Below are 60,948 nucleotides of genomic sequence, written 5' to 3' on the forward strand. Positions count from 1 at the left end.
GTATCTCCACTCAGGAATCTGAAATGCAAGTCTAGGCTGGGCATGGTGGTTGCAACCCTATAATCTCAGTGCAGTGGAGAATAAGGCATGGTAGTTTAAGGACCACCTGAACCATATAGAAAAATCCTAGTTCAAAATCAATAAAGGAATGAATAATAAATTAATTGAGAGTCAAATACAGTTCTGATTATTTTATAGATTAAAATATGTCAGTATCTTTAGAATAAAATTCACTTTCTCTAGCAAAGCATTGAAGGTGGGTCCTAGCAGGTTGCTCTCCAGCTTCTTGACAGCCACTCCCATTGTTTCTCACCAAAGATTCTGGCCATTTGCTGGCTCATTGTAACCACTACTCAGTTTCCTGGAATCCCACACTTTTTTCTGTCTGGTGTTTACTTCTATCATTCTTTCTTAGAGGAGAATGCCTCTCTTTCCCACCTTCGTGTATCTTCTCATGATATGTTCAGTCCCACTCTGCCATGATCCATATTTCAGGGCACTCTGATAGCAGTTGGATTGTGTGAGCCCTCAGAGAATACCCTTGTCTTCATTTACTTTATAACTGCTACTTGGCAGATAATGAATGTTTAGTTAACACATAATAAATTAATACATATGTATAAAGAATATTTGAGACAGAAACTCTCTCAGTCTGAAGATCCAGGGACAGTCTTGTTGGACATACTTGCTGCCCTAGTCTGATTATTAACAGTTCCTGCCTTTATTTTCTGAAGTTTCAAGGTACAGTCAGTACTTTTTAAGTCATTGTCTATAAGGTAATGCTTTCATAGGTTGGTTGGCAATATAGTACTTAAAAGCTGCAGCTATATGTTCACACAGAGACTTGGGAATGGGGATTCAACTACTAAAGTCTCCAGTGATGTCCGCTTCTATCTGTACTTTAAATTAACTGACTTTATTCTTTTCGTTGAACATACGGCACTTGTACAGAGTGAAGCTGGGTTTGAAAAAGTCACAGTATAATTCATTTCATGTGAACTTTCTAGAATATTCAGTTTTATCTTTAGAGTTACAGCACATGCCAACATTCTCCACATTGAAAGTCAGCTAAGTAAATGGCAAGATGATTCCATGGCAGAGATAAAAGACATCTGAAATCTGTGGTTATCTTCACAGATGTGTCACCCAAACCCTCATTCCATGAGAAATGAAACCAAACTCATCTAAAATAAACAGCTCTAGTGGACAGGATATCAGACTAGGCAGACATTTGTTTGGAAAGGTCTAGACTTCCACAGCTGCTGAGGAGAATGAACATGCAGCCCATGCTTTCGCACAGCAACAGCATATGGAAAATGTTAGCTGAACATAAACACCGCTAATCAGAATCCAGCAGAGGGAATCCGAAAAATGTCCTCATGTGTGAATGCTCTTCCTCTCCCAGCTCTTCCTTGCAAGCTAATGCCTTTCATGAGTTCCAATGGCTAAAGCGTAATGGAATGTTGGTGTTGGAGAAAAGCAATCAAGTTTCCTATCAAGTGTTTGTAGTGATTAAATGTGTGAGGCATCCTTGGCCAGTCACTTTTAACTCGTACTTAAATATAGAAGTTATAAGTACATTTGTGATTGAGTCAGTTTCAAATAAAGTTCCGGACCAATTACTTTTACTTACTTTCTCTGTTTTTCTTGCTGACTTGCAGATCCATCCAAAAGAGAACAAACACATCTGTTCTGCCTGAATGGGGATTTTTAAAATAAATCCTCTCCGTGTTGGAGGATTCAGATTGGAGGCTGCAGCTCACATATCTTCCAAAGTTTTCTATTTCTGACATAGGATGAGTTTTAAAGTCTTGAACATCAGCTTAATGGAAGAGATAGTGAGTTGTACTGAAACCATCAGAGGCTCTGACTCCCTCCCCTTACTGAGCCAGATGCATGGGTACACTCTACAAACAACAGCTGGCTTGAGAGAAAAGGACCAGGTTAGCTAGTGAACTGAGGGGTGAAATCATGGCCTAGAGATTTAGGTTGAAATGCTGACCTATGACTTTGGTTGATTTTCTTAAGCTCTTGATGCAATTCCAATGGAAGGTTGGATTTTGGTCACCATTTATCACCTACAGCATAAAGAATCACAACGTACTGAGATAAGTTCACCGACAAAGCCATTTTCAGGAGAATTGAAGCTTATAAAGAGATAAATGAATGTTTCTCAAATCCTCAACAAATTCCTTCTTGGGAAAAGTATTCATGACATCAATAGTGGGCACATATGCCCTATCCAAACTGACATTCTTTGAGGACATGGAGATGCCCTTGTGAAGATTGTCATTAGCAACTCATCATACTGAAAGTGACTTTCTTGTAAGAGAGTGCACTACATACACCACATGGGAATTCATCCTCTTTTAGACAACCCATCCTTACAATCCCTCTGTCCAGTCTAGGTCATTCCAGAACCCCTCAGGCATCTCTACAGATATCTAAGCTTTTCTCCTCAAATGTCATCTCAAACTCAGACTTGACACACACATCGAATCCTTATCTCTTTATCCATCACCTGTGTCAATATATTAGTCCTTGGGAATGGTTTTACCATCTTTACTAGTAAATTAAAGCCAAAAATTTTAATCTCATCTTGGTTGAATATGTTCCTTAAATACACAACATAAAATTTTCACTTAAAAATTACCACATCAATCATAAACAAAAATAAAAGAGAAACAAATCAACTACAAAAAAAACCCCCCAAACCACCACCACCATCACCACCACCACCACCAAACCAAAAAACTAACCCTCCCAGGAAGTATGTTTCCATAAGGACTGTGGAATCTTCAAAAAATATAAAAGCAAGTATCCAGTTTCTTCTAGAAAGTTTTTTTTCTTTTGGGGGGGGTGAGACAGGGTTTCTCTGTGTAGCCCTAGCTGTCCTGGAACTCACTTTGTAGACCAGGCTGGTCTCAAACTCAGAAATCTGCCTGCCTCTGCCCCAGAGTGCTGTGATTAAAGGCATGCGCCACCACACCAGGCTTCTAGAAAGTTCTTAATCTGTAGTATTTTGTTCTTTTTTTCTTTGTAACACTATATCCTAAATATCTGTTATTCTTGATATACGGCTTCTTAATTCTCTTTACATCTAGAAGGTGTCCTGTTTGCATCTACCACAATTTATTTAAGCAGGTCTCTATGGATGGATATTTGTGTCCCATAGGGCGTGACAAATAACTGTGGACAGAAGTCTGCACATGTACAAAACAAAATATCTAAAAACACATTCCTGGAAGTGACATTGCTAGGTTCAAGGTAAGTACATTGTGTGTTGCCAAGTTTCTCTCCAATGGACTCTAGATTTCTCTTAAATTCCTACCCCAGAATTTCTGGGGACTTGCTTCTTCAGAGAATTTCAAGGAAGCTGTCAAACTTCTGGAGGCTTTGGCCAGCGGGAGAACACATGATTCTAGGGTACTCTTAATTTTCATCATCTCACTTAGGAGTCAAGTTGGATGTAAGTCATTTGTTTAATTCTGAAATTTTTCTTTACAGCTCCTCATCTTCTCCCTCCTCATCCTCTGCATTAGCCATTACCTTTGGTCTGTTTTCATGTGACTGTCCCTTGTATCATTGACCGTCAATGTCACTATCTTACTTCAGCTCCTATGTCTCTAGCAGAATGCTCCAGTTTGCTTCCTAATGAGCACCCTATCTGCATGATCACTACCATGATTGACTTCTCCAATTAGGGGAAAAGAAAATGGCCAGAGTAATTATGCTAAAACTCAAAGCAGGGAGTCATTCCCTAGTAATAAGCTCTTAGGGAGCCCCTGCCTTATCCTCCCTTTTTTGAATCTCTGATTTCTAACATTCATGCCTAGAAGACCAAATCTCCCAGCACTGCCATGTACAGTTGGTCAATCCATGACCTCCCTTAAATTCCAGATCAAAACTTCACGTAAGAAGTTCGCTTCTATCCTGTCCTTCCAGAGAATCTCATTCTTGTATTTAGCTACTGTATTTAGCTACTCCTGTTGTATTTACATCTGCTGTATTCAGCTACTCTGACCACTGACTTTATGGATTTCTCTGGTTCTTCATTCCAGCTCAAGCCTTACAGATTGCTGATAATTAAAAAGGCAACGTTGGTATTACAATCTCTCTCCTACAAGCAACTACTAATTCATGCATGAGCTATCCAACTGCTCTGGACAATAACATTGGTTCACAAAGCCATGACAAATATAAAGGAGCACAGACAGACAAAATCCTTTACTGTGAACTATCACCCGAGGCCCAATTCTGGCCTGCACGCATGTTTTATCTGGCTCAAGGTTATATTTAAGATGGAGAAGTTTTGCCTACATACCTAGAGTTTAATTTATTATGAAAACAAGTCTTAAAAATCTAATAACACTGGGCCTGTATTCCTCACACAATCAGTAACTCAAGCTAAGAAGTACTTACCTCCCTTGGGTGCAACAACAAGCCCAGCCTGTCATTACACCAGCATCCCTCATGTTCTCAGCCCTGACCTGCCTCAAGTTCCTTCCAGGCTGTCATCCACTCTTTGTCCCAGACAAAATTATGGAAATACCCTCCTCTCTGTCTGACTGCCTGTCTGTCTGTCTCTCTATCTCTCTCTCCCCCCTCCCGTCTCTGTGTGTGTGTGTGAACATGTGAACACAGGCATGAACATGCACGTGAAGGCTCAAGTTTAAACTCAGGCATCTTATTGTGCTATCCATCTTTGGTTTTGTTGTTGTTGTTTGTTTGTTTGATTAATTTCAATACAGAGTTGTCCATTTGTCTGGGGCTGGCTGACCAGTGAGCCCCAGGATGCCATCTGGCCCTTCCTCTTCAGTACTTATTGGCAAGCAAACCTGACTTTTTCACATGAGTTCTGTGAGTTGAACCTGGGCTTTTTACTGGCTGAGCTATCACTCTAGCTCCAAAGTAAAGAAACGCCTTTGAGGCACACATGTGCAAGATCATATGCAAAACATTCAAAATCAGTTTGATTTTCTTTCTGATGTCCCCTATGTCAAATGTGCATTACATTACTGTAAATCCTTACCTATAGAAAAAATGCTCATTTTAACATGGATGTCAGAACCATAATCTGAAACAGAGGATCACCCACTCTTCTTTTTCATTCTCTCTTTCTTCCAGAAATAGAACATGAGTTGGAGAATTGAATATTTACCTCACATAGCCAGGGAAGCTGGCCTGTGCTCTGTTTCTTAAAGAAAGATGGTAGGATAAGGGACCCCCAACTGGGGATTACTGTCCCTCCTTCCACATACCATCAGCTGCTGGTGACATTTCTTCAAATCAGTGAGGTGTCCTGTTGTGTGAGGAGCCCCAGTCTTCAGGCCCCATGGGGCCTCTAATCATGGCAATCTTTGTTAAAATCTCTGCAGGCCAATACCCCATCCTCAGAAGAGGACTTCCCACAGGGCCTCTGATGTTCTGTTCTGCAGCATCTTTTTACAGACTACAAAATCCCAACTCTAAGCATTCTGACCTCCAGTTCCATGCAGATCAAACCACAACCAGCATGTTTCAACAACAGCTTGGAATTCAGCACTGCTGCTGAGCTCCAATTCTGAACTGGATCCTAACTCATTGTGTTTCTCTGGGCTAGTCAGAGCTTTCATGAATCCCAATCTTCCTGTGGCGATGTAGAGAATTATTGAATTGAAATATATATTACACTTGACATACATGCGCACACACAAAATGATTTGTAAATATATACCCTATAAATGCTTTAGATATCACCCAATTGAATGAAAGGTTTACAAAACAAAGTAGCCATAGAAAAATCAGTATTTTCAATTAATAGAAGTATTTGGTAATTCTCTATGATTGTGTATGTATATATATATATATATATATATATATATATATATATATATGCATAAATTCTCTATGATTGTGTATGTATATATATGCATACATACATAATCATAGAGAATGTATACATATATATAATTATGTAAGGTTGAAAAACACTCAAAGACTTAACATACATAGGTTTGGTATCCACATACTATATCCAGGAAGAAATATTATTTATGAATTCATGGAAGATAAAACATTTCACCATGGATAAACCTTCATCAGTAAGGAATCAACACCCAGTCACCTCTGTTCCATTTACTTGCAAATAATGTGCCAGTTTTTCTACAAGCCATTATATATGACATTTAAACCTAGTTACTTTGGACCATAGGTAAGCTCAGGCAAGTTAGGGATCCCAAACAAAAGCCTGTTAATATATCAGTACTAGAGAGTTTATTTTGATTTTTGCTTCTTCCTTCCCTCCCTCCTCTTTCTTCTTTCCCTTCTTTTCTCCTTCCTTTCCTGCTTGCTCTCCCTGCCCTTCCTCTTAAATAATCTTTTCCATGAACAATGCCATAGTTTGTATAGTGAAATGCTTCAGGTCACACACTTCAGTGGAGTAGGAAACCACAGCTTAATGTGACTTGGAACACTGGTAAATAACTGTCAAATCTCCTGAAGCCAGAATGAGTTTTCACCCCCATTGTGGACTGTGTGTTTTTTCTCTGCAAATATTATTGTCCTGCAAAAGCAATCCAACTCAAGTGAGACCAGTGTTCTATGTACACCAGAGACAAAAATTGAAAGAATAAATAGAATTGCTACAGAGTTGAATAAAATATCCTTTACTGTGTGCAATAGTCAAGCTTGTCTGAGACTCCAGAGGAAGATACTGATATAACAACAAAAGAATCTGCTCCTGTGATTAAAAGGACTACAGAAGATATGTCTATAAAATACTCACCTACATGAGAACCATTAATAAATAGAAAGAAAACATCTTTACAAGTTGCCAATCATTTCATATGCCCTTCAAGATGAGATTTTTCACCATCAAGTAGAGTATGCTAGTGGTCTTCATGAAAGAGTTGTGCCTCAACTAAGTCTTCTTTAGCAGGGTCAATAATGAATACGAGTGTTTTATTATAGCATGATCAGTTTGACAAATTTTTGCATCTGGGGAAGGAGCAATTACTGTCACAGAATCCAGCAAGCCTAAATGTCATTTGCTTTCTTCTGCAGTGATTTTATTCTGGAATGATAATAATACAGACAGAGGCTAACTAAACCATTCACATTAACACTAAAGCCCTGCAGCTCATACTACCAAGAAAAATAAGTTCCCAATTAGCTTTAAAATGTTTACAGAGGGGCTGGACAGATGACGCAGCACTTAGGAGCACTGGTTGTGTTTGTAGGGGATGTGGGTTCAATCTCTAGCACTCACATGCCATCTCACAAATGTCTGTAACTCTAGCCCCAGGGAATCCAACAACTTCTGGCATTTGAACACACCCAACACACATGTGAAACACACACATATGTGCAGACAAAACATTTATACACAAAATAAAAATAAACGTCTTTAAAAAAAACAACAAAAAAAGCAAATGTCAATAGAATTAGCTTTATGGTTGCAGCTTTAGTTGGAGACTATTTAATGCTTGGGCTGCACAGCTATTGGAAAGAGAACAAAAGGTTCCTTCCTTTGTACTTATCATTGATGTTTCAATGTTTCAAAATGCTGTCTTATTTTTCTTATCCATAAAATGAAAGGGTTGGGCCAGACATTCACTGCTACTAAATGACTGGAAGAAAGGATGTCACTGTGGGGAGCGTGCAGAGGCAGATTCTGTAGTGTGAATGGAAAGGTCACATTATGAGTCTGTGATACATAAGCTTGGGAATCCAGGGACTGTTGCAACTTAGCCTTGATTGCTACCATGCTCCAAGAGACTTCTGCTATCAATTAATATAAATCGTTATACCAAAAAGGAAACTGAGGTATGATACGGTGTCATTTTTGTTGATAGGGACATTACCAAAGCTACGTTTAGAATCCTTACTGTATGGAATTAAATGCATAAAGATCATTGTGTACCATGAAGAGAGATGAAACTTTAGAAAAAAGAAAAAAAAACTTTTGTATATTACAAAGGAAGTCAATATTTTTAAACGATGAAAAAATACGAGTGTTGTAGATTGTTGCAGTCTGTAATCTAGCTCATTATTCTTTCTACAAAGGAAAAGAAAGATTTTATAGTATCTATATAATAATCCCATTGTTCACTCTTGCATTGAACAAAAGGGGACGTGTTTTAACACAGGCAAGATGCATTATTTCTGACTTGGTAAGAATTAAAACAGAAACAGTTACACTGGAAAACAAGCTAAGCATCTTTTATTTCAGAGAATCAGTGCTATAAGACAGTAACGATCAAGCATTCTAAGGGTAAGAGTGTCTACTATTTATTTTATAATGAATATAATTTTAGATAAAGACATCATGCATTCAGACTACAGTGAACAACATAAGAAGCTCACTTAAAAACTTTAAAAGTTAGGTTAGTTCAAGTTTGTAGGTAAAATTAATAGATTCTTCATTCCTTACCTCCCACCAAACACTAAAAATGTAATTGCAGCAATCTCACAGCAGTGGGTAGGGCAGAATACCAAAGGAAAGCTTGGAGCAGGGTTTCCAGACAGCTGGGAGTGAATCAAGTACAAACTCCCCAGAAGTTAGCATCTGAATCATCACTTAAACAGAAAATCTTTGTAGACGGTTTATGATGAGAGTCTAGTCATCCAACTGCTAAAGCTTTGAGAAAAAAAAATGTTTTTAAAAGAGGGGGGAAAAAAAGGAACCCAGACAAAGGCCAAGTAGGAAAAGGTCTGTAGAAATCCTGAACTGTGTTCCAGCTTCCTCTGTGCCTCTTTGAACATGATCGCTGTTACCACACATAAAAGGGTGACTTGCTCTTTAGCACACATGGTGATGAGGAACATTTGACAGCCTTACAGCCAGTGCTTGTTAGCCTATAGACAACCAAAGCCTCCCTATATGCGCCTGAAACTCATACATGGGTGGAAGAAATGAGCAAGGCAAAGCTCAAGGCAGCTTCTGCCATGTTGGAGACTGTCATGGTCAGAACAGGTAGGGATCAGGTTAAGGAGCCCTGGCTTCTCAGATCCTGAATCCTACCTCACCCAACAATGTAATCACCATCCATCACTGTCTAGCCCTTATTAACGCTTGCTGACGTTAAAGCAAATTTACAGAGGATTAAGGAGCCCAAACATACTATTATGCAGCTTTCAAGTTTCCACCAGAGTCCCGGCATCTTCAAAGGGAGTTCTGAGAAGGGTAGGGCACAGAACAAGGGAAGCAAACATTGAATTAAAAAATACTTAACTGCTAAGCAACAAGATAAGCATCTGAATGCTCATAAACACAAAGTCCCTGGGTCTGACTCTGAGGGTCATAACCCTAATGTGCCATCTAGTAAAGCCTGTGGCCTTTGGGGTGAGCAATATTTCAAGGCATTTTAAAAAATTGTTTTGGGGATGTAGTATCATAAAATCTTACTTCTTTTAATGAGGATACTTCCCAGTGAGAATTTTTTAAATGAGATTGGACAAAATACCATTGACTTTATTAGGTAAGTGTATACGTTAATATTATACCCTTCTTTTTTTGTTTTTTGTTTGTTTGTTTGTTTTTGAGACAGGGTTTCTCTGTGTAGCTCTGGCTGTCCTGGAACTCACTCTGTAGAACAGGCTGGCCTCGAACTCAGAAATCAACCTGCCTCCCAAGTGCTGGGATTAAAGGTGTGTGCCACCACCACCTGGCTTATACCCTTCTTAAATATGTGGTAAAATTCACAGAATTTAACCATCTTTTAGGGTTCCCTTTAAGAATGTGGCTACATTATCTAGAGTTCTTCTTCATTTTTTTGATGCCAACTTTGACCACTGACCCTTTAGCTCTAATGTGTGCAGTGTCAACTGAAGAATCCGAATGGTCAATTATTCTCCTGGCTCATCTCTATTCTTACAAAGAGGCTTACAGGGCTTTTGCCCTTTTTGCTCAACAGTAAGCATTTCTTTAAAAAAAAATCAATTAGAAGCTGTCACTGTTTCTCCATGGATATCAAAACTTACCTATGCCAGGTATACATACTGATGGTTACCTAAGCTCCCAGGTACTCTCCTGACAGAGGCAGGAGGATTGAAAGTTTGAGACCAGGTTGAACAACTTAGCAAGAACTTGTCTCAAAAGTAAAATAAGGGTGAGGGATATAGCTGAATGGGTGAGTTCTTGGCTAGAATTCAGAAGCCCTTAAATTTAATCTCCTGTAAGGCAAGAATAATTACTAACTAATTAATTAAATAATTTAAAAGACCGAGGGCATAGCTCATCAGCAGATGTTTAGTAGCGGGCAAAAGCCTGGGATTTAATCCTCAATACAAAAGTAAAAACTAAATTATCTATTTTGAATATAATTAGTTTTCAAATATAAATAAAGCTACTCAAAAAACTGACCTATGGTATACGCTGGAGTCTAGCTCAGCAGTAGAGCACTTGCCAAATACGTTCAAGGCCTTGGTTTTTAGGATCGGTGCTATAAAAGAACCTTTACTGAAGATATTTATATACAGGTTGCCAACCCAAATACAGCAGTCAAACTAACATAGTGAACAACTGATCTTATGACGTTCTCACACTTATGACGTTATACACGTTCTCACAACAAAAGATGCCAAGGAAGGATTTCGCAGCACCTCACACCTCTATTAAGTAAGGAGGTCAGGCTGAGAGAACAGAATAAGCAACCTCCTGCTCTTGTCTCCTCTCCAGAATCGGAGGTTATCAAAAGGGATGAACAATTGCCGGTATGGAGAAGAAAGTAGACATATCATCCATGAGCCTACTAAATTAGGTTGAGCCATGATACTTGGGAACCTTAAACAGGAACTTTATCCTTCTTGACCCCTCTGATGGTCTTTGAGCGATACATTGATGCTACTGGATAGAGCTGTTACAACTTTTTCTTGAAAATACAGATATTTTCAAAGACCAAATAGAACTAGCATTTTTTTTAAAAAAAAGAGCTACTTCATTAAATATGGCTTGTATTTATTTAATTTGTGCAGCAACAGCTTTAGTTTTAGACTAGAATCGTCACCACCACAAAACTAGATATTCTGGGTTCCTTGCATAATTTGTGAGATCAGAAAAAAGTTCAAAGAGACTTAGAATCAGAATAATTTCATTTGCCACGTTCTTTTTTTTTAATATTTTTTATTACGTATTTTCCTCAATTACATTTCCAATGCTATCCCAAAAGTCCCCCATACCCCCCCCCACTTCCCTACCCACCCATTCCCATTTTTTTGGCCCTGGCATTCCCCTGTACTGGGGCATATAAAGTTTGCAAGTCCAATGGGCCTCTCTTTCCAGTGATGGCCAACTAGGCCATCTTTCGATACATATGCAGCTAGAGACATGAGCTCTGGGGTACTGGTTAGTTCATAATGTTGTTCCAACTATAGGGTTGCAGATCCCTTTAGCTCCTTGGGTACTTTCTCTAGCTCCTCCATTGGGAGCCCTGTGATCCATCCACTAGCTGACTGTGAGCATCCACTCCTGTGCTTGCTACATTCGCCACGTTCTTACAGAATACAGGATAATACTTTGCCTTATGCCTTTAGAGCTAGAGCTCACCATGCACTATCTGTCCCAGACCTTGCCCAGATGAGTTGATACCTGTACACCTATCTTAGCTACTCTGTGTTATAAATAAGTAAGCCATGTGCGATCTCACACAAAAATTTGAAAGCCCCAGGCTACTAATCCACTACCTGCTACAGAAATGCATTAGCCCTGTTTTGCCAAAATGGATTTGAAGATTGTCTACAATAAATTTAGGGACAGCGTCCCTAAGTTCTAGAAAGCGATCATCTAAAACCAAAATTACCAAAATTGACAGATTTAGGAAGAAAAAATATACATCAAATTTATTCCATAATAGCCTATGAAAATATTTGGCCTGAGGAATTAAGGCCTTCCATGTTCGTTTGTAAGAAAATGACTTGGCTAGTCTGCCAACCACAGAGTCAGCGTGCACAGTTCCCCAGTCCATCTGCCTCAAAATGATACCGGTAAGTCCAGGACCAGCCCTGCTGGTACATCGAAGTCTCAAACCATGATCAAATACAAGGTACCAGCATCTTCTCTCCCTAATTATGGTTTTCAAAGGAATTCCCGAAGGGGCTGTGATTTACAGAATGGATGGAGACAATGTAATTATGCTACTTTAAAACAAAATCAAATTGCTAAAGTATGCATCTAGGGAGAAAAGTATCCTTACATAATTCCTTCAAAGCCTTTGGTGAGCAAGACGATTTTCAAGCGCATAGATAAATGGACTAATGTTCCTAGCTGACAAATACTAAGTGAGCTACGTGCACCTCCTCCATTTGGCTTCACGTTAAAAAAGTGATACATTTTCAGAAAGAGCCACTTCATAAGAGAGCACCCCAAATGGCTGTTCTTTTGCATTGTGATACTCTTCCTCCCAAATGTGTGCTAAGGGGAAAAGGATGGAGGGAGGTAGGGACACGTACAACAGAGCAGGCAAGTGTAAATGGAAGAGCTTCCCTCTGCAGCCTCCATTACTATTAAGGAGTGTAATTGAATGTATTAGCGGGTCTCTGTAGGAATGCAATACACTAACATACCCTAATTTTCATTACTTTCTCAAAACTGTCATGTGAGGAGTTTGAAATATGTGCGTAGAGAAATTAATAATGGCTGGTGCTGAACAAAAGTATTAAATTGGTTTAAAGTGGAAGAGAAAACGCAGAACTTGCTTATGAAAAGAAAGATGCTTAAATCACACCCAGGAAAGTGCCCGGCTGACAGACCAGCATTTATTACCCTCAAGTAGCTGCTGTGCAGGAGGGCAAGAGGGAACACGAGCCCTCTTATCTGACCAGGGCAAAAGCCATTCCATTGCACAATGGTGAGTTCATGGAAGCTAAAACTGAGTATGAGATGGGGGGTGAGTTTCTTTTTTATTTCTCAAAAAGGTAAGGTCTTTCCAGTGAGGCTTCATGTTTTGCTAAGAAGCGAGAAGACTACCCAGCAAATACCTACATGTGCTTGGAGGGTAACAAGATAATTACAGCTCTACAGCCTGCCATCCTGGATGTCAGATAAGCATAATAGGGTTAAAGTCACATTATTTCATTCATCTCGGAAACAACCCGAGGACAATGGCTTGTTACTGTTATTTCTGCTTTACACACCAGAAACCAGAGATTGACAGACACAGGAGTTACTCACAGGTTCTCTGAGGCACTGGAGCGGAGATGAGCCTGTTCCATTACATGCACAGTTTAAGGGGGCTCTTAAACTGTGTGCTGCTGAGCGGAAGAGGAGTAGGTACCCTTACCTACTAGCATTACCCACCATGCTTAGCTCACAGCACTCTAGAGCTTCTCTAGCTCACATCTCCAAACTCTTCCACATTCCTCACACAAACCAAAGCCCTAAGAACCATGCGCTCGGGCCCAGTGGAAATCATCAACCCCACTACTCTAGATCCATGTTCTTAATTAGTTGTCTTAGCACTCTGCCCAACTATCAGGGACAAATAACTTAAAGGAGAGATTATTCTGGCTCATGGTTTCATAAGTTTCCATCCATCCCCACAGGGTAGATACGGCTCACAATGTTAGTAATGTATAGCAGAGGGATTCTACAGCACAATATACCAAGAAACAGAGAGGTAGTAGAGCCTTGGTGCTCCAACTTTCAAAACCAATCTCCCTTCAACAGTGGCCTACTTCCCCCAGGTAGGGCTAATTTCTGAAGGCTTTAAGCTTCTGTTTGAAACCCAAGACTCTAAGGGAGATTTCAAATTCATATCATAGTTGGGAAGTAGCTTTCTAGAATCCTCTTTTCGTGCAGTTTCATCAACTCAAAAAAGGCAGGCCGACATGCCTAAGCACATTAAAATCTCTACCTGTCCCCACTACTCTGTTGGCTAAAGTCAGTCACAGAACATGCAACCACATTAACAAGAGTAGGAAGTACCCACAATGGTAAGAAGACCATGGATATTTTGTATGCAAACATTTGATAACAATTATGGAAATAATCATAACAGTAGAATCAACATGAAGTCAAAACAGACTGGAGCAGAACTAAGACTGAACATCTGAGACTTACAACTGACTTGAGAAGCGTCTTGTGGATGCCTCACGTTTCTCAAATCTGAGTCTGGGAAACGCTACCACCGTTAGATACAACACACCGCTTCTGTCATGTCCTGCTCCATCTTCTCCTTACCTACCTACCCAGTTTGAGGGACTTTCCTCTGGGTGGGTTTGATTGAGGTGGGAGCCTACCCTAAATGTGAGTGGTACAATTCCATGGGCTGGGGCTCCAAACTCAATGAAAAGGCAAGGGGACGCAGAACCCAAAGATTCATCTGTTTTCTCATTGTGGGGCAGTGCACCCTGCACTCCTGCTGTTTCCTCAGTGTGAGGCAGTGCGTCCTGCGCTCCCGTGGCTTCACCCACCTTGCCTGTCATGATGAAATGTTCAGCAAATTAAAGGGAGACATTAATATTTTTGAGCACATGAAAGTAAAGGGAAAGATCAGCTTTACTTACTTGGTGGCTTAAATTAAATATATATATATTGCCTGCAATTTAATCTGTGTAAATTTCCAGATTGAGTTCAACCCCTGCACAGGAACAACGGTGTGCTGGCCTCCACAGGAAATCCCCTCCACACGGATGTCAAGCCTTTCCTTTACTTGGAAAAGCAGTTGTCAGACTGTGGAGTGTAAGCTTCCTACCTAAGGCAATCTCTAGACTGTACCAGGCAGCAGGCAGGAGCCTGAAGAGATGCCCTTATCATGGCTGGTCCTTAGCAACCAAGTGAGCGAATCGTGTCATTGCTGCTTCCTCTCCTGTGTCAGAAGGAAGAAGAAACCACAACCGAAGGAGCCCTCCAGTCAGGAAGCCTCACCAACACAAGGGACAGCAGGGCTTGCCTGCTGGGGATCGGTATCCTTTGAACAAGTAGCTGGTAGCCATGGGCACCACCTATGCTAAGGGGAAGGGAGGCTCTTGGCCTCAAAACTACTGTAGCCAAAGCATGTGACCCTCAGTGGTGAATGGAGTGTATCTCATTTTTGTATATTCCTTAAAAAATATTTTTTTTTAAAAAAGGGAAATTAACTTATACATCCTTTTTAAATTTTAAGTTTGTTTTACTACAGTTATGATTTGCTATGGATCCAGGCTAACCTCAAACACAAATTCCTCTTACAGCCCCATTAGAGTTGGGATCATGAGCTTGCACCGCCATACTGGGTGACATATGGTTTAAAAATTATAGACAATGATTTTTTAAAAAAATTTAAGACATAAAACAAGCTCATTTGATTTGCTTCCTCATCCAAGGGTCAGCCCAAATAAAAAAGCATTATTATGTTTTTCTTTTATAGTACCTTTGGCATGGGGGAGTACTTAATAAGTGTGAAAATGAGCAGACAAAAGGAAATGAGGGAGGCAGAAAGGTAGTGATGCAGGCAGATGGACCAGAATTGGGAGAGCAAAGTGGAAGAACAGCGGTACTTGCACTAATAAGATATTCTAATGAGGACTTCTAGGTAGAAATTCTGTCCTAATAGTCTGTTAAAATTTATGCCGTGTAGGTGCAACTTACTCTACACCTGTCATATCAATTTGTAAAATAAATGTTATACTGTGACTTGTTATTTATAAAAAGCAATCACTATTGGAATGTAGTCCGACATGGGGTTGTGTGAGGAGATGGTGACTGTGAGAAAAAACTTCAAGGAAACAAGACATGATTCTTGTGACCTCAGTGTCTTCTGAACACAGAACTGTTTTTTGGAATGTGTTTACTGTGCTCCTCCCAAGGGTAGTGGATAGGAGTGGGCTTTCTTCAGCTGTTGTTATTCATAGGCCTGTGCTATATAGTTTTATGTTAGCTTGACACAAGTTAAAGTCATTTGAGAGGAAAGATATTCAATTAAGAAAATGCCTTCATAAAATCAAGGCTGTAGACAAGCCTGTAGGGCATTGTCTTAAATACTGATCAATGGGGAAGGGCCCATCCCATTGTGGGTGGTGCCATCCCCTAGGCAGTTGGTACTTGCTTCTATAAGAAAGCAGGCTGAACAAGCCATGGGGAGCAAGCCAGTAAGCAGCACCTCTCCATGGGCTCTATGCCAGTTCTTGCCTTCAGGTTCCTGCCCTGTTTGAGTTCCTATCCTGACCTCCTGCAATGATGAACAGTGCTGCGATAGTGTAAGCCAAATTAACCCTTCCCTCCCCAACTTGCATTTTGGTTATGGTGTTTCGTCACAGCACTAAAACCCCTAAGACAGTTTCTATGGAAAAAAAAAAAACATGTTTTCACCACATGTGGCTTGTCCTTGTGACAGAACACCTTACTCATATGATTCTTCTTAAGGCTCAGAGTGTCCAATGCCTGGTGGTCTAAATAAAATTGGCTATTGCATGAGACTTTAGTCCACCACATGTTTGGGTTCTGTTTTCCCAGGTTCATGCTACCAGCCACAGGGGTAACCATTACTGCACACTTCCAAGTTTGGTCACTTAATCCCAAGCTGGAAATTGTCAAGTGGCCCTGCAGCCTGTCATCACTAGATTCACAGTCCCATGGTCTAAACTACCTCTGGCTCTTTTGTCATTTCTTTCATTAAAAAAAGAAAAAAAAAAGGTATTTTGCCTTAAGACAATCTAGCAATCGTGAGTAAAAACTCTTCTGTCCTTCAGAGTTTGTCCTGCTTCTGGGCTTTATTTCTTAGGTGCTGAGAAGCAGAGAGGGCCTCGAGGGGAAGCCCTGAGGAGCCAGAGCCATGGATAGTAAAAGCAGAAGAGAAACACTATTCACTGTGAGAGAATACTCAGTTTATCAATGTAAGGAACACAGTAGTTCAGTTGCCCTGGCGATAGAAGGATGGAAGACCATTTATCCCACTGCCCCATACCTTTTATCCCTGACTAGTATGCTCCTTAAAGTCACCTAGAAATGCCAAGCCTGTCTCACCTGGACTGCTAAATTACATCCTGTATTGAATATGTATGACTCAATTTATTAGCCTGAAGGGAAGAGCTTTCTGTCTCTTCCCATTTAATTTTATCTTATTGGCTTTCCTTGTTTTCATCCTATCCTCCAGAGATGTCTTTGGACCTTCTAATGTGCAAATGTCTTCCCAGCTTTCTATCTGAAGTTAGACAACTAATATCTTTATCCACGTGATGCATTTTTAAAGAAAGAAATAAGAGAAACAGACGCTGAAGGAAGATGTGTGGTGTTTCCCTGGAGCACACAAGCTGAATTGCCACCCAGGTCATATTGTTCTTCTTGGGTGTGGTCAATTCATTGATTACAGGCACAGTCTAGCATTCTGTCTCATGGGCTTGTGTGGTTTTTGGCTTTGTTTGTTTTGTTTTTAACTGGTTGCCACAGAGAGTTCCATAGACTGGACAAGGCTAGAAGAGTCAGGCAGGGGTCAAGTCTCTATATGTATATGAGCCCATCCTGAAAGGCCTCTGAAATTCAGACCCATTGCAGGGCTCATCCTCTCACTAATGCTACAGTTGTTCATTTCATTGTCAACTTGATTAGGCTAAAAGAAACAAATACATAGGGCATCAATGAGGGACACTTTACAGCATGCTGGTGAGGGTGTTTCCCTAGAACAGTGGTTCTCCATCTTCCTAATGCTCTGACCTTTTAATACCAATCCCTTGTTGTGGTGATCCCCAGTCATAAAATTATTTTATTGATACTTCATAATTCTAAACTTGCTACTGTTATGAATATTAGTGTAAACAGCATATCTGATAGCCCTCCCCAAAGCAACTTGACGGGGGGTTAGAACTGCTGTCTGACAGGCTTAACAAGGCAAGGAATGTGAGCAGGACCATCCTGTGTGCCAGGGTCCCAGACTGAATTGATGTCCTCTTTAACCTGTACCCTGGTTAGTGCCACACTCTAAGCTCTAACCATTGTCATGCCTCTGATTATGATAGACTCTATTGTATTGAACGATCACCCCCAGTAGTTCTTTCATGCCTCAAATTGCTTCTTATCATCAACAAAAATAGTAACCAGTATACAGCATTCCAACAAAAAGAAAATCTTAGCAAATCCCCAGAACCTCATAATATCTCTTCATTTTATTCCAGTTCTCAAAATACCCTTCATATTCTCCATTCTGTTAGTCTAGAATGGAAGTCAAATTTTCGCTATTTTAGATTTACTTTTATCTATCTTTTCAGATATGCATATAACTCTGTGCGGGTATGTGCACATGACTGCACATGATTGCAGAGGCCAGAAAAGGGCATCTCATACCCTGGGGCTTATAGTTACTGTACCTTGGAGTTATAGGCAGTTGTGAGCTGTCTATATTGTGAGGGAATTCAGCTTCATGAATTGAGTGCAGGGAACTGAATTCAGGTCCCTCAATGAGTGCTATATGCTCTTTGCCCCTACGTCATCTATCCAGCCCCAATTAATCATTTTTCAGACTTCATTTGCCAAACCTTGGAAACCATAGTTTCTTTTGAACCCACAAATATATCACAATGATCAATATAACCAAGGAAAACAACTTTCAAATTCGCTTCATGATATTAGATGACAATTCATTTTTATTAAGTTGTTGAGTCAGATGGTATTGTAATCCCTTTCCTCTACCTGAAGTCCATGGACAGATTTAAGAAACTTCATTAGCTTTAGAGAAAACATGGCACAACAGGCAACAAGCAAGCCTGCCAGCAGTGGCTGAGGTCCCCAACTCATGTTTTTATCCATGAGAAGCCATGCCTTTACTGTAGACCAACAGTATTTACTAGACCTTGCATTCGGTATTTGGTAGCTCTGTGGAGCAACTCCCGGGCACTGAGATACAATGGGCAGCATTATCAATCCTTTTGCTCACAGAGATATAAACCAATAAGCTGCAGCAACAGTGAACATCTATAACACGGAATAAAATATCAGCAGACTGTGAAGAGTATTTTTAAAACTGATAAAATTTCATTTTTTTTTCTGCCAGTAGCCTATGTTCACTTTGAGACAAATTTCACCCAGGTTGAAGGCTGGCAATATTTTAGGCTGTCATACAAACACAAAGAGATTTTCCTGCAGATTTAGTAGAGAGCCCTGCAACTCTACACTGGGCATCATAAAGAACACAGGAGAAAACGGATAATTATGTAAAGCCAACATTTGAATGCATTGTGTGTGGCTGGCAGCCTTCCCCTGCCTTGCATTAATATTCACACCGGGCACTGTTTAATGACGCCATTCAGCGTGGGGATGTGGAGCAGGAAGAGGAATAGAGGCAATCAAAAAATAATTTATTGCAATAGAAATATTCCTCCTTTTGAGGCATCGTCTGAAAAAAAAATAAAAAGAGGCACTTTTTTTCCCCAGTTCCTAATTTCACTAAATAGATTCTCTTTCCTGTCAAATCCCTAAGGTTTTTTTATGAGAAATATGAAATTGGTGTGATAAAAACTCCTGCCTCACATGTACCTCACTCAGGTGCCTCCTGCACAAAAACTCTAAACCTACCACCTGCCTGGAACAAGCCTGCACCTTCCACACACTGCGTGCTACTTTCCTTGTTTGTGACTTTGCCAGGTGACTTGAAAGGCTGCAAGAAAGCACATCCTTTCCCTGCTGGCTTTGTATGGCACGCCACCCTTTATCCATTTTCAGTTGGCTCACACTGAGAAGTGAAGAGTCTTTGGCTGTTTTTCCTCATGGAATCTGAGGTTAAGCTTCGATTTCTTAAGGACCGCACAGGTAGTTATGGTAGCCATGGGGAGGAGAGATATTCTCTTCGGTGGTGTGGCTACTGGTAAGTGGACTATGCTCCTGTCAGTAACTTACTGGTTCAGCAAGTTCACACACCAGGCACACCACACACACACACACACACACACACACACACAAACACAAGTAGAAAGAGGACTAGTTAAGAAAGAGAGAGTCAGAAGGAGTGGGGGGGGATGACAAGAAAGGAAAATATAAAATAAATATAATAAAAAATATCATTTATATGTATGAAATGAAACCTGTCACTATGTATAATTAATATATGCTGATAAACTTTTTAAAAAGCTTCTACATAAACATTTCCTAAGTCCCTCTAAGGCCATTGCCTTCCTTCCCATCATACTAAAGTGTATAAATAATCTCAGAAGTTTATTGCTTTATTAAACAGCCTAGGAAGGACTGGAGAGGGAGAAAGGGCAGAGCGGGGACTAGCAAACCTGGGACAGCTTCAAAAGCCAACAAAAACCTTACATGGTGTGCGCCATTATCACTCCAACTTTATAAACCTATGAACTGAAAGGTTACATAAACGCCAAAGCTTATCTAAAATACATAAGAGACCATTTAATAACAAAGCTAAGCCTATGTGCATATATGCAAGGAATAGAAGCAGTCACAAAGAAATAAATAGCTCAAGAAATGCCCAGTAAGTTCTGAGTGACCTGAAGATATTCCCTAGCAAAAAGAAGTTGGAAGGACCTTAGAGTTCATCGGTAAGAAGATAGCTGAGTACAAGTAACAGACAGAAGAGTTACAATGACTTAAGTAAAGCTGGATTTAATTTTCTTACACACAGACATCTTGAGGTTGCTGCTTAGTAGCATTGATTTGATGATGTCGAGAATGGATGAAAAGACAATCTGGCTGTTCACCTCATGCAATACTATAGCTGCAGTGACTCTAGCATTCATACCACAGCCATGTGAAACTACAGCTGCCAGACGAGTAACAGGAGTGCTAAAGCTTTCCATTCCCTTCTCCTCCTTAGACTTCTAGTTGGGTCAGAACTCAGTCACAGGCGAGCAGTACCAACAAAGCAAGCGAAAGAATAAGTAGCAGGATGGTCAGAATTTGATCTGACCCACAATCTGCATGGAACCGAGACCCTGATAGCTGGACCTGAGGCAGGATGCTGGGATCCAGTCAGCAACTGGATGTGGGGTTGCCATGGCTTCCATGGGGTCTTAGGTCAGCAAATTTTTGGAGGCAAGCAGGCAGGATAGATTTTAAGTTCTGAAGGCCATGTCGTCACTGCCACATATACATCTATTTGTGGTAGGGAAGGGGAAAGAGGGAGAGAGAGGCAGAGAGAGAGAGAGAGAGAGAGAGAGAGAGAGAGAGAGAGAGAGAGAGAGAGAGAGAGAGAGAGAAATTAGTCTCTAAAAATACTTGGTTTGTGAGTTATCTTTAAATAGGACATGAATGGGATTTCTTCTACAGTTTGTCAGCCTATAAGATACAGGATACAGCTATAGGCCCCTAACCCTATGCTGAAGGTATTTGTGAAACATATCATTTCTCTACAACTATACTTTTATTTTCTCAAAAGGAGACAAATTACAAACTAAGAGAATGAGGTTCTTCCCCCAGCTCCCCATCACTAAGATAATTAGTAACTATTGAAAGTAGCAACTGGGATGTCTCTAGTCCTCTCCTATGCCAATGCTCAGTGACTCAACCACTGTAAAAGGAAACAAATCATAGAGATGGATAGATGGAGTCACTGGCCATGCAAGCAGAAAGATCCAAGTTCGAATCCCAAGAAAGCATGTAGAATCCAGATACACAGCTCAAGCATCTGAAATCCCATTGTTCCTGTAGAGAGATTGGAGCTGAGACAGGGGAGTCTCCAGGAGTTCTGGTGGCCATAAACAACAAAGAGATCTGATCTCAGAATAGCATAGCATGAAAGAGCAAGATCAACCACTGAGGTGTTCACTCCCCACACTAGTGCACCATGGTAAGCATATATCCCCACACCCACTCCACATGCCCATGACCACTGTTACATAAGGATGTGCCATTTATAAATTCCATCTCTTCTTGCATTCTCTTCATAGCCTAGGCCTCTTTGCTTTGAAGTAAACGCAGCGGCTTCTATTACTACATGAGATGCAGAACTGATGCTTAAATTCTGGAGCCTCTGTGTGGGGTGAAGATGCTTCCACAGCTTGGGTGCAGGATCTGGTAAAGTGGGTGGGCCCACTGAACCAGGACCTTTACTAACACTTCTGGATGCCCTGTACTGCTGGATCTTGCTTCTAAGTTAGTTGTAGCCTAGATTGGAGGATTCAGATTTTCCAGAGTTGCAGAAATTTAAAATGCAAAACAAATTTGGCTAAGGAGTAAATAAGAACAACAACAATAATAAGCCAAGCGAGTAAGCAAGGCTTTTGTTAAAATTCAGCCTAGTTAAAAACACCCTGCCGGGCGTGGTGGCGCACACCTTTAATTCCAGCACTTGGGAGGCAGAGGCAGGTGGATTTCTGAGTTCGAGGCCAGCCTGGTCTACAAAGTGAGTTCCAGGACAGCCAGAGCTATACAGAGAAACCCTGTCTTGAAAAATCAAAAAAAAAAACAAAAAAACAAAAAAAACAAACAAACAAACAAAAAAAACACCCTAATGAGCAGCTTCCAGGTCCCAATCCTTCACTTTCCTAATGCATTCCATTTTGGTTGAATTTACTCTCTCTGAGACCTGCAGCTTCCAGATCCTCCAGGCACATTGTCATCAAAGTGGCAAAGCTCAGACCTTATTTCCCACTTCATACTTTGTTTTCCTCAGAAGACTTGTTGCAAGCAAGAACAGAGTTCCATGATTTCCTCCAGTGAGAGTGGCCTAACAGGAAGATCAGTCATGGAAATAACAAAGATGGTATCAGGTCTCTCAATCTCTACCGCCTGGAGCAGGCTCTGCAGGGGAGGGGCAGGACCCCGTAATATTTACTACAGTTCAAAGCACGCCATATGTCCCCAAATCTGGAAATGCATTGTTTATATTAAAGTCCTTTGACATTTGAATAATGAGTTTAGCACTGAAAGTGTTTGTCATATGTGGCTAGTTATTCAGCAAGACCCTGCTACGTCCAAAGGAAAAAGCTGCCACAGTTATCAAGGTAAGCGATGTGTTCTAGCGTGACTGTGGAACACATCGGGACTCCTCCTGCTTGTTGTCCTCCCCTTTCCCAGATCTACGTTTATAAATTATCACCTCATAGACTAGGCTGCTCATTAAGCTGGTCAGGATGTCTATTTAAGAATGCGGGCTCTGATCTAAGTAGCCTCAGGTGAGGGTGGTCTTTCCTGAACCAGAGGTGTGGTCGGACAGTGGTTCTGAGTCCTGAGCAGTAGAGAAGGAGCTGCCTCCTGGCAGTGTAGCATCCTCTGACCCAGTGCAGCCCTTCCTGAGACTCACTGCCTTTCTACCCTTGTCCCGGGGCTTGCATTGAGCTCTCTGTGAATCTGAAGTTAACTCAAATTGTTCTCTGTGGCATGCATAGCATAGTGAGGGAGTGAGAGTCTTGCACATCCTGGGAGATGTTAACTACCAGGAGAGCAAGAAGGAAAAGATAAAAGAGTGTGTTGCAAGTATTCCCATCAGAAAGGAGGTTACATTAGTGTCAAGAGATAGATGCACTAAGCAGCTTTAACTAATAATTCTATGTGGTCTTTCTAAGTGATAACAAGAGCACCTCATTGCCTTGTATGTGTGTAGTGGGTTCAGAGTTTAGCATGCATGTAGAGGCCAGAAGACTTTCAGGTGTTACTCTAGGAGTCACCCACCTTGTTTTTTGAGGCAGAGTCTCTCACTGGTCTGGGACTCACCAAGCAGACTAGGCTAGCTGACCAGCAAGCTGACAAGATCTATTTGTCTCTGCCTTCTAAGCACTGGGGTTTCAAGAGTGCACTATTCCATCTGGCTTTTACAAAACATGGCTTCTAGGAATCAAACTCAGGCCCTTGTATATCTCATGTAGTCTATTGTACTTGTCGAAAGGACTAGTTCTTTCCCGTTCTCAGACTATTACTGATGGGCTCAAGCCAATCCTAAGTCATTCAATGGAGCCAGAAAATAGCTTTGATTTGGCCAGACAGAATGATGTCACTTGACCCTTATAACATTCTCTCACCCTCCAGGATCAAACTCCAGTGCCACTGTCCCCAACTTCACTCCTTCTATTTCCAGCCTCCATTCTGATTGGCACATTGCTTCCTTCCTCTTAAATCAAGTCCCTCCTGCATCCTCCCAACCTTGGGCTCCCATTGTTGTCATCTTACAGAATGTCTGTTTCTTGTGAAACTTTTAAACCATTGCCTCAGATCTTCTCATTGCCACCCCCTCTTTCCTTGTAGCCTGAGAAGTATGTGGGCATGTCTATAAAGCTCTACTGAGGTGACATCATTCTGTTTTGCTTCTGGCACTTGCACTAACTCACTCATTTAGCCTGACATCAGAGACCCTGTGTGATGACAAACCAACACACATTTCCCAGTGCCTACTGGCAAGTAGGCTCATTTGCTACTGTTCTGCATGTATGTGGGGGAGGGAGGAGAAGAGTTGAGGAGGAGGGAGGGAGAGGTATGAAGCTTTATTCTATCTTGTTCTTTCTTCTTTTAATCTTCTACTTCTTTTGGGTTTTGTTGTTTTGTTTTGTTCTGGGGTTTGTTGTTGTTTTGTTTTGTTTTGTTTTGAAGACAGAATCTTACTCTGCAACCAAGGCTGATCTTGAACTGGTAGCAATTCTCCTGCCTCTGACTCCTAAATGCTGGGACTACAATCATAAAACTGCCACACCTCACTTCTTGTGTGTCCCCTCTACCTTCACACATACACAATCACAATGGCCACATCTCTTCTACTTAGAAGAAAGTTTTCTTGCTGTCTTTACAGCAGGCCTACCCAGAGTTCCCTCTGATGTCATATTCTTAGTACAACCACCCTGTTAAAGTCCAAGGCCAGCCAAGTCCCTCAACAAGCTGCTTGCCAAAGGCATAGCCATGAAGTTCTCCAAGATCCAACACACTGGTGAGAAATCTGTGCTCAGAAGTCTGCTTCATGCCGTCTCCCAACGGTCAGGTGTATGGCCCTCCCTCAATAGTTTATCTCATGTATTTACTAATGTGGCCTCGAAGCATAACTAGCTATATCTAGCGCTTATCCCTCCCTCTATATAATCTTGGAAGGCAACCCTGTCCAGGCATTGTACACGAAGTAAATAGGACTTATAGAAACCAGAATGCAAACCGTCTGTGGAGAAGCAGTTCTGACAACAGAGTTCAGGAGAGAGGTCATGGCCAGTGCCCTGAGGGGTTCTTCAGGCATAAGATGGACACTAGACTGAGCAGATGAGACATGGTCCGTGGACAGGGGGGTGAGGTGGAAGTGAAGGAGAACAGGGTTTGCAAGGTATTGCTCCATCAGCACAGGCTGAGGAAAAGTGACGGTGATATAGGCAGTTAGGTCACGGAAAGGAAGGGATCTGCAGGGCTTCCCTAAGCAGAGGCTGAGCACCGTGGTACTGAGAAAGAACAATGCGGCTGCTCTTTCTAGCAAGAGCTCTCCATGGGTCCCAAGGCCAAACACCAATGTTCAATATATTTTTGACTCAATACATTAAACTTCCTGTAGAAAATGTAACAATTCAAACGGTAATAACGTGTCTCCTGACCATAAAATTAGAAAATTACGCCAGTGAACTGGAAACCCAGAACCTTATTGTTTACCAGGATTCCACGGAGGATGTATAAGACCCAGCCTTAGGGAGAGGGGACTATAGAACAGAGAGGACTTGAAATGAGGCCACCGGGGTAATCACCACTAGGTGGCGCACTCCATTGTTTGCTAAGCCTCTGACTCACTGTGCCAACCACTCCAGACACCAGGAAAGGAAGATGCTGCCAATAAATAGGTCCCTGGAAGCTGAGTGGGGCAAAGAGAGTACCCCAATCTCTCTGCTGCAGGCTCCCAGAATGCTCTGCTTTGCAAACCACTCTGAAGACAACTGCTCTTAGAAACTACTGAGGGCAGAAAGTGGATCTTTTCACCACTGGTAACACTAAAGACAGAAAGGGAGACTTTTTTGTAAGCAGTGCCTGGAAGTGTCTTACAGATGGCCTATTCACCCAGGATCTGAACACAGAACTCAGAACTCATCGTTACTCCGGGTCAATGAGTGTTTCATTTCCGTCAGGGTATGAAACCAAACGACTCCACTTTTTCCTTTTTACCTTGCCTACTAGGAAATTAGATCTACTTGTGCAATGTTCTTTAAGTACTTAATTCATTCTACCTACATAGTATCTTTCTAATTGTCACATTATAGAGTTCGTCTTTTATGTTTTTAAAAAAGATAAAATGAGGAAGGCCTCATCTTTGAATCATTTGAAACTAAAAACCTTAATTTTAAGCTTTTTATTTTTAACAGTGTCATACATGTATGTAATGAATTTTAATCATTTTTTTGCTCCCTAACACCCTCTCTAACCCCACCTCATTCTCCTTCAGAAACCCTTCTTGCAGATACATCTCGCCACACTAACCCTTCTTCCAGATACATCTCGCCACCCGTCACCTTCGCAGAGATACTTTCTCCTTGAAAGATAAGAAGCGATGTTAAAACATGAATAATCCAATCAACTGTACCAAAGACCCACGTTTCTTTGAAGAGATAACGAATGGCACAGGTGCAAGCATGTTGCTCAAATGGTTGAGCAGCAAGTGGGATGCCCATGAGAACCAGCGTGGACAGTTTCTTTGACTATCTTTATTTACTGTGCTCCTGGGTGACACTGGCCCTGAGGGGGTGACGTCAGTCACACACGATAGATCAGAAATGGGTTCCCAGCCTCAGCAGCTGCTCAGGCTGATAAGATAGGCATCAGAGCCGGGTGTTGATGGTCCTGTCCACTTTAGCTCCCTTCCATCATGGCAGGGAAGACATGGATGGTGGCTGCTTGCCATCTACAGACAGGAAGCATGGAGATGATGATGGTCTCAGTTCACTTTCCCCTTCGTTCCATCTTACTCCATCACAGCCTAACGTGAGAGATGGTGCCATTTCCAGGTGAGCCTCTTATTAGAGCTCTCTTTGAACATCCTCATGGACACTCCAGGAGGTTGATGTAGGTGATTCTAAATCCCTTCATGTCAACAATCTCAATCAACCACCATACAACTCTTCACAACATGGCTACCCAGAGGGCACCGTCTCCATCTCCGAGCCTCTGCACTCCCCCAACTCTGGCAGTCCTGCTCTTCATGACTGGTTCTCTTTTAACGTCCTATACCTGCAGCACAGCTCCAACCAGCAACCTGGGAAAGCCCTGGGCCCCAAGAGTTCCACTTGCCTCCTGCTAGTCCCTGGGAATCTCACCTGGATACTACCACTCCTCCTTAAGGGTTACCCATGTCCCTTCATGGGACATCCCCAGCACTGAGCCAGGTCTTCATCTTTGGGTTTAAACAAAGGCCTGTTGACAAATCTGTTGGTTCCCTGTCTACCATCCTCGGATGTCTGAGCACCCGGCTGTGTCTGAGGGATCTGTGTGCCTAGAATATTCCCAGCACTCAACAAATATATAGGAAGTTGTTGTTGGCACTATTGTTTCACCTTCAGCCTTAGTTAGATCAGTAACTCGCCTATAAAATAGAGATCATGGGGCTACTGGGAGGATTCAGTGAATATAAACATAATGAACAGAATTTTCTCCCATATTCCAAGCACTTGATACAATTTTAGCTTTTTGATAGGCTAAATGAGTATTGGAGTAATGATAGAGTCAGCATTAAAATTTAAATTCTTCATTTACCTAGTGAGGTTTCTTTTTCTTTTAAATAATTTTGCATTCAATCCACATCAACAAGCCAGTGTGGTAAGTTATAGCCAATACAGATTGTTATTGCACAAGTCACAGACAGACCTATGACATCACAAGACATATGTCATGTATGGAGGGGTAAGACCCAAATTTCTTTCCCACTGGCCCTAGGCTCACTCCTAGAACTCAGGACAGCACAGGGAGTTTAGTATGTGATGTGGCAAAAGCAACCTCGTACCGGATGTAACCCGGGATCTGTTTCTGGCATCTGCTAGAGCAATTTTCATTAGCTTCCAGAACAGATGCCACCATGGGGCTGGTGCTGCACTTGCCATTTAAAGCATGGTGGGGTGAGTTTGTTTCATAAAGCCATGCTGGCCGCTTAGATTGGAGAGTGCACCACATTTGTGAAGATGAAAATGATATCATTATGTTCTAAGGAGAGTCTATAAGTTTTACAAGCCAATTCCAATGGTCAATGAATCAGAAAAGCTGTTTCCCTCCCCACCACCCCCGCCGCCCCCAAGGCTGACTCTTGCAATTCTTTGGGGTCTGTTCATGACAACCAATGCCAAAAATAGAACCAGAGAAGAGGTCCTGCTTCCCCTGAAGCTTCTGAGTGCTTCCCATCAGCGCGTCAAGACGGACAACAGTGTGGGAAAATAACCCTTCCCAGCATCTGATAACTGTGTGGACATCCTAATTGCAGGATGGCATCCTTTCAGACAAAACGTAGGATTCCCCAGCTGAATGGCTGTCTACACTGTACCACCTCACATAACTGAGATACACCAAAGCTAAGAGGAGGGAACTTGCTGGGGGTATGGCTCGGAGCTCCAGAGTTGGCCTAGCGTAGTTGAAGCTCTGGGTTCCATCCCTAGATCCACAAAACAGAAAAGGAAAAAAAAGAAAAAAGATCCCCAGGCTGGAAGACATAGATTCCTCTGATGATTTTTAACTAGCTTTATCTAATAGGGATTTATTTAACAGTAAAAAAGAGACAACAAATGCTACCCACTGCTCTGCCTACCACTGTATATTCTGTTACAATATGGCAGCATATGAACAGAATTGATCAGTTCAGAGAGCAACAAACAGTGTGTGTGTGTGTGCATGTGTGTGTGCGTGTGTTGGTATTGCTTTTGCAGCAGAGAGCCCTAGAAAGAAGGAAGGGAGGAGAGCCATGACTGAGCACGCCATGTGCTAGACTCCTAGCTTTGATCACTCTGTCCTTGTGGCCTTCACACTGCCACAGTCACTAGTAGTCCCACTGAGAACACTAAGCTCAGAAAGTTTAAGGCCAATGTCCAGTATCACACATCCTGTAGGGTTGCAAGGCTTAAACTCAAGTCCCTCAAGGGCCAGGCTTGTAGCATTTTTCTTAACATCAAGCGAAGATTAAAAGAGTACCCTCCCATCTGCAATAGTGACAAAACTGAGTGCTCCACTGCGATGCCTCTTCACAGCTAATTGTTATCTATTCAAGAAACATCCAACAGCAGACTCGTTCAGTCTACACCGAGCATGTGCATCGCAGCCAATGTTTTCGTGTCATTTTACTGACACACATTTCTGGCACATTTGGGAGGACTAAACATTTATCAATATTTGGGTTTCACCAGCGTAATATGCATGCAACGGCTTCCCTCATTTTTGGAAGGCTTTAATAAACAAGTTCATAGTCATGGATAGAATGCTGAATAACTACCTCACATCTGATTGTGTTTTTTCCTCAACTTTATTTTCATGTTAGGAAAAATGAACACTTTTCCCCAAGTCCTAGAAAAACAGGCACCCAAAGGCATGGGATAAACCTCATCATCGATCTATTTTTAAGTTAATAAATATTTAAAAGCACACATTTGTTGAATCTAATCTTAAAAATCAGGGCTCTAATGTATTCCCATGGTGTGGGTGAAACCTAATTTTAAATCTCAACCAGCATTTAAAATCCAGAAATATAAATTGTAAAATCAGAAGCAGAGCCTGCTCTGCCTTATTTAACTGCATTTTAGCATACTAATTTACAAGTATATTTTCAACCTGCTTAGCTTTTTAAAAATAATATATATATAAATATTAAAGTGTAAAATCATAAGTATACAGTTTGATACATTACTATATATGCTATATGCACTTACTCATGCATTCAATTCTCAAGTGGACACATAGAAAAGATGTAGTATTCCATAAAGTTCTCTTTGGCCCCTCCCTAGGCAATACTCCCCCATCCGGACGTTTAACATCATTGAGCAGTCTCACTCATACTCTGTCTTCACAGTCATGGGATCATATGAATGCTTGCTGTTCCTTTCTGCTGACACTCAGTAGAGTTTCTGAGGTTCTTCTGTGTTGCTTCGTGTGCTAATGGTCACTGATTTAATTTTTTTCTTTCTTAGACTTCTAAAAGCTGTCTTCCCTGCCCCAAAGCCATCTTCCTTGTCTCACAAATCCAGCCAAGCATCCCCACCACCATCCCATGCTTCAAGCAAATCGGAGTCTCCCCATTGTAAAGTGTTTAAATCAATTTGCACTCTGCCTCTTGCGTTCTGGGGAGGGACCTGCAAGTGTTGATACCTCCATCCTGCACAGCCCTTGGATGCCAGGACAGAGGAAACAGAGAAGACAGACAGCTAGTTATATGATGAATGAGTGCCAACCAGGAAGGAGCCATGGAAGATGGAGCTAGGAAAAAAATGATGGAGACAAAGACATTCATTCTCACAGTTGCTCTTCTCCTTAGTTCTCCTTCTTCATTCCTGGTTTTCTTCTACTTTTCCACCATCTCCCTTTCATCTTTTCCTCCTCCTGGCCCCTTCTCTCATCCTGAACATCTCTTACCCTCACACCTTGCTCCCTTCTCCTGGAAAGTTCCTATTTTTCTCTTCTTGTGTTAGTCAATCTCCTTGACAAGTGCTTAATGGAATTCCAGGGTTCTGAGTTTCTCAGAGCATCATTTTACCCTCCATGGAGAGAACAGTGCTATGGCTGGTCCTGACTACACAGATGTAGTGAGGGGAGTGGGCAGGCTCCACGGTCAGTAGAGAAGAAGAGTTGTGTGTGTGGCAGGGGGAGGGGATAGATGGGCCTATGTTCTATGACTTGACTGTGAAATGTCCCCAGAGGCTCATGTGTTTGAGCACTTGGTCCCCAGGTTTCAAGATCATGTACAGGAATGAGATTCCAGCTATAGATTTTAATAACCAAGCTGCAGTTCTTCATGATCTCCAGGGGAGTATGCTTCTATTAACTAACAAATTCAAACTGCACCAAAGCTGGAGTGTTTACTATGAGTGTGTGCACGTGTGTGTGTGTGCGTGTGTGCACACACACGCACACACACACACACACACACACACACACACACACACACTGGAAGTTATAACAGTTGCTCCTTGCATTCCTTGCTGGCTTCTCACCAGTGTCCACTTGACTTTGATTCCCCGTCTTCTTTCAGATCCCTGTCTTGCACCTTACCCTTGAGGGTTTTTATCTGTCACTCCAGAACTAGACCTCTCTGTTTCTGAATAAATGCCATGCTGTCTGTGGGCCCCAGACACGCTCTTCATCTAATTCTTTCCAGAGGCTCTCATCTCAGGACATCCTCTGAGATCTACCACAAACCTGACCAGCATTTCTATAGCCATGAGATAATGGAGGGCAGACTGTGCTAAAATGTGAACTTCAGAATCTGGTCTGTCTCTTAGGACTGAGGCTACTCACAGGCTCTAGGAGAGCCTGAGGTCTGATTTAAAACAATGGTCTGGTGTTTGAATTGCCAACATGTTCTTTTGGAATGTTGGCATATCCAGCTAGTATAGGCTCAAAAACTATCGGTAAAGATACAAATTTCAATCCCCATTTTAGAGGAAACATAGTATGTAACCGACAGCCATTCAAAGGATGCTATAGAATTCCATCCCTGAGCATAGTTCAATCCAACACTGTCCAGTATGACAAGTGCTCCCAAGAGCCTAGTCACTACACCCAAGCCTGCCGTGTTTTTGAACACAGTCTCCATTGAGAGGAGATTTTTTTCCTATTATTTTCCTCCAAAAGGGTAATCACCTAAGAATCATAGAATTTGCCATGGATGGGAGCTTCAGGTACACTCTCCCTTTCTTCCTTTCTATGTGTTTATCAGCCAGGCACATACATATGGAAATGTGAGCCTGTACATACACAGTGGAAAATGTATGACGGGAGATTTGTGCCCAGCATGGTAACTATTTCATAAGTGAGAAAATGATGCTCCTAGTTTGCAGAGAACACACACAGTGCAGCCTGTAGCCTCCTGCTTGGTGGGAGCCTTTCCAATCCTTTAAGGGAAATACCGTTACAGTTGTGTCTACTCGGACTGGACTCTCAGAAAACCTAAATCTTCAGATAGTTAAGGGAAATAACTGTTTTATATGAAGTAAGATCCTCCCAATATGCTCTTCTCCATGCAGTCTAGTTCACATAGAGTTCTCTATGCAGTCTACTACATATATAGAGTTCTCTATGCAGTCTAGCACATATACAGAGCTCTATCTTCAGAATTTGTTTGGGCTGCTGTAACAGAATACCAACCACACTCAGGATAGCTCTAAGAACAGAAATAGATGGCTCACTGTGAGGAAGCCAAGTCCAAGACCAAGGCTAACAGGGGGTCTGTGAGAGAAGGGTATTTTCCACACCCCTCTCCATCATTAGACCATGATCAGGCAGACTCAAATCCAATGTCCTCTCTCTAAGTACATTTATCTGCAAACTTCATTGATTTATATGGACCCACATCAGTTTGATTAAAATGAGCTCACTTGAAATTGATAAGGTCATGAAGACCAGTTTGAAATAAGGTTGTAATCTGAGGTGCTGGGGTTCAGAGTGCAACATATAAATGCACAGTATAGGCTCAGATGAAGCACTACCAGGGAGTTTAAAACATAATAGCTTTTAGAAGATGCTATTGTGATGGTTTAGAAGAAGCACAGGGATACACAGCTTTCATCATAGCACTCTGGGAGGCAGAAGCGAGTGGATCTGTGTGAGTTACAGGACAGCCTGGTCTACAAAGTAAGTTCTGGGCCAGCCAAAGCTATAAAGTGAGAACCTATCTCAAGAGGGTAAACGTTATTTTTAGCAATTGTCTAATGTTGCTGTTCCTTGGTTTTCCCATCTGCAAAACGGGACAAATATGACGTAAGGACTGAATGAATATATATTTGAACAAATCCATACATTACTGTGTATTTTTTATTAAAAGTGCCAGCTTAGGTAATACCTTGTATTGTTTACCTGATGTATCTATGCCCCATTTCTTCTCAATCATCTACTAATTAGGTCTTTGAAAATAGTAAATTAATCTATTACAAAGTCATCTGGCACTTAAAACCATAAACATATAAAATATATCACAGCACTAAGATGATGTAAAGACACACATGTCTCAGGTCATCCCTACACTGTAAGTATTGTGATCACACATTTCTCTGGAACCATCAGGGTGGCCTTAATCACACCCAGGTACGCTTCGTTTTGTTTTGAGTTCAAGGGAACCACTGTAGCCTCTAGCACTGTGAAATAGAAGAGGGAAATCCAGGAAGGACCTAGATCTAAGTCCTGTCAGAGTAAAAGAGCACCAAATGTCACCTGGCCTGATTTTATGTTCACACTGCCACAGGGCCACCCTATCTGTGTGCCACAGCAAACTCGGCCCATCAGCCTGCAGACAGCTTCTTCCTTTTCCTGCACAATTCCATCTATGGGACCAAACAGAACTCACCTGATTCCTTTTTCAAATGATTGTCCTTCCACTCCAGGTTGGCTAGGTCTTCTCTCTCGTGCCCAGAATCCCCTGGTCTTCCCACTCCTCCATTCACTCTCCACACATCTCTCATGGGAACAGATTCTTCCTGTACCATATGAGCTTTGCTCCTTATAAGTGTGAATTTCTCAACTTTGAGATGCATTGCTGAGGGCTACAAACAACCTTCATGGTCGCTTTTCCTTATTTGACAATTTCAATTCCTCTTTCTAGCTTAGGTGACTGGATGGCAGTACCACAGCATGCGACAGTCCAACAGTGTACATTCCACTGAATTTAGGAAGACATTAAACTATAGATGGCTAGTCTTGATGACATTTCACCAGAGTTTTTAAAAGTGGATTAGCACTTTTAAATAATATTTTATCTTAAGAATTCCATATATGCCTGCAATATGGTTTGACCATATACACCCAACTTCTCCCCATCATTCCTCCCAAATTTACCTCTGATTCCCCAACCTTTTCCAACTTTGTATCATTTAAAAAAAAAACAGTCCGATTTCTGTTGTTCATATATATAAGGGTATGCTCAATGTACCATGGTCCATTCCCTTAAAAGAAAACTGGCTCTCCCTTTCCTGGAAACCATCCATTTTTGGTGCCTCCTCAGCAAGGACTGGGAGCTCTTGAGACACATCTCAGATACTAGAATATTGACTGGCTTGGTCTTGTGCAGGTCTTGTACAGGTTAGCATAGCTGCTATGGTAAATGTTGTCATAAATGCCCAGGTCCCATCAAGTCCAGAACCCTCCCTTTCCCTGCTGGCTCAAAGAGTCTTTCTGCATGCACCCTCTTCCATGACTGTCGTGGGTGGGGAGGGTATGATAGAGATCTCCCATTGTTGTTGAGGGCTCCACAGCACTTACTCTCTGCACTCTGACTAGTTGTACCTTTGTGTGTTGACTGGTATCTATTACACAAAGAAACTGCTCTAATGCAGTCTGAGAGCTGCCATGGTCTATGTATGGGAGTTTGATACTCTGTCCATTTAGCAACATAATAGGAGCAGCTTTACCCCTGGGACCTATAATCTTCTCAACCATGGGTTCTTGGTTCTCATAGGTTCTCAAGGGTAAAAAGTACCAGGCATGCATTTCCTCTATGGAGTGGGTCTTAAATCCAATAGAGTTTTAAAAATGGATTAATGTTGTTAAAGTCAGAGCTGGGGAGATGGTTCAGTCAATAAAGCTCCTGCCTCACAAGATTAAGGCCTAAGTTCATATTTACAGAACACTTGGAGGAAGCCAAGCATTGCAGTGTCTGACTATAACCCAGTGACAGAGAGAAGAGAGTGTGAGACAGAGGACCTCTCAAACTTCACCTAAAATTCTAGGCTAATGAGAGACCCTATCTCAAACACAAAGTGAAAGACACCTGAGGAACAACACACACACACATGTACACAAATATACACACATATACACATATGTACATTCATACATATGCACACATGCATGTACGTACATATATATACATTCACATAAATATACACATATAAATGCACATACACACAGAAATATAAATGTATATGCATATAAATACACATATGCAATATACATACACACATACACATGCACACATACTCATCCACACCCAAATACACACACACACATGGGCATACACACACACACACACACACACACATGCTTAGGCATGAACCCACACATAAATAGCATTCACACACACAAACACAACATGTGTACACACAGAGAGATAAAAGAATAAAAAATAAAAATATTTAAGGAGAGATTCTTTCCATCTACCTAATTTTCTGTCCATTCCATTGCTTATGTGGAAGTCTTAAGAGACTTATTTGCCAAGCAAGTTGCATGATAATTTTAAGGCCACAAGAATTATGAACAGATTCTTCACCATCTTTCCTGGCAGTACATTTTATAAGGCTAAAATGCTGCTAAAAAACAGCAATGTGAATACAACATTGACCTAGTACTGAACGTGGCACAGAAAACAGAGACAGCTCATAGAAATACCACCACATTGGTCTCCATTGACTCAGGAGGACACAAGTTGGTGGCCACTCCTCAGAGCTTTGGAAGTTCCTACTGGCAAGTATTTTAAGTTTCCTATTCTTGTTTTAAATTTCATTAAGAAGGGGAGCTATGCTGCTCTCCATATTCCAGTTGCCCAACAAGGCATACCCAGAAGTTTCACCAACATCAGCAGGTGTTCCAGGAGACCTCCTTGGGGCACTGTCTCTACAGTGTTCATAAAGGGTGTATGCATTTGGTGAATTTGCCAATCCACCCTCGACAAGTCCATGAAGCTGGAGCTTCATTAAGTCCATGCATTAAGTGAATCAGAAGAATCCTTCCAAGCAAGCTGAGAAAAAGATCTTTAGCATTTCAAGGAAAAGATGACTCAAAGCTAGCTTCCCCACTTGAAATCCAGAGTTGAAATTGGATCTCCATCTAATGCTGCTGGCACAGACCTTGGTGTTGAGAACACTCCAGAACTGCCAACTAAAATCAACAGCCTCCTGAAAGTGATTTTGTGAATGCATAGCATTTAAGCTAGCAGGGAAACTATCTCCTGGCTGGGGCTTGCACAGTGGGTGGAGGAATGGACACAGTTCCCTTTGGGTCCCATAACAACAGCAGAACACATTTGCTCTCCTTTTTAGTCATATTCTTCAGAATCGCTGGAACTCTAACTAGCAGAAATAAAAGGCAGCACTAAAAATGAGTTTTCACTGATCTAAACACTGACTCAAGCCCTAAGTCCTGATGTGTAAGCATTATTTAAAAGAAGAATGTCTCAGTCAATGCTCTACTGCTGTGAAGAGACACTATGACCACAGCTATTTCTATAAAAGAAAGCATTTAACTGGGGCTTGCTTATAGTTTCAGAGGAGATTTAGTTCATTATCACCGTAGTGGGGATCATGGTGGAACGCAGAAAGAAGTAACTGAGAATTCTACATCTGGTTCCTCAGGCAACAGGAAAGGTGATACTGGGTCTGGCTTGTGCTTTTATAAAAATAATTTAAGTGTTAAATATTCTTTGTTTCATATCATACATAAATCACAGTAAGTGTCTTTCAGTGGCTAAGGGCAGCATCCTTGACATAGGGAATTCTAATTAAAACAGCATCATCAAGAAGACTGAGTTGTTTCCTAATGTTTAGTCATTGCCTGTAATGGGCCAGGGAACACAAACTGAAACACAGTGAGTCTTGTTTCTGCGACAGTGATAGAATTGCTCAGTGTTTAAACATTTTCATATACCCAGTTGTATAAATCTAAGTGTAAAGCCATTTAATCGGTTTGAGGTGACACCCCCATTTTTATGGAGAGTAAGACATTACTAATTAAGTCCAATCTTATCTTGAGAAAGGGAGAGCAGTGTTAGCAGGGATACAACCAGAACTGTTACTTTAGAAAGATCGTATCCACTTTACCAAAAGTCAGTTTTACTTAAATCAGTACTGTCCAATAAAAACACTGTTAGCCATTCGTGATCTGAATTTGGTATCTGAATTAAATTGTGGTATATATTAAAAGTTGGGAGACATTTGTTTTAAAATAAATATATCATTGGAATTACTCATTAGTAGCCATTTTAAGATAAGCTATTAGGCCTGCCATTTTCCCTTTCTTCTTAGTTCCAGCAAAGATCATTTTTTGTTCCAGGGATATAATTTTGAGATTCTCCAAATCCTCCATCAGGGCATCCTGTCCACAGGTGATGCCTTCATTCTTGTTGGCATCTGTGTAAGAGAATCCAGCAGCCTGACCTGCCTTCCAACCAGACAGACCATGGAGGTTAGGTACATTCTTTTTTTTTGTTTGTTTGGTTGGTTTTTTTGTTTGTTTGTTTGTTTTGAGACAGGGTTTCTCTGTGTAGCCCTGGCTGTCCTGGCACTCACTTTGTAGACCAGGTTGGCCTCGAACTCAGAAATCTGCCTGCCTCTGCCTCCCAAGTGCTGGGATTAAAGGTGCGTGCCTCCACTGCCTGGCTGGGTTTAGTAATTCTTATACTTGCCTCCCTTTCCCACAGTGTAGCACTGGGCACACTTCTGAACAAAAACATTCTTGCCTTTTTCAACATCACCCATTTTTAATTTACTCCTGGCTGGTCAACATCACAAACGTTCAACCTGAAGACAGACATCCCGACAGATATACTTCTTCCAACAAAGCCACACCAACTCCAACAAGACCACACCTCCTAAACCATCTCAAGTAGATCCACTCCCTGAAAACTAAGCATTCAAATATATGAGCCAATGGGAGTCATTCCAATTCAAGCCACCCCAAAGCGGGGAGTGGGGGCGGGGTGGGGGAGGGGGGGACAGTAGCTACTACATTTATATAAAAAAGAAATCAGTTTGTCACAACTCACTTTGGTAGTTTCTCCAGTTGTTAGTGTTTGGATTAGTAATAAAACAATATTTTCTAAGAATACTGTCTGCATTTTAGATTAAAAATTAAGGTTTAAAATAAAGTATTTTAAACCAACTACTATGGCCGATTTGGAAACAAAACTCTAAGCTGGGGCGCTGACTAAGTAAGCAAAGCACATGCTTGCAAGCATGAGGACTGGAACTCAGGTTTGGTGAGAAACTGTCTCAAAAGGAAAGTGAGCAGAAATAGAAGAGAATGCCCACTGCTGACCTCTGGCCTCTACATATACATGCACAAGTGCATACGAAGCTGTGCCCCCCACACACACACCCTTAAAACTACTTCTGTATCCTCATAGGTGAATGCATTCCACAACAATTCCTAGACACTAGTAGCTGCCAAACTTAGAAATGTGCACATGCACCCTGCCAAGATGTCAGTTCCTTCACCAACCTTCCACCTCCAAGTGAGGGAGACGTGTAACCAACAAGTGCTTCACTCATGAGTGTTCTACATATCAATGTAGCAGAATTCACAGTGACACTTAGTGGAAAGGTGTCACTCAGGGCACTCAGGTTCGAGACCCGAATTCATCTGTAACTAGTCATGTGATATTGAGTGAATGACATTCTTTGACTGGGTTCCTAGACAACCAGTGTGAAGAGGCCAGGCCCTGGCACTGGGAGATGCGGTCAGTGGGACACAGCATGCCACCTGTTTAAGCCCTCCCCGCACCCCCCAGTTTCAATTCAATGTGTTACTGCCAGGGCTCTAACAAGGGCAAATTTAAACACTAACCCTACAGCTTACACTAAGGGTCCTCTAGGGAGAATGGATGCCTCTAAACTACACCAGATCAAAATGAGAAATCCAATGAAAAAAGATCCATTTGTCTATAAATACCAAGATTAACATCTATGGACACCTCCAAGTTCACAAAAATTATCATGCTAAAAATGTCACACTCCCCCCAAACAGTGCATCTGAGGCCCTGAAATACTAAATGAATTACCAACCCCAGACTTAATCAACCCTCAGAAGCCAACTTCATCTCTGCTGCAATAAGCCAGAGCTAACCTCAGTGTTTCCTTATGATGTCATTCCACAGAGAGACAAAGCTACGGTTGGTTTCCTTCTTAAAGGAGCGCTCATCTCCTTGGCCTTGTCTCTACCTTCGCTGAGCTTTGAAATTCAAGGTGCACTGTGGAGTATGTTTGTTCTTATTCCTCCCATCCTCATTTTTAAAGTTACTCTGCTTCAAACACCTCCCTGCTTCACCAGTTCTCTTCTTCCACTGTGCCCCCACTTCCTAACTAACATATTGTATTTTAGCCCTAAATAGTTCTCTCTTCTGTTTCCATTTTGAGCTATCTGATCCCCACTCTTGAATAAGGAGATTTTTGTAACTGTATTTGCTTCCAAAGCAGAGCTTCAGACTTTTCCACAGTGTGATAGAATATAGTAGAGATAATTTTTAAAAAGTTATTGTGACTTTTTGGTGTCTGTGTGTGTGCTTACACACCCATGTGTGCCCATGTGTGAATATGTGTTTGTTTGTGTATTCACTTGTGCTTGTGAATGTAAAGAGCCAGTGATTTTCCTCTTTCGCTCTATATTTTATTTTTTTCATAAGATTTATTTATTTATATCCTATGTTTATGTGTGAGTATCTGCATGAATGCAGATGTATTACATATGTACCTGTTGCCTGAGGATGCCAGAAATGGGTATCAGTTCTCCTGGAACTATAGTTAACAGATGGTTGTGATCTACCGTGTAGGTGATGGGAATTGAACCTGGGTCCTCTGCAAGAGTAGCAAGTGTTCTTAACCCAATGGGTCCTCCTTTAGCCACCATATCTTAATTTTGAGACAAGGTCTCTCTCTAAACTTGAATCTTCATGTTTCATCTAGACTGCTAGCCAACATCCTCCAGGAATCCACCTACCTCCACTCTCCTACAGTACTGGAAATACAGATGGTCACTGCTATCACAGGCTTTCTCATAGGTGCTGGGTACCCAAACTCAGGTCCTTGAGCTTATGTGGTGACCACTTTACCTACTGAGCCCTCTCCTCAGCCTACCCCCCAAGGGAATTTTAAAGAAAAGAATTAACAGCTCTATCTACAACCATGAACTTTTCCAGTCTAGATATTCTACTCAGAGAATTGAAACTATTTCATCCAAAATGATGTAATCTCATGGGGAAAAGAGGATTTTTAAAAAGATTCTGCAATCATTAGCCTGCCCAATCTCAGATGGGAGTGGATGATATTTAAGGTGAGAGATTTTACCAGTTTTCAAGCTGTTACACAGTTCTCAATCTGTCTGTACTGAGACATTTGTAAAATGCAGAATATACTGTCTTTGACAAAATAAGAAAGCAAAAGTGAAGGGAGGGAAGTGGGCTGCTGTAATGATGGGTGACGTGGACAGCTGCTCTGGGCCTGTGGAGATGGCGCACCCGCTCCATTCTGCTCGCTCTACAGCCCTTCCTTGAGGATAATTGAGTGCTAATTCAAGTGAATGAGGCAATGGACCAACACAGGTTTCATAAAATATGAATGTTCGCAAGCACACATTTCTTCTGGCAGCTGCTTCCTCAGGATAGCCCTGGAACACATAATCACATTCACACTGAAGTAGGCTTCGTTAAGTGTATTCATTGGCCAGCAGCAAGCCATGATTAACCCTTTTACCCTACTTGAGACAAGAAAACTAGTAATCTTAGAGAGAAATAATGCCACTACTTGCTAATTGTCTTCGAATTTCATGCCTTTGGTAACAGCTGAGGATTATAATCTAGAATATGGTTGTCTTCAAATAATATGAGCATATGGCTATTTGTGGAAGTTTGAAGAGGAAACCCTCAAGACTTACTAAAAGTTCTTTGCTCTACAGCAACACTAAATAGATGCCTATATGATGAAGAACATTAGTCACAAGTTGGTGAACTACTAATCTTGCACTAAAATGAGTACGTTTAACATGAGTTAGAGTTGTTCAGCCAGGTGTTGTGTGCTTTTAGTCCTAACAATTAAGAGATAGAAGATGGCAGCTCTGTATGAGGTCAAGGGCAGCTTGGTCTACACAGTGAGTTCTGGTCTAAGCTGTATAAGATCTTGTCCCAAAGCCAGTAAACAAATAAATAAAATTAAAACATTGTGCTGACCATAAAGAAACATGATGATCTATAATCAGAATGAAATACTTACCAGTCACCAACCAAAAAAATATGATTTATGGTGTTTAGAATACACACAATAATGGAAATTTATAACCTGCAAGTTTATACGGCAGGCTTGGGAAGGGTGCTGTGATTTATTTAGTCTTGGATTCTCATTTTCTAGTGAACATGCTGCCAGCATGCCTGCTATACACACTGGTCTAGAATAAGAGACAGATCCCAAGGAAAAAGCTCCTTTGGAAGAGTAGATAAACAGCCTCATCTGCCTGGAGTCAGATTGTGCATCCCACATGAAACCCATGGAAGTCTATAAAAGGCGTCAGCACACTCTCATGGTGTGTCATTCAAAACAGTCTTAGTCTCACTCACAAGAAAAACTCACGCTCGATTGTTGATGACACACCAGTACTGCTAATGTTTCATTCTTACCTGGAACATTCTAACCTGCTAACCTCTCATTCTAACCTGGAACATACAACCTGTCTGTCCAGGGCACCATTCAAACACACAGTCCAGGGTAGAATTCCTTCGGTGCTGTCTGATTTCCCTACAGAATTCTCCTTCTGGGTGGGCTCGCCTCACCTCTGCTCTCATCCACAAGAAGCTGTGCTTTGTTTTCACACGTCTTAATTCCTCCACGTCTCGCAAAGATGTCCTATCACTACCCGACAGAACATAGAGACCTGCGATCAAGCCCTGACAAGCTTCATCTCATTAGTGCCTTTTTTAATCATCAAGGGTGACAACCCATGATAAATTATGTCAAAACACGAGATTCTAAATGAGAAGAGGGAAGGTGGGAAGAAAATGGCACACTCTGAGAATAGATAATGTTTCTTTACCTCTTCTTGAAATTAAAAAGAAAGAAAGGCAAGCTGAGGGCAAAGAGCAATTTGATCCAGAGAGGAGCCGCCATGACAAGGAGAACTGAAACGGGGTACTCAGTATTTCTCAGGTCTGTTTTTTTTGACCTGTCTTTTTATAGTATAACAGAGAACTTGTCTGAAACTCAAAATATAAAATAATAGTAGTAGTTGTTGTTATGATAATTATGATGATGATGATGATTATTATACAAAAGTCTGGCATCTCACACTTTAGACAGCTGTTATGGTCAAACACTACACCAGCAGAGCAGGTACAGCATCCCAAAACTTGGATGCCTGGCTAGTGTTCAAATCCAAACATGCTGCCTCTCAGTGAACTCTCTAGAACTGAGCAGAGGTGAAAGCAGAAATAGGTGGCAAAAGAAGGATGAAGGTGAATGCTAAGGGAGCCATTAGAGGCCATGCATCCTGCAAGAGCATATTCACACTCAAAAGGGAGCATCTTCAGCATCTCTCCCACCCACAGGGTCCTCACCACAACCCAGAACAAAAGACACAACTTCAAAGAATATCTACATGCCTGCTCACTTGACCTTTGCTCTCTGCCGATTACGGGTTTCCTAACTTGCTAACAGTAGGTTCCAGAAAAACTAGGTAGTAGAGAGCATAGCGTGGAAGCCCTGAACAGGACACAGAACTCCTGGTCTGAATGTCACTCAGAGAAGGAGCAGTGCTGGGGCCTGGCTGGCTCAGGGAAGCTTTTATTTAATGGTCTACACTTTGAGTTTATTAAGAAAAAAGGTCTTGATAAATATCTAAGCATATGCTTTAGGAGAGAGGAAACGAGACTTGCAAGAGAAGGAAAGAAGCACCCGCCCTAGGGAAGGTGAGGGTGTCTTGAGGGACATGAAAGAAACACTGAAGCCCAGTTTGGTGTGGACAATGGAGTCCTCAGCTTTGCCTGAAAGTCATTACTTCAATACTCCAGTGACCACTGAGTGTAAGCCCACAATAGACGCTTCTTACTGCTAGGCCCACCTCAGGAGAAAAATCTCTGAGTTGAGCATTAAGGCCTCAAAGAGCCATGTGTTTAGATTTGTACTTCCTCCTTCCTTGTGTATTTCTCGCATTAAAATAACAGGTTCAATCTAGAAAAGGTGATAAAAAATGAATTTTCCCCTCCACCTCTGATGAACTATGTATTTACATTAGATTAAACGTGTATCTTCTTTAGGAATCAAAGCCAAGATAATCAGTTAACAGTTTATATAATTTCAGAAACCCATTGGACGGCATGCTTTTAACTCCCACGCTAAGCAAAACTATCTGGAACTTACAAGATATCTGACCCTCTTCATCGGAAAATACAAACTTTGTATTGTTACTTTCAGCACCTTCCCTTCAGAATCAGGCTGCCTTTAAAAATCCTATAATTCCCTTATTTACTTCTCAACCCATAGTAACTGGACATCCTTTCCCACGACATTATCAAAACCACCAATGTCCCGGCCTTGTCCAATCAAAGAGACACAGAGTGCTTTGACAAAACTCTCCTTGGAATTTGCCCATGTCCCTTCCACTTGGCTATCTGTGGTTCTGTCCTGTGACTAGACCACCTCTGCTGACCTCATCTCCTTTACTGTGTTCTTGATTGACAGCACTCTTCACTCCCTTGAACTCCCTTGAAACTCATAGATCACTCTTAGGCATTCTCCTTATTTGGGAGAACTCATTCTGGGAGCCAACTCGTTCGGAATCCCTCTCCTTGAACTACCACACAAACATCTTTTCTCTTCTGGTCCTTTCCCCTTGGGTGAGAGAGCTGGGACACATCTTTGGTATATAAGTGAAAATAGTTTTGAGAAACACAGTAGGTCCAGTAGCCTGAGAAGGAACAGGTGATCCAGTCAATGTGCAGAAGAGGGCATTGATAACTCTTCAAGGAACCTGAGAATGGGCTCCAGAGGTAGGAGAAAATGAGTGGGTTGTGGTTAAGTCTTTCAAATGCAGTACCACATACCTGTCCATCAAAGTCCGTCTCCTCATCCTTTTAAAGTATTTAACACTGGATAGATGGACATGTCAACCACAGCTTTTCCAAAGTCTCTGCGGTTTGTTGCTATACTATATCTCCTCCACTCTATTCCTCACATATTCTCTCTCTCTCTCTCTCTCTCTCTCTCTCTCTCTCTCTCTCTCTCTCTCTCACACACACACACACACACACACACACACACACAGAGTGTTGTGGAGAAAACTATTCTCTCTTACTTTAGAAAAGAAATTCTGGTTACTTGCAGGATGCTACCACATCAGTGGTAGGGTAAGACTGCATCTGGGGGAAGGAAAAGACATATGGTATAATCCAGGTATGATATGGTGCTTAGGAGGCAGCAGGACCAGTGGCCCACAGGAAAGAGGCCCCACCTCAGTAGCATCCGAGTGACCAAAGAACAGGGCAACTTAGTCATATCCAGAGGAGAAAGTCACCCTAAAAGGTAGGTAGTGTCCCCTTGGGGAATTCCCAGGGAGAGTCACAGAAGGACTGTCGAGGTGACCCACAGCTCCTGTAGGTTTGGAGTTTGAGCTAGAAAAAAGGCAGGCTGCTCCTTGATATGTTCTAAGACAGAGCACCCCACCACCACCACCACCATCACCACACAGCTCTGGAATTCCCCGTGTGGACCAGGATGGCCTTCAACTGCTGCTAATCCTCCTGCCTCTGCCTCCCAAATGCTAGGATTACAAGCATGCACCACCACACCTGCTGCTCCTGAAAACTTCATCATGGAAAGCAATCTGACTCACAAAGAAGTTGTGACTTGTGTATCAATGAAACTGTTGCTATAATGCCCTTGCTTTACTACAGTAAACAACACATTTTATCACAGGCTGACTCTTTGCCTTACAGCTACAATGTTTAGTTTTATAAATACACATTCTGACATAGTGAGGTGGTATGGCTGGGAAGCTATTAAGATCTTACCAAACATTATCAATTCATGACAGAGTATGTCATACATTTGAATGGGAAGGATTGCCTGAAATAATTACAAACAGATTTTTGCTCACAGCAAACTCACAACAGGGCTCTCTCTCTCTCTCTCTCTCTCTCTCTCTCTCTCTCTCTCTCTCTCTCTCTCTCTCTCTCTCTCTTAATTAGATATTTTCTTTATTTACATTTCAAATGCTATCCCAAAAGGGTATCCCTATACCCTCCCACTGCCCTGCTCCCCTACCCACCCACTCCCACTTCTTGGCCCTGGCGTTCCCCTGTACTGGGGCATATAAAGTTTGCTATACCAAGGGGCCTCTCTTCCCAGTGATGGCCAGCTAGGCCATCTTCTGCTACATATGCAGCTAGAGACACGAGCTCTGGGGGTACTGGTTAGTTCATATTGTTGTTCCACCTATAGGGTTGCAGACCCCTTCAGCTCCTTGGGTGCTTTCTCTACCTTCTCCTTCGGCTGCCCTGTGTTCCATCTTATAGATGATTGTGAGCATCCACTTCTGTATTTGCCAGGCACTGGCATAGCCTCACAAGAGACAGCTATACCAGGGTCCTTTCAGCAAAATCTTGCTGGCATATGCAATAGTGTCTGGGTTTGGTGACTGATTATGGGATGGATCCCCGGGTGGGGTAGTCTCTGGATAGTCCATCCTTTCGTCTTAACTCTAAACTTTGTCTCTGTAACTGCTTTCATAGGTATTTTGTTCCCTATTCTAAGGAGAAATGAAGGATCCACACACAACAGGGCTCTCTTAATAAATAATCTCTTTTTACTCCAGAGTTGACATAGTGAAAGGGATTAACTGTGATCTGAAGACAAATCCTAGCAGGGCTCAAAGACAGTATCCCAACAGACATCTAGAGAAGCCCTTGATTAATGAATACGTTAATTAACCTGATAGCTGTACTCTTAGAGAGAATTTAATTGTTTGGTTAAAGAATCCTAGTAATTCAACCTAAAAATCACCAGTCATGCAGTGGAAAAAAATGCTGACTTGTAAAGCAGCATCTGTACGTTGAACATCCTTCTAGAACAGTCCTTGTATGACTCAGCAATTGTAACCTAGGACACTGGGGCTACCATGAGTCAGATGATGTTCCAGCTGGCCATGATGACACAGAACCTCCACATCTTGACCCTTAATCTCCCGTTATGACAAGCAGCATCATAAACACCTAGCACAAAGTTCTCAAATGTTTTTCATGTAGAGCTTGAGACTCCAAAAAATGAAGCCTTGAGTAAAGTCTCTAAGCAAGCTGAGAGATGTCTCACTCTGCTTATACAATGGGTCTCCAAGGCCCCTATCACACAGAGGCAGAACACAAGCAGATCCTGTCCTCTAACACCAGCTTAGCAGGTGGTAAAGACATAAACGAACATAAGTAAAGAGCATAGTTGTCGCGTGTATAAAATTATTTTAATAGGAAATACTGTTGGGGTGAGGCTCTGTGCGTACAGCAGGGGTAAGTATCTGCCATGTGAGCATGAGGAATGGAGTCTAGAGCCATAGAATTTATATTAATGTCAGGTGGCATTGTGGCCTCTTGTCACAGCATGTGGGGATGGAGGGAGGGGAACATCTGAAGCTGGCAAAAGCTTCAAGCTCTGGGTCTCAGTGAGAGACCCCGCTTCAGTATATAAGGTGAAGACCAATCAAGGAAGGCACACAATATCAACCTCCAGCCTCCATACCACCTGTGCACACACACACATAACCATACACACACACACACACACACAGAGAGAGAGAGAAAGAGAGAGAGAGAGAGAGAGAGAGAGAGAGAGAGAGAGAGAGAGAGAGAGAGAGAGAGAGAGAGAGGCTGGTAATAAAGTAAACCTAACACTGTTTATAAACATTCTTAAACCTTCACAGAGTATTTAATAACAACTCATTAGTGATCAGGAAAAGGGAAATATTATCTAGTAACTCAATATCCAAATATCGTTTTATAAAATGAACATTAGTTCCTGATAATCAGTTAATATACAGAAGCCAATAATCTGGATAATACATGCAAGCCAAATTTTGCTAGAGTATCAACTAGGACCTTAGCCAAAGACTTCTGGGTTTAGTAAATCTGAAACTGGAAATAAACTTCTAATCCATTGTTAAATAACAATACTAAGTTGAAACTTTAACTATTATATAAGAGCTATCAGTAAATTCGTAGTGAATAAAGGACACAGGTGTGCCCCATAAGTCTGTTCACACTATGATATATTGCATGATAAATGTTATAGAGACAGTTAATAAAAACAAGAAAAGAAAACCTTTGGGGAAAACCACATCAACAAAATCAGAATCCCAGCCAAGAGCAAAGAGTTCAGGAGGATAAAAGAAATAGTAAAATAATCTTGTTTTCTAGACGATTTTCAATTACTTTGCCATGGTGATATGTAGCATACTTAACGAGGAGCCTGACAACATTTTGGACAGGTTAGAGATAAACACATCATGAAAACCAAATAAGATTTCTTTGTTAACTTTGGTAAGCATAATGCGAGCTGCTAAACATCAGCAGCATAGTCACTGTGTCTTGATACCAAGATCCTAGTGGGCTGGTGGGATAGCTCAGTGGTAAGGTAAGGCTAGCATGTAGAAGACCTCGGGTTTGATTCCTGTCACTGAAAAACCAAACAAGCAAATCTAAGGATAACTGTAAGCTGTATAAACAATATATATTATTGTTTTCCAGGTAAAAATACTGAAGGTCAAAGAATATAGATGGTTTTGCCTATGAATAAAACTTTGTGCTTCAGTCCCTCCTCCTTGCTGGTGGTGAGTGGGGGAATCCAGCCTAGAACATTTCTGAGGGAGACAGAAGATCAAGTTGATGAAGATTGGACTGCGACCCAAGTTAAAACCTGAGTGTTGCTAATTCTTTGGGAAGTCACTTTAAGGTTCAGACTGCCATAGGGAGGAATCAGAGGGCATTTGATCTTCCCCACTCAATATTAAAATCAACAATGTCCATTCCTGCCATCCTTTGAAAACTAGATCCCATAGATGGGGCAAGCACTCCAGTGCTTTAAAGAGCAGTGTGATGGAGCAAGTCTCATTGCTAGCTCAGTTCCCATGGAGACCTGGTCTATAGCTGTCTTCACCATCAGGGCAGTTATATGTCAGGTGGATTACAAACATCATTCTACCATATAGAGTTAACAACTTCCCTGAGCTTCACATTCAGAATTAAGGCCAAGTCAGACTTGGGGCTGGAAAAGCAAGTCTGGGCTCAGTGAGTATTATAGAAAAATACCACCTTTTGAAGAAAACAAGCATAAAATAATCAACAGAATAACACCCAACACTGAAATGGCTTCAGCTTTCCTCAGGAGTCTCCAAAGAACTAACATAACGGACCCTGATTGTCTTCATACGACCAAAGTGTGGAGAGATGGTACAAAGCGATCACTTTCACTGATTCTCAGTGAAGACTGTTCCAAGATGGCTGTCCCTAAAAGCCAGTTGTTTGGGTGGACCCTACACTGTGCCCTGCTTCCTGGTTCTGCCTCTTTCTCTTTTGTGTTCAGTTCTAGGGACCAAACCCAGACCTTCATACCAGATGGCAAGTGTCCTACCACAGATCTGCATCCCTACTCCTGTCATTCAATCCTGGAAAGAATCATGTATTTTCATAAATCTCCTGTCTGCTCAACAATTCTCCTTAAAGTGGAAACAGATATTACCAATTTAACACCCTCACAGCAGAATCTGTTCAATGAGAACTTGCACCAGCACTAGCCCACTGAGCTTTGCAACTCAGAACTTGGCGAAAATAAAATAAGTGACATCTGTAAACTTCATTATAATCTCATTTTACTTTCAATATGCTATGCCACCAAAACCTACGGCAAGACATGTTAATAAAAGCAGTGGGGCCGCTGCATCCTTCTGTCTGCTCTTTTCTAACCTCTGATCGAGTCTTAACAAGCAAAGAAATGAACAAGAGCTGATCGAGGGAGGGGGCAAGCCCTGAGAGCTCAGATAATTCACACACGGTCTAATTAAGTTATAATGAAAGTGATTCTTGTGGCATTTCCCTCCTCTATTCCTGATGTTTTTTATTTTATAGTCATGGGGCGAGTTTGTGGAGAAAGTTAGCAGGCCTCCTGCAATGGGTGCTTGCCCTAACCTACAGACATGATGGAATTTGAGCGCAAGAGATATTGATGAAAAGAGCAGAATGTGGTCAAATCTGGAATGCACGCTTTTGTGGGTTTAATTCTTACGAAACCTGTGTCTGAGTTTTGTCAGCCTCTGAAAGACCTTCAGGTAAGACAGCCTGAGTAATGTTGCACTCAGCCAACCGCAAATGATGGGTAGCTAGTGCTCGTACACAGCTCCGGGGCACTGCTTGGTATTTGGAACACATTTGTTGTAAAGAACATACCAAATATATTAAGCGAGCATTCTGTAGCATAGATAAAGATCTGCTGAATTAATAACTTTAGTGGCAACGAGCTTTTCTTGATCCTTCAAATTAAGATTCCCCCACCCCTCTTGCTTAATCACCTCCTTTGGCCTTAATATATTGATCACATGGTAATTTGAGTACTTATTGGTATGTTTTCTGACTCTCTGCTTAGCTGGCAGTTTTGTTGAGACTAGAAGCCAAGCCTGATTTGTCTGGCCCTATAAATCCAAGTGTTTTCTTAGAGGATGGTGTGGAATAAATGTTGCTTTTAAATGTTCAAGAAAATGAATGAATTGATGAGAGAATGACAGTTGATAGATGATAGAGCATAGTAATAATAATAATAATAATAATAGATAAATAGATAGACAGACAGACAGATGAGCTCATAGTCCTGGAGTTCAGGCCCAGATGTTAACTTCTGTTGTGACCTAGTAAAATTGCTGCCTTATACAACATTCCTGCCTTTGATACATGGAATCAAGCCCAACAGCACACAGTTTTAATTACTTCCATGGTACTTGAAGATTATACTATATAGTTTGTTCTTTTAAATCAACCCTGGTTGAAGAGGTTCAAGGTCTCAGCAGCAAATGGATCTGATGGATCCTGGGCACAGTCTGAGGAAAGAGAGCAGTGGTGACACCTATTATATCATCATCTGTCCTATTAATTACAGCATCCATGATGGCCAATTTCATGTCTGCCAAGGCTAGAAGCTTTATCTATATTCTGTATTATTTCTCAGTATGAAAAATATGAGTATTTCAGTATGGTTGTTACTGGCTGCCTTGCCAATATATAGGCAGGTACACAGAGGAACTAATGCAGTTGTTACCACTATCATCTTATTGCTGGGCACCACCAGTTCACACATCCAAGCTTCAGCAGCTCAGAGAACAGAAGAGAATATTTGTTTGTCCCCATTTATTATGAGAAGAATGCATGGCTGCAGCTAGGGATCTAACCTAGCAAAAGAAGTTTATGAGTCAGAAAGTAGGGGGAGGCAGACATCAAGAGGACCTGAAATGTGGGAGGATATGGTTGTTGATGCGGGAAGCTGGGTAGGAGCCAAGTGGGAACCAAGGATAGAACTATGGATGGGAAGTGAGTTGAGTTCAAGTACCTGGACTACAGTTTTCAAACTATCAGAGTAATTTTCCTGTTTGAGCCTGTGCTTGCAACTTATCTTGTATGCCTCATCCTCAAGGAACATCCCCCAAGCTCTGCATGCAAATCAGGTAACAGCTGCTTCTCCCAAGTGCCACTGTAGACTCTTACTAGCTATCTCTTTCCCTATTAGGTGTATGTCTTTATCACATGCAGGAGGAAACCACAGACCCCCTTGTCCATGACCTAAGAGAAACCAGGGGAAAAGAGTGGGTCCTGATGATGTAATCTGGTGCTTTTATTTTATTTTATTTTATTTTATTTTATTTTATTTTGGTTTTTCGAGACAGGGTTTCTCTGTGTAGCCCTGGCTGTCCTGGCACTCACTCTGTAGACCAGGCTGGCCTCAAACTCAGAAATCCGCCTGCCTCTGCCTCCCGAGTGCTGGGATTAAAGGCGTGCGCCACCACGCCCGGCTTAGGTGCTTTTATTATAAATGAGCAGAGAGACAGAGACAGAGAGACAGAGACAGAGAGACAGAGATAGAGACAGAGACACTCCAATGTTCCAGTCCTGACTGATGTAAAGGTTCTTCAAGCAACAGAATTGCTGCTTGAGGAGAGGCTACCGATCAGAGGTGGCCCAGAAATTCTGAATTTCACACTCCTGGACTATGTGCTGGTTGAAGGCTGGGGAGATCTCTGCATAGGCAGCCACCTTCTTAAATCACTTTCCAAAAATGTCACAGCAACACTTCTATTCTTATTCTAAGCATAATAAGTCAAATTAGTGAGAATGTCCTATTTTTTAAATTAGTACAATTTCCATTTCAATGGAAAACTCAGCAGCCGGTCATCCAGATATACGCCTGGGCTGAGTATCCATCTTTATGCCACAAATATTCTCATAAACAAGCAGAAGGAGGGATGGAGGAAGGTAAAGAGGGAGGGAGGGAGGGAGGGAGGGAGGGAGGGAGGGAGAGAGGGAGGGAGAGAGAGAGTCAGAGACAGACAGACAGACAGACAGACAGACAGAAATCTGAATTCAAGCCTGAGTTTACCTCTCCTGCATAGGTCAGACTCTCAGCTCAGCTCATGTTCCCTAAGACTCTTGAGTCATTCACAAGAGACTCGTAAGGAATGTCAGACAGTCAGATAGCTATCCACTATAAGGGTTAGGGTTAAGGTTAGGGTTAGGGTTAGGGTTAGGGTTAGGGTTAGGGTTAGGGTTAGGGTTAGGGTTAACTATAAGAGTTCTTATAATTCTGTATAGGAATTGTACCTTCTTGTTAAGCTTTTTTCTTATTAGTAAAATATATTCCAAGTCATCTGGGTAAACAGAATGGCCTTTTTAAAAAATAGACACTCCCTTTCCTGAAAAATCTACAATATTTGCCCCCATTAAGCCATCATAATTATGGTTCTCACTTCAAATAAACTGGAAAAGGAAACCATGCTTGCCCATGTTTCTAATTTAGCAAAGTCTTTATATACACCCTGTAAGAACGAGGGAAGTTCATATTTTCATCTTTTTTGAAATGTGCTGGCACTTAGCTAGATCTCTCACTGCAGTCTGGCAGCCTGACCACTCTATCTGAAGATAGAAATTGGTGTTGGATCCAAGTTTCTAATTCTGATCCCACGTAGACATACAGAGGCATGCACAAGCATAGAACGTTCCTGATGTACATATTATTGCTGGCATTTGGAAGGCACACCTTAAGAGCTGTGCCAGGTAAATGTTCGGCTCTCATTTGCAGAATGTTAACCACATGATAAGTGCTGGTATTTATACTATATTTCACCCCCAGAGTTCTAATCATACTAGCTAACATTTACCGAGGAGTTTCCATGTGCTGAGCTTTAGTCTAAGAATTTTTATATTTGCCATATCACGTGGCTTTTTCAGTGCCTACAGTTAGAATGGATCTGAGATTCTTACTCATGCAGTTGGACAGTGGAGTATAGGCCTGCTTTCTTGCCTTTCCAAGAACCACCAGCGCTGCCAGGGACAGATGAGGACACAGGGATTGAAGAGGCTGGATAGCTCACACATGGTCACACAGCCAGCAAATGCCCAAGCTGGTATTTGGACCCAAGTGTCTGGCTCAACTCCCAGTCCTTCCTGTCTCGTTGTGGCTGTGTTAGATTTATCAGCATCCGAGAAAAGCAATGGTGGGCAGACTGGAGAGAAACAAGTCAAGAAATATTCAAACTTTATGGAGTAACCATAGAAATGAGTATACAAGCTTTCATGACAGGAAGCAGTGCCCCCAGGCAAAATAGGTAAACTAAAATGCAGAGTTAAGTCAGGGAGTTCTACTATACCATCACACCTACACTTCAGTGAATCAAAGTACTTAAAGTATAAAAACTGAGTACCCAGTCCTCACTCAAGCTTCTCTACAGTATGTGATCTTAAGTCATTCAAATGTTACATGGATTCTCAGGCTGTTGGAGTACTAGGACTTCCATACGCTATCACCATGTGGCACCATGAAAGAAGAAAACAAATTCATTCAGGAAGTGGAAACGAGTCATTGTAAGTGGGCCCTGTGAGTCATAGTGTGTGTGTATAAAAACATTTGAAAGTAAATTAGATTCCTATCTGCATTCCCACCAAGAGTTGTTTATTATCATTTGACGACTGCTGAGAATAAACATGAAAGACAGAAAGCTGCTTTATATTTTAGACTTTGCCCCCTGGCCTTTGATAGTCTCACATTATTGCTAATTTCCTCTTAATTCCTTCTGTTGTGTAAACTTCACAAAAAAAAAAAAAAGAAAGAAAGAAAGAAAGAAAGAAGGAAGGAAGGAAGGAAGGAAGGAAGGAAGGAAGGAAGGAAGGAAGGAAGGGAAGAAAATCTTTCATTCTGAGCAGTCTTTGTGCAAAGTTGTAGTCTTAGGAGGTCCATGGCTCAGTTTGAAAAGTATAAAGCCGCTTAGCATCACAAATAACCAGAGAGCACAGAGTGCCAGTCAGATAAACAAGTTCTTACAGACCTGCTCTGTCACTACAAAGTTAGATGTGCAGTTGAGGAGAGAGGCTAAGTTAAAAGCCGGGAGATATAAGTAATTGCTCACTCGAGCAGAGGGCATAGTGTGTCAGAGTGCTAAAGCCCAGAGAAATTTATGTTCTATCAGGTTTTATGGTACTAGAACTCATGCTGAAGTTGGATTTTCAATGCCACTGTGCTAAAGGTGGCACTACATTGACAGATGAGTGGATCATAATGGATCTAGACCTACTAGTAGATTAATGTCTTTTGGGAGAAACTGTGTTAGGTCTCTTGAGACTGGATCAGGTCTGTGGGAGTGAATTGGATCCTACAGGTCTGAATTAATTGCATCTGAGAGCAGATCCTACCATTACCTCTTGGTCTTTCTTGGGAGACTCTCACCCAAATCCAAGGAGATGCTAGTGTTTGCTGATAGATTTGCAGAACTGTGAGCCAAGCAAGCCTGTTGTTTCTATGTTTATCAGCCTTGGCTATTCTGTTACAGTCATACAAAATGGACTAAGACTCAAATCTTGAAAAAAAAAACTGCAGGAGAAAAGGGTAAGTAGACTCTGTAGCCAGTTTAGCTCCAGAAAGCCCGTTCTTACTCATATACTAACATACTCATTAATATATGATAGCAGGTAATTGTATACTCCTTATTTTGTGAAATTTTCAATTTACTCTACTAGATATTTTATACATGCTATGTCATTAACAACCATTAGAGATTGTATTTTTGAAAAGCAGTGTCGATGACATAAGCCTTACTCTCCTAAAGTCTTTAATAAAGTGAGGAAGACAAGGGTTAAGCAAATGATCATAAAAATGAATAAATACACTAAGCGTCCCTAGTGGAACTGAACAGAAAATGCCATCAGCTTTTAGCTAGAAACTTTACAATTGACTTTGGGGGAAGGTAGGAATTTTTCAAAGCTCAAAGTAATAACCAACACAGGAGAGAGACAGAATCTGCGTTACTATAGTTATCTGCTAATAAATGTTTGGTAGAACCTTATCCTAAATTCTGTTCTTAAAAGTCAGGCAAGGAGCCAGAAAAAAAAAAATGGAAGGATGCTAATGTATGTCTTTAGTCTTACTTTTACCACACTAATAAGCATTTGCTGATTATTATTTTCAATGTTGTAGACTCCCTCATATAATCTATACATTTCTGTATAATCTATAAGTCATTCTAATAACCAATGCTTGAACCCCAAGATCATAACAGAATGTGAAAAAGATAATAATTTTGAAAAAAAAACAACTCTTGACAATTTGGACTTTAAAAACATCTCATGCTGTAGCTGGGGATGGTGATACATGTTTGTAATCGCAGAATCTGGGAAGGTGAGGCAGGAGGACTATGACTTTTCAGGCCAGGTTGATCCATAGAATGAGACAGTAATTAGAATACAATAAAATAAAAAGATAATGAAATGGAACTTGTGGTGATGTTTTAGTTCAAATGTGGAGTTTAGATAGAAAGATTTTAGCTACTGCATTTAGAAATTCTGTGTTAAACCCTGTAGCTCTCATTTGTATTAACAGCCACACCACCATTTTTCTTTGTATAAGGCACTGACATTTTCATTAAATATTTACCTACAGGTGAAGTTTCATAAGATTTGGTATTTTTAAATGTGCGCGCAATAGATTTTTTTCTCCACACCCATTTGAAATAAGTAAAATATTTCTGTCTCCATAGCTTTCCAAATACACACTCTTGACAAATTGGTTAGTTATGATATGAGACTAGGCAGTTTGCCCATAATTGAAGACATTTTGCCAACAAGCCACAGGCTGCCAGGGGAAGCTACTCTGTGCTCTGAATATGAGAAGATGATCCCTCTGTAAATATCCAGGCTCTCTGCCCTTTCAATAATTCCAGGCCACATGATTGGCAGATGCCTTAATTAATCATGGCACCATGTGATGGCCGCCCTTAAGGATAACAGCTAACTGAGAGCTGAGCTGAGCTCTCGCCTTACCATTTTTTTTTTATTAGGACCCATTTCTTTTTGTCACAACCACAGTTACTCAGAATGGAGACACAAAGAGGTTTTGATTTCCTTCACAACTCATTTCTCCTGCAGTCCATTTGATTAAATTGTTACTGGTTCCCTAGCTGCACTTAGCCTTCACAATATGAACAAATACATATGAATACATACGTTTGGAGCCTCATGTCCAGATAGCATTAGGACTTCTGAAAACCAAAGGTCTCTAGGAATTCAAATAATGTTATTCATGCACAGATAATTAAGAACCAAACTGAGAATGCTTGTACAATCGATAAAGAAAGAGCAGATTTTAAAAACGATGTTACAAAGTCTCTGGTCTAGCTAAGAAGAAAGTAAATTGCCACTCCTTGGGAACACTTTCTTGGGCCTTTGAGGAGTGATTTGATTTCTTATGCTACAGTTATAATTTATTAAGTGAATTCCTAGCGATGAGAGGCAACCAATGCAGCTGCTGGGCAGGAACACTTGGTTGCCTCTCATCGGGAGCTCCTGCACATCACATGACGTTCACCAGAGGCCCATCACTGCTCTTAAGACCAAATACCACCCTCTTTGGTAGGATTAATTAGTGACATTAGAGGCATATATTCTGACTTAACAGTCACTAGGAGGAAGAGCTTGTAGGCTACATCTGCTGTCTGTACCATTTCCTATCTCGGATTCCTCTGCTAATACAGTATCATTCAGGGTTATCTCCATAGTAACACATTTGAACCTGTCAAAGCTTAAAAACTATCCACTGGTCTCCATTCTTCGATCTTCCATCTAGGTACAGCCATGACTGTCATCTACCTCAACACACATCCATCAGAGTGGTTTACTCAAGTTCCTGGAACTTTGGGGATTGAGAGAAAGTGTAGTAAATGGGGCTGGGTACAAGTCTTAGATGCACTCCCTTCTTCCAAAGCCATCGTGTGTACTCTTAAAGCCACATGCTCTAAAGTATTAAGAACCATTGGTTGGTTACATCTGTTTTTAGCAGTGGTTGCTTTCGCTATATCACAGAGATTTCCCTTTCATAGTTTCCTTCCATCCAGTCATATTTGCTAATAATGCTTTTATGGCTGGTGTCATATCTGCCAAGAATGACACACAGGTACATCTTACAGACAGACCTACACCTATTATTTCTTTGAAATGTGCTAAAAAGAAACACAGGTTCTGTATTTAGTTTTTCTAAAAAGGCTCATCATGCCAACAAAATGTGGACACAATTTTAATGGGACAATGAAGCTGTAGTGATGAAAGGCTGCGTAGTATCAAGGGAGTGCTGGCTCAAGACAAGGCAAGGGAAAGACATGCAGGAGTGGGGGAGGGGAGGGGTGGACAACATCAGAAATGACACTGTCCAGGGCTCCAGGGCTAAGGATCTTGAGTATGTGCAGAGATGAGTTACAGACTGGATAGAAGCACAGGGAAGCAGTAAAGGAGTTCCCTTATCAATATAGTATCATGTAAAAGCAAAAGTGAGCTAAACAGTTGAAGGATGTGCATGAATCCAACACTGAAGAGTTGTTTGTTTGCTGGCTTGTGTCTTCCTAATTGTGGATGTACCTGATGCATGCCAGCCCTCCATAATAAAGGGGAAAATGATAAAGGACTGTGTGACACCAATTAGAGAAAAAAATTTCAAACATGTTACATTTAACTTCCCAATGTTTCCTCGCTGTGTATATCTACAATAAAACCAACACTCTCTAAAATAAGACTACTTTAAGTCTTTTTAAAACATAGCAATATAAATGACTACTTTAAAGAATATTTTAGAAGTGGAGGACTCAGTAGAACTATGCTATATATCAAAATCAAGTTCTCTTTTTCCTAAAAATGTGTGTGTGTGCGCGCGCGTGCATGCGCGCGCGCGCACCTGTATGCACATGCATGGAAGATGTCTGTGTGTAGGGACATGTTGTACTCATGTATGTGCTTACCTGTACACAGATGTATGGGGGATGCCTGTCTGTAGAGACATGTTGTACTTGTGTATGTGTGTACCTGTGTGCACATGTATGGGGGATGCCTGTCTGTAGGGACAGGAGGAGAATGCTGACCGTCTTCCCGATTTGCTTTCCACCTTAATCTTCAAAGGATAGTCTCTCATTGAATCTGGGGCTCACTAGTTTGTCTAGATTGACTCGCTATCACGCCCCAGGAATCCTCCTTCGCTGCCTCCCCAGAACAGAGATTAGAGGTACAGACTGCATTTTAGATGCTGGTCACCTGAAGCCAGGTTCTCATAATTGGAGCAGCCAGCACTTTGCCAAATAAGTCACCTCTCTATCCTCATCAATAAACCATTAAGGCAAATTGCCAAGCTTTTTTGCATGTGTATGCATTTTTTAAATTCTATTTTTAGCATGATTTCCAAGTATATCATTCCAAGCCAATGGAATCCTACCAATTTCTCCCACCCATCCCTTTGCTGCTGTAGAGGAGAAGGGCAAGCTGCTCTGACATGGCTCTCTGATGAGCAGGTTTTCATTTCAGCATAAAAGGTCCCTGCATAGAACTACCTGCAACTTGCAGGGCCCTTCATTCAGACAGGATGCTTCTCATTGAATATGCTGGCCTGGGCACACTGGAGTTAGCTAAGAGTACATATCATCTGTGTCCACTCTTTCTCATTAATGATAATGCTGTACTTTGGCTCTGAACAATTGGCTGCCACAATGACAACTGATTATAGCAAAAACAAAGAGGACTTTTTTCTGTGTGTGTGATGTGTCTTTAATAGGTTTTAAATAATAAAAATCACAATGTGGCAAGCTCAGAAGCACAACAATTATGTTGCCCTTGTTTAGAATAAAATCCAAGTTCCCATATTAATTCCATGCTGGGTGTTTAAATTTTAGCTCACTGAGACTTACTGATTAGATCCGATACATTGTGTCATAGTATTTCCTTCCCTATCTAGCTAACTATGGTTTAGGATTTAGCAACAATTCCCTTCAGAGTCTCATGTGGCATCTGGAGAAACAGCTGCTTGGCTTCATATTAGAGAAATATTCATGCAATGAAATGTGTATCCATAAAACTAGATATGGGTATTACACATCCTATTGTTGCTTAATGTAAGGGCATGTGACTTTAAGAATAATCATTAGCAATTCCAGTGTTTAGTTACATTTTCATTTTGCATAACAAGACTCCTTCAGACATTGCTACCACACACATCCTATCACACAGAGTTTGCCTGAGGCAAGTGTGTCTTTTCGAGCACCTGTGAAGGTCATCTATCAGCTGCACAGGATGGCAAGGCAAGCATCACACACAGCAAGCTCCACACAAGCAGATGTTGCTAGCTGCAGAAGGCTTGGCCGATGATCACAGTTCTGGACCAATCGCAAGCCTCACTCACTGCCATAGGCTAAGTACCTTAGACACCCAAAGGTCATGTTTTCACAAGGTTTGTCTGATATTAGAGCTGTGCACCTGTGATAGAAACTGAAAAAAAATCAAAACAATCGTTGTGCTGTCTTTCTGCCTCAGTTAAAGAAGGATGTTCAAAGTAAACTTCCTTTCTCTTGCAGAGCCTTCAACCTGCAGCCAAGAACTTTCAGAGCAAAACTAGAAAGGTTGTTGTTGGCGTCCACTAACCAGATGCTCAGATGACTTGAATGGGAAACCCCTTCACAAGGATGTTTATATTCATTCATATATAAAAGTCAGGTGCAGAGCTGCTTTGAATAAAGGCCAGCACACACAACACCTTTCTTAACTGCTATCTACTGAACAGCTGCCACCTTTCAACCTTAAACTGTACGACCACGCCTCCTCTGCCTAAACCTGGGACCTTCCTAGACATTCTGACATATGGATCCCGATGTCCTTTCTTCTCTCTCTCTCTCTTTCTTTCTTTCTTTCTTTCTTTCTTTCTTTCTTTCTTTCTTTCTTTCTTTCTCTCTTTCTTTCCTTCTTCTTTCTTTCTCTCTCTCTCTGTCTTTCTTTCTTTCTTTCTCTCTCTCCTTCCTTCCTTTTTTCTTCCTTTTTTCTTCCTTCCTTCCTTCCTTCCTTTCTTTCTTTCTTTCTTTCTTTCTTTCTTTCTTTCTTTCTTTCTTTCTTTCTTTCTTTCTTTCTTCCTTTCTTTGTGACTGGTCTCTTACTGATCTACTCACTCCTGCACCTTGGTCTATCAGCCCCTTCCTTGACACCATCTCTTCCATTCAACTCTAGCCAACCTTCTACAAAGTTCTACACACATCCATGAGCCCCTCTCTAGCTGTGGCCATCCCAAATCTTTGCCTTTCACAGTCAGTTATACTCTAAGGTGCGTTTTTTTTTTTTCTCATGCTCCCTGCATCCAGGAAAGGCTGTCACCTGTTGCCACTGAAACTGCCTTCCCCAGAGCCTCTAGTTTTCATAATATGTAATATGCACTTTATGGCCTTCCTGCTTCTTGACCTTCTGTGACCCATGACACTGCTGGCTGTCCTTTAATTTGGGCTTCGTTCTTCCTTTATTTTTCATGACTGCCACATCTTGGTTCTATCTCTGTCACAGAAGTATTATTGTTAGGGTCCATTATATCCATTCTTATTATTAAGTTAGTGTATGAATCTTTCTCTAGAAATACTGGTATCTAAGCCACATCTCTCCTGAAAAAAACTCAAACTCAACATGTTAAAAAAAATTGAGTTCATGACCCCAATGTTTTCACATGCACAATTTATGACCAAAGAGCACTGTCTTGGCACTCCTGTGCCAGGTCATGTATCTGTTTTTTTCTCTCCGTATCTAAATAATCACTGTCAAACAGGAGCTTGTGAGGAAGAAGTGTGATGCTTGTCAAGTCTGTTCATCTAAATCCAGATTCACACTGGAGGTGCACATGTGTATGTGTGCATGTGTGTGTGTGTGTGTTGTGTTGTGTATGTGTGTATGGTATGTATATGTGTGTGGTGTGTATGTATGTGTGTGTGCATAGTGGGGATCCATATTCACACACTAACTTAATAATAGGAATGGATATAATAGACCCTAACAATAATACAAGAAAGTCAAAGGAGGTCTCAGTAAATGTAGCCAGCCACTAGCCTGTATGACCATAGCATTCAGAGACAGTTTAAGTCAGTTTACCATTGATGCTAGCATCAGCTCATGCATGCCTAATCTATACTGTGTTCCTCCCCAGTACTGACGATAGACACAATGAGAAGAGTTGTAGCCCAGGAATATTTAAGGAGGTCGTTTGTTAATGATTTACTCATTGGTGCAGTAGAATCTCCCTATCATAACCTGATGACCACGAACTTGCATTCTAAGATCTTTTCATGAGAAGAGAAAGAAATAGCCAGCACCAAACTGCAACACCCATAAGATGGCAGATGCAAGATATCATTTATCTTAATGTGTATGGTGACAAATTACTTATGACTTAAAAATATGCTGGTTCCATGAATGTCAACCATTGTAAACTCAAATGTAGCGTGTTGATCTGGTATTGCTCTATATTCAAATGCTAAATTCTGTACCCCAAGATCTGACTACTCCAAGATGAGAAGATCCTCGTGTGTACCAGATTTTGATGTGTAAACTTGCTTCTCAAGTTATCTGTGATTGGTAGATAAAGATGCCTATAGCCTGGGCTGGGTAGAAGAGAAGGGGTGGAGTGAAGTGTCTGGGCTTGGGGTCTCAGAAAGGGAGCACAAGGACA

At 41.4% G+C, this 60,948-nt stretch overlaps 1 protein-coding gene across 1 annotated transcript; it reads right to left on the bottom strand.

The window, feature by feature from the left end:
- Positions 1 to 36,876: 36,876 nt before the first annotated feature.
- LOC110303728 (cytochrome c, somatic-like) lies at positions 36,877 to 37,434 on the bottom strand. Its single transcript, XM_021174929.2, has 2 exons — positions 37,354 to 37,434; positions 36,877 to 37,156 (listed from the first exon to the last, which is right to left on the bottom strand). The coding sequence occupies exons 1-2, from the start codon at positions 37,432 to 37,434 to the stop codon at positions 36,920 to 36,922; spliced, it is 318 nt and encodes a 105-aa protein (XP_021030588.1). The 3' UTR covers positions 36,877 to 36,919.
- Between the last annotated feature and the right edge of the window lie 23,514 nt (positions 37,435 to 60,948).

Source organism: Mus caroli, unplaced genomic scaffold (assembly GCF_978045245.1).
Source record: "Mus caroli unplaced genomic scaffold, Mus_caroli_1 scaffold_9, whole genome shotgun sequence".
NCBI lineage: Eukaryota > Metazoa > Chordata > Mammalia > Rodentia > Muridae > Mus > Mus caroli.

Coding starts and splice junctions, on each gene's coding strand:
- LOC110303728 (XM_021174929.2), bottom strand. CDS start 37,434: ATGGGTGATGTTGAAAAAGGCAAGAATGTTTTTGTTCAGAAGTGTGCC. Junction 37,157..37,353: donor TGGGAAAGGGAGGCAAGTAT/AAGAATTACTAA, acceptor CAAACAAAAAAA/AAGAATGTACCTAACCTCCA.